Raw genomic sequence first — 72,089 nt, 5'->3', positions numbered from 1 at the left:
GATGGTTGCGCTGTTGCTTGTGATTTCAAGCTGAAATAGACAGAGAGGAGATAACAGACGCTGCTAAAGAGAATGAAGATTGCTATTGTTACTGTGAACCGGAGATTGATCGGGGTGGATTCGAGATCTGAGAAGAAGGGATTGGAAATGAATTTTTCGCTTCTGGTGACGATTCAGATGGAGTTTTGTTGTTGATAGAGGAGATGTGATTGGGTTTTGCTCAGTTTAACAGTTAAAGAAGAATGTTTATCAGTTTATGTATGTTGCAGATTAGTGAATTTGGTGTAGTCCCTCCTCCTCCGCTCATCCTTAATCGTTTTGTTTCTGATCCATATCCAAAAGATTTAGTTCTTCTTGTTTTATCAGGCAAGTATCGTCCCACTTCTCATATTCTTGATTAGTCTATGTAATTTGTTTGAAACCTCAATTTAGGATTTGTTGGTGCGCATTGATAAAATCTCAACTTTGATTTGCATGACCTCGGCAATGAAAAGCATAAAAATCCCAAACCTTCAAGAGTGGAAGAAGGTTTTAGAGTCTTCAAGGTGTCAGGTTTAAGGCAAATGTTGTTCTTCCAATTTCAGATGATTTTAATGGGATGAAGAAATCTTGGGATGATTTTTATGATTTTCATTTCCGAGGTATGAGCTTAACATTGTTGAATTTGTGTGCATTGTGAGTGGGGTCTATTCAGTTTTTGTTATTGTTTTGATTGTTTTTGATGATTAGGTGTTTTTGCGAGGATTTGAAAGCAATAACCAGATACACTGATACTAAAAGGGGTTCCATCTAGATGGTTTGCGGAAACAAGAGAGTTTCATCGGAGCCTTCTGTGATCGTCAGTCATACGATTTTTTCAGTGTTTGGATAAATAAGGTAATGGAGAATTTTGTTTTTACTTGGTGTTATGGTTTTTCAGTGTTTGATTTTTAAATCTAGGTCTCAATTGGATACAAGTTACACTGGAGTTTATGGCTAAAGCTGAATTAGACTTTACAAATAACGCCATACGTAAGCTACAACTTGCACTTCTTCAGGTTCAGGGTATACAAGATGAGAACAAGTTGTTTGCAGCTGGGTCTTTGATTTCTAAAAAGGATTATGAAGATGTTGTGACTGAAAAGTTCATTCTAATGTATGCGGTTATCCTCTATGAAAGGGAGATACCGTATCATCTGAAAAATGAAGAATGTTTATCAGTTTATATAATATGCACTATGCAGTATCATCTCTCATTGAATGACAATTACATGTCTACATGTAACAGTTAGGAGACACCTACTTATGAATTGTGGTTGGGATTTAGGATATTTTGTCACATCTGCACCTATTGAATTAAAAAATGACTGGCCACTCATTTATTTTTTTATGTTTATATATTTGTTGTCTTCTTCCAGATGAATGTTCGTTGAGAATGTGCAATCTTAATCTAGCATGGTTGATCAATGAGATCGGTTCTAGTCATTAGCCACTAATTAAGTCCTAATCTTGTATGTCATTTTCTTAGAAATAACCATAATGCATTGATCATCTCCTTGCTCCTAAATTCTTATTCTTCAGTTTACTCATGTTATTTCATATTTTGCAGATGTATTTGGTCATATTGATATTGATGTTAATTTGTTCATAATGGTTGAATAATCTGTTATGCAACTATGAAAACGGTTGCATAACCTGTTATGTATCTTCAAAATTTGTTGCATAACTTGTTATGCAGTCCCGAAAAATGTTGCATAACACGTTATGCAACAACATTTTTGTTAGTATTGAAACCAACAAAGAAAAGGTTCCATAACTTGTCATGCACCTACAATAACTGTTGCATAATTTGTTATGCAGTTTAGAGAATGGTTGCACAACACGTTATGCAACTACTTTTTTGTTAGTATTGAAACCAACAAAAAAAAAAACTGCATAACTTGTCATACACCTACAATAATATCCGCATATTATGCAGTCGAGAAAATGGATGCATGAAGCATTATGCAACCATATTTTTGTAAGCACTGGATTAAAAAAATTGATACATAATCTTTTATGCATCGAGGAAATGGATGCATAACATGTTATGCATAAATTAATAGATGCGTGAACCAAAATATGGTTGCATAACGTTTTATGTATCTTTTGTTGTGTCTGCATAATGTGTTATGCATCGTTTGTGGTGGCTGCATAATGTGTTATGTACCTAATTTTTGAAATTTTGCTTAAAAGAACAATCGCCTCTGATTTTTTTTTTTGCAAAAAACTTAAATTTTATATTGTTGTTTGTACTCGTTGTGTATCTCTCTTAAAAAGCTTTCCAACGATATAAAATTTGTAAAATTCCAAGGCGCGGTTTTTTAGATATGTTATATACAAGTTGCGTTGCCAATTATACCCCTGAAAAAATAGGATGTATAACCCGTTATGCAAATATTTTTTAAAATTTCATATAATTATGGTTGTCACTGAACCTAAAAATAATTTTGGACCTGACAATAAGAATATTTATTTTTTGGGTTTGCGCCTAATTTCCTTTCTTAAAGTCCATCAGCGCAAAAGTGGCATAATTTTGATCGGGTATCTACTTGGGGAATGAAGGTGGTGGCGGATCATGAAGGTGGGGAAGAAGGTGTAGCGGTGGTGGATAATCAATTAAGTTTTTTGTTTAGTTGTTGGGTGTAAATAAAAAGTCAACCTTCGATTACCTTTTGTACGTCCAAGCATACACAACGTACGTCGTAAAAAAGTACGTCAGCTTGATCTAGAACTTTTAACCTACAAAACTTGGCAAATATTTTTGTTTACTCTAAATATATTTGGCTCCCAAAATGTGACCACCACTGTAGATAAACATGTAGTCTGCTAATTATACGATAATTTGGCACTCCATACCAAAAACTGCATGTGCAAGGATTTCACTTCTTTATTCAGCAGTACTTTAATTTGTACTAAGTGTACAATGCAAAACCTCATCTGTTAAACACTTTCATGGAACACTTCTAAGTATTATTTTAACCCTTGTGATGGAAAACCCAGACCCTTATTTAATATATATTTTTATCACGATGCTCAATTTTCTTTACTGACGAGGACAGAAACATACAAATTAATAACCAGTTCTATCTTCTAGTGCACAAAGTGGACAGTAATATATCTTATTGCATGTTTATAAGCCAATAGGGTTAAAATTGAGTAACTGACTCAGGTAAGCGCATTTTGAGTGTATCGTATAACACAGCAAGAGGTTTACGAGCAAAACAAGAATTACATACAAAAATGCAAACTCCGAAAAGAACTCACTCTCTGAGAATGATCAATCTGCTGCCATGTCTGGTTCATAGGTGGATCATTAGTGCTTCCTAAATGAGTAAACTCAATAGGTAAAGCTCCTTTCCAGACATCATTATTTTTATGCGAACCAGAATCACATCATTATGTAGGTAACATGCAGTTATACATTGTCATGCACAATTATTTTAACTCCTAGGACCAAACGTTTCGAAAATACATAATGTATAGCTCAAAGTTAAGATACCACATACGTGTATAACTCAAAGTACATATCATACCATATTTTAAAAATGAAACAACTTTGTACTCATTAGTCCAACAAACATAACCAAATTCGTTCTCCAATAAACATCATCATCGGCAGCATCACAATCTGTCTTAATTTCTGGAAGAGTAATATACTCCTTGGTGATAGGGTTACAAATAGTGATAGGGTTACAAATACATGTATTATTTACTTGTAAATATTGGGGTCTTGCAAGACATACTAAGCCATTGCACGAGCCAAGAATCCTAGTACCCCAAAATAGATTGGTTATATTGATCTTTCTAATTCTCATACTGGGTGTTGTTGACTGATCATGATTCTCATTATATTCAAAATAGTAAAATTTATTACATTGAGTCAAACCAAGAAAACCCAACTTAGCAGAATCAGAATCAATCTGAGAGATGAGGAAAGTGCATTTTGAAGAAATGACATTTCTCCAATTTGTCCATACTGATTTGCTTTCGAATACTGATTCGGTAGGCACTCTAGTTTAAAATCTCTAACGCAATCTCTTCAAGTAGAATCTTGAAACACTCCGTCAATGTCTAGCTCGAAGAAAAATGATCCACAGATGATGATGGTTTAGAAAGAATGAGATTTAGGGTTCATGAAACAAAAGTGATGGAAATGGGTATTTTGACTCTATTACCTGGCTTCTTCTTTGTTCGGGTCTATTTGTATTTATTCTGTAATAGAAATGGGTTGTATACGAGTCACCAAGGGCCTTCTAGACTCTAGACCAATGTACAACGGCCAATATCGGATTACAGCGAATATTAACCGGACGGAGAGATATTATATTTGAGTGAATATCGGTGAAATATCGACGAATAATGATGAAATACGCAAGTTCCGAAGGTATATACTAGTTGACTGCTTCAGCAGTGTGGGATGACCCAAGTTCCGAAGCGTATCAGTGGAACTTTAGGGGGCAATTGTAACAGTATTTGCAACCATTTGTGTAATAAAAATTCATAATAGCATTTATAAGCGCAATATTATGTCACACTTATTGGTAATCCAAAGTAAACAGGGTCAATATAAATAATATAAGCGCAATATGAAAAAAAAACAAAAAAAAAACAATATAAACATACAACATAGACCTACCCCGTTAGTCAATCAAGGTAAACAGGGTCCTCCAGATGGACCTCCTCAATATTACCTGTAGGAAGAGGCTCTAAAAAAGGTTTCTGAAAAAGCGGGGGTCTAACAACACCACCCAATATTTCGCTTAGCAATCTGTATGGACTAACTCCGAAATACTTTGCTAGAGAATCAACTAGAGAGTCAGACTCAATCTAGATAAGTATCTCAAGGAGTTAATATCTCTCTCTTGATTTGATTTTTACTCAAGTTAAAAACAATAACGAGTCTTTATCAAATACAAGGAATAACTTGGACGGTACCAAAGACCAATGTCCAAGGATCAATCAATATCAATCAACAACCAAAGGTCGGATTTTCAAAGGATGATCACGAACGCACAACATGTATTATTTCAATTATATAACAAATATAATGCGGAAAAGAAATAACACAGACACCAAAAGTTTTGTAAACGAGGAAACCGCAAATGCAGAAAAACCCCGGGACCTAGTCCAGATTGAATACACATTGTATTAAGCCGCTACAGACACTAGCCTACTCCAAGCTAACTTCGGACTGGACTATAGTTGAACCCCAATCAGTCTCCCACCGATGCAAGGTACAGTTGTACTCCTACGCCTCTGATCCCAGCAAGATACTACGCACTTGATTCCCTTAGCCGATCTCACCCATAACCAAGAGTTGCTGCAACCCAAAATCGCAGACTTGATAATAAACAAATCTGTCTCACAAAGAAAAGTCTATCAAAGGATAAATCTGTCTCCCACAGAAAAACCCTAGGTTTTGTTCCATCTTAAGATATAAAATCAATGTGAACAGGAACCAATTGATAATCCGGTCTTACATTCCCGAAGAACAACCTAGATTAATCAATCACCTCTCTACAATCCTTCCTGACTACGCAGGCGGTTTGTCGAGGAATCACAAACAGTGAGACGAAGATGTTTGTGACTTCTTTATCTTGCCTATCGAAGAACTCTTACGATCTCAAGCCAATCAATAGATTGTACTCGTACGATAGAAGATGCAAGATAAGATCACACAACTACGATAAAAGTAGTATCGGGCTGGCTTCACAATCCCAATGAAGTCTCTAAGTCGTTAACCTGGTTTTAGAGAAGAAAACCAAAGGTCAAAGGAGAATCGACTCTAGCGAGCGCACTAGTATCACACAGACGTGTGGGGATTAGTTTTGCACAATACTAGATGTCTCCTATATATAGCCTTCAAATCAGGGTTTTGCCTTAGTGACAAAGCAATCCATATTCACCGTTAGATGAAAACCTAAGTTAGATTCAAGTTAATATTTCTCTACCATTAGATCGAAAACTTAGATTGTCACACACACTTGGGTAGACATTTACTGGGTTTGCGAAAACCATGCCCAAACGTGTACGTGTATATTGGTTCAACATAGTAACCCAAAAGGTTAACCATATGAGCATTTCATATTAACCTTGTTCTTCTTCACCATAACTAGTTCAATTGACTCAAATGAACTATTTAGAGAGTTGTTCAATTGCTATGAGATCTTATGTAATTACACAAGACACAATTTAAACAAATATGATTCAATTCGATGAACCGGCTCATGAACTTTATATCCACGGTTTGCATAAAACATTCCTTAGTAATTTAAGTTTCATGTTAGGAGCACATCTTTAGATCATAACCACTTAAGATCACAAATAAGTTCGCGGACTTAAGGCAACCGACAGAGTTTTACAAACTCAACAGAAAATCTCTGCAAAGAGACTTCCGCCAGTTCGCGGACTAGGTTCGCGGACTTACACGCAAACGAGTTTTTGGAAAATCCCAGCCGAAATTCTTGGTACAAGAACTTCCGTCAGTTTGCGGACTGGGTTCGCGGACTTGGCAAATCCAATTCCTACGATTTCTCTCAATCAACGAAGTTCGAAAACTTCGGATTAAGGAATACATGGTTATGTAATCTAAAATCTCATTCCAGTCATTGAGACATTCTCAGAGGATGTTATATAGCCGTTATGCACAGACCGTTTCACGACAGAGCAATTCTCAAAGTAATTGAAACTTTTCATGACTTTCGTCACTAGGTGAAGATAAACTTGATCAAAGCGAAACGCTTTACCAACACATGATTTCGAGATACAGATAGGCGAGATATACTCGGCTCGAAATATCAAATGTGTTTGATCCAGTCTATATACATACGACTTTTGTCTCATAAGAAGTAGGAGATAGAAGAGATAGACTTTTGAGTGATAGATAAGTTCAAGTCTCCACATGCCTTTTTGTTGATGTAGTTCCACAGTTCCTTGAGTAGATCTTCGTTGTTGTATGATGAATCACCATGAAGTCCTTGAGCTCAACTACACTTTTCTATCCTAGTACGAGACTTAGCTATGTAGGCTAGAAATCAAGACTCATAGTTTTGATCACTAACATTGACAAACATGCTTGAGATAGCAACGCATGCGAGGTCGACCGATCTATGCTCTAACAATCCCCCCTTTATCAATTTTAGTGAAAAATCTATTAATACATATGGAATACAAAAAAGACAAACTTTAGTAGCTCATATTCCATAGTCTAATCTTCAACGTTCCTGAAATCTTCTTCCTTCCAAGTACTTCAATGATCCCAAAGGTTGTAAGTTTAGCATCACCGTTGTTGAAGATCCGTAGATAATATTTCTCAACCGTTCGATCGAAAGCTTAGCTTATCACACACACTTGGGTAGACGTTTACTGGGTTTACGAAAACCATGCCCAAACGTGTACGTGTATGTTGGTTCAACATAGTAACCCAAAAGGTTAACCATATGAGCATTTCATATTAACCTTGTTCTTATTCACCATAACTAGTTCAATTGACTCAAATGAACTAGTTAGAGAGTTGCTCAATTGCTATGAGATCTTATGTAACTACACAAGACACAATTGAAACAAAGATGATTCGATTCGATGAATCAGCTCATGAACTTTGTAGCCACGATTTGCATAAAGCATTCCTTAGTAATTTAAGTTTCATTTTCAGAGCACATATTTAGATCATAAACACTTAAGATTACAAACAAGTTCGCAGACTTAAGGAAACTGGCAGAGTTTTTCAAACTCAACATAAAATCTCGGCAAAGAGACTTCCGCCAGTTCGGGACTGAGTTCGCGGACTAACACGCAAACGAGTTTTTGGAAAATCCCAGCAGAAATTCTCGGTAAGAGAACTTCCGTCAGTTCGCGGACTGAGTTCGCGGACTTGGCAAAGCCAATTCCACCGGTTTCTCTCAATCAAAAAAGTTCGAAAACTTCGGATAAAGGAATACATGGTTATGTAATCTAAACTCTCATTCCAATCATTGAGACATTCTCAGAGGACGTTATATAGCCGTTATGCACAGACCGTTTCACGTCAGAGCAATTCTCAAAGTAATACTTTTCATGACTTTCGTCACTAGGTGAATATAAACTTGATCAAAGCGAAACGCTTTACCAACACATGATTTCAAGATATAGATTGGCGAGATATACTCATCTCGAAATATCAAATGTGTATGATCCAGTCTATATAGCATACGACTTTTGTCTCATAAGAAGTAGGAGATAGAAGAGATAGACTTTTGAGTGATAGATAAGTTCAAGTCTCCACATACCTTTTTGTTGATGAAGTTCCACGGTTCCTTGAGTAGATCTTTGTCATTGTATGATGAATCGCCATGAATTCCTTGAGCTCAACTACACTTTTCAATCCTAGTCCGAGACTTAGCTATGTAGACTAGAAATCAAGACTCATAGTTTTGATCACTAACATTGACAAACATGCTTGAGATAGAAACGCATGCGAGGTCGACCGAGCTATGCTCTAACAGTTTCAATCTCTGACTGTTAACCTTTTGTTTGTGGGTGAAAATGGTTTCTGCTGATTTCGGTAATTTCGGGTGTGTGGGTGAGAAACGAATTTAAACCCTAAACAATATACTGCAAGGGAGTACTTTATATTTGAGAGATCAATCTGTACAAGTCCGGCCTAAACCAAGAAATGGTCGTTCCAGACTTGCTTCGGTCACAAAGTGAAGGAGAATGGGTTGATTTTGGAGAGGGAAGCAAGGAAAGTGTTGAGACCAAAGGTCCTTCCGCAGACGTGGTTAAACAACAAGAAGCGGAGGTCGAAAGATTATCCAAAGAGTTGGAGCTGAAACAGGCGGTCCTCCAAATGACGAAGGACACCTTCTTCGATAAGAGCAAAACACCGTTGAATGGCTTCCTTTGAATGCACTTCTGTCTTCTGAAATTCTTCCGTTTCGTTTTTTTTTTGAAAGGCAAATGGAACATCTGGCTTATGGTTTTGATTTTCTGGATTTTTGGGTTGATAGATAAGTGTTATCTACGAGGGTTTTGGATTATTATTCTGGATGAACTGTTTTAGGATGATGCCGTTTTTGGTTATGATTGTAAGTAACACAAACATCCCAGGGAAGATATGGAAACATGAACGTTGCCTGTAGGTAGATGACATGGGATGAAACATAACTTGGCGTGGCGCGGACTGTTGTCTTGGCACGTCGCTGGCTTGGCGTGGTGCGGTAGCAATAAAGTGGTCAAGCATATTCCAGGTATGTACTCCAGCGTTTCTCTTGCAATTTGTTTTCTTGTGTTGGTGTATACCTTAGCCATAGGTATCTCATTCATAAACTTGTATAAGTACTTGTTTTTCTCTTCGAATATCACCGTAGTAGTGTCGGCTACCTCATGAATAGTGACTGGTAATCGTTATTATGCAAAGTAGGTATGTATGGATAGGTGACTGATTCCACGAAGAACTGGGCATTATGGTTTCTCTGAGATCAAAAAGTTGCAGACCGAGGTGACCAAAGGTCCTTCTGCGGACGTGGTCAAACAACAAGAAGCAGAGGTCGAAAGGTTGTCCAAAGAGTTGGAGCTGAAACAGGCGGTCCTCCAAATGACGAAGGACGCCTTCTTCGATAAGAGAAAAACACCGTTGAATGGATTCCTTTGAATGCACTTCTGTCTTCGGAAGTTCTTCTGTTTCGTTTTTTTTTTATTTTTTTTTGAAAGGAAAATGGAACATCTGGCTTATGGTTTTGATTTTCTGGATTTTTGGGTTGATAGACAAGTGTTATCATGAGGGTTTTGGATTATTATTCTGGATGAACTGTTTTAGGATGATGTCGTTTTTGGTTATGATTGTAAGTAACACAAACATCCCAGGGAAGATATGGAAACATGAACGTTGCGTGTCGGTAGATGACATGGGATGAAACATAAAATGGATATCGGTTTCATCATTCCCGTGAAAAACTTGAAATAGTAAACCATGTATTTTGTCTAGGCAAGACTTATTCGGTTTTTTGGATCTGCTAACGAAAACGAGTCATATGCAAGTCCGACTTTCGTGGGAAACACCGCGATTGTGGAAAGTCCCCAGTCGTCCCTGAGTCACTTGATGATCGAGTCGTCGATCCCTGAGCGGATCGTTTTGCTTTTAACCTCTGGGAAGTCCCCAGTCGCCCCTTGCCGCGTCAAGACTGGTTGGATCGTTTGCTTTTAAACTCTAGGCAGTCCCCAATCATCCCTTGTCGTGTCAAGACTGATAATCGGGTCGTCTGGTAATTGAGTCGAGCGGATCGTTTGATTCTACTATCCTGACGCATGAGTCGAGGTATGAGATCGAGGATTGAAAATCGACATCATGACTGAAAGATCAATCTCCCACTGTGGTCGCCAATTATTTGTGGGTGAAAATGGTTTCTGCTGATTTGGATAATTTCGGGTGTGTGGGTGAGAAACGAATTTAAACCCTAAACAATGTACTGCAAAGGAGTACTTTAGATTCGAGAGATCAATCTATACAAGTCCGGCCTAAACCAAGAAATGGCCGTTCCGGAATTGCTTCGGTCACAAAGTGAAGGAGAATGGGTTGATTTTGGGGAGGGAAGCAAGGAAAGTGTTGAGACCAGAATAGTTGATTCTGGAAGAGTAGTTGTTTTCTACGACTTGTATCAGAAAGTGAGAAGCTAACAGATGGAAAGCTAGCAAATGTTTTATGAGTGTTGTATGCTCCTGACTGAACTTGTTATTCGGTGGAAATAGGTAAGACCTATTTATACAAGTCGAAGTGAAACGTACTCTGGTCTCATTAAGGAATGGAAAAAATGGGTGAGTAAATGGGAGGAGGTGGTAACCGTTAACGCATGGAATTGATGTTCCATAAAAAAGAGCGTTTCACCATTACTCCCTATATTTACTAACCGCCTTATCCTTATGAAACTTCCTTATGACGGGCGTAGTGTACGCCGCACGCTGTAAACCGCCAAACCAATACCCAAAGAGGATCCCCCAGTTTGTGATATGTGTTGATGTCTCGAATGATTTCGTGGAAAACATGTAGCAAATTATTGTCGCCTGGCAAGTCAATCTTGGGAGACTTGCTGGCTTGGTGACCTTCAACGGTCAAGATTTTGCATCTTAAGAGGAAAGGTAGTCGTTGATCGTCGCACGCTTTCGTTTTTGGTAGCCGCATAGGGAAGGCCAGCATGGTGGCGCGACAAGGTTGGCATGCCATGACTTGGCGCGGTTTGGTGTGGCCAAGCTAGGGTTTTGGGTCAAAGGTTACCATGTGTTGTCTGGTAACCTTGGAAGGCTAGGATTTGCTCCTGGGATTGAAGGGGGACCGTTGATTGTCGCACGCCTTCGTTTTGGTAGTCGCATAAGGAAGGATAGCATGGTGGCGCGAAAAGGTTGGCATGCCATTGGCATGGCATGCCTTGGCGCGGTTTGGCGTGGCCAAACTAGGGTTTTGGGTCAAAGGTTACCATGCCTTGTATGGTAACCTTGGACGGCTAGGATTTGCTCCTAGGATTGAAGGGCGACCGTTGATTGTCGCACGCCTTTGTTTTGGTAGCTGCATAGGGAAGGCCAGCATGGTGGCGCGGCAAGGTTGGCATACCATTGGCGCGGTTTGGCGTGGCCAAACTAGGGTTTTGGGTCAAAGGTTACCATGCATTGTCTGGTAACCTTGGACGGCTAGGATTTGCTCAGGGGATTGAAGGGCGACCGTTGATTGTCGCACGCCTTCGTTTTGGTAGCCACATAGGGAAGGCCAGCATGGTGGCGCAGCAAGGTTGGCATGCCATTGGCGCGGTTTGGCGTGGCCAAACTAGGGTTTTGGGTCAAAGCATACCACGCGTTGTATGGTAACCTTGGACGGCTAGGACTTGCTCATGGGATTGAAGGGCGAACGTTGATTGTCGCACGCCTTTGTTTTTGTAGCCGCATAGGGAAGGCTCGCATGGTATAGTGGGGTCGCGTATTTGGAATGCCATGAGCGCATGGTGTGGCTAGCATGGATAGGGCCAAGGCAAGGTGCGTTTGGCTTGGCATGGTGGGGGCCAAGGGCTTGGCATGCCGTTGGCACATGGTGCGGCTAGCATGGCTAGGGCCACAGAAAGGTGCGGTTGGCTTGGCATGGTGGGGCCAAGGGCTTGGCATGACGTTGGCACATGGTGCGTCTAGCATGGCTAGGACCATGGCAAGGTGCGGTTAGCATGGTGGGGCCAAGGGCTTGGCATGCCGTTGGCACATGGTGCGGCTAACATGGATAGGGCCACGATAAGGTGCGGTTGGCTTGGCATGGTGGGGCCAAGGGCTTGGCATGCCGTTGGCACATGGTGCGGCTAGCATGGCTAGGGCCACAGAAAGGTGCGGTTGGCTTGGCATGACGTTGGCACATGGTGCGTCTAGCATGGCTACGACCATGGCAAGGTGCGGTTAGCATGGTGGGGCCAAGGGCTTGGCATGCCGTTGGCACATGGTGCGGCTAGCATGGATAGGGCCACGATAAGGTGCGGTTGGCTTGGCATGGTGGGGCCAAGGGCTTGGCAAGCCGATGGCACATGGTGCGGCTAGCATGGCTAGGGCTACGACAATGTTAGGTTGGCTTGACATGGTGGGGCCAAGGGCTTGGCATGCCGTTGGCACATGGTGCGGCTGGCATGCCTTGGCGCGGAGTTGTGGCTGGCGTTTTGCCATTAGCACAGTGATGCGGCTGGCACGGTTGGCATGCCTTGGCGCGGAGATGTGGATGGCATGGTTTTCCATTGGAACAGTGGTGCGGCTGACATGGTTGGCATGTCTTGGTGCGGAGATGTGGCTGGCATGGTTTTCCATTGGCACAGTGGTGCGGCTGGCATGGTTGGCATGCCTTGGCGCGATAGATGTGGCTGGCACGGTTTTCCATTGACACGGTGGTGCGGCTGGCATGGTTGGCATACCTTGGCGCGGAGATGTGGCTGGCATGGTTTTCCATTGGCACAGTGGTGCGGCTGGCATGGTTGGCATGCCTTGGCGTGGAGACGTGGCTGGCATGGTTTTCCATTGGCACAATGGTGCGGCTGGCATGGTTGGCATGCCTTGGCGCGGAGATGTGGCTGGCATGATTTTCCATTGGCACGACGGTGCGGATATGGTTGGCATGCCTTGGTGCGGTAGATGTGGCTGGCATTGTTTTCCATTGGCACAGCGGTGCGGCTGGCATGGTTGGCATGCCTTGGCGCGGTAGATATGGCTGGCACGGTTTGCCATTGGCACAGTGGTGCGGCTGGCATGCCTTGGCACGGTGGTGCGGCTGGCATGTTGCTGGCACGGAGGTGCGGCTGGCATGTTTGGCATGCTGCTGGAACGGTGGTGCAACTGACATGTTTTGCATGTTGCTGGCACGGTGGTGCGGCCGACATGTTTGGCATGCTGCTGGCACGGTGGTGCGGCTGACATGTTTGGCATGCTGCTGGCACGGTGGTGTGGGAATTAGGGTTCGGTCTATCGGAACCCTGATTAGTAAAAAAGAAAAGGTTTCCCGGTAATTTTTACGTAGGCGTATTAAATGGTTCAATAAATGTGTCAGTGGTGGTAGTGACGTCACGCCAGGTGTAAGGTTTTACGGTTTTAACCCTGAGCTAAAAACCACCATCAACACCTTTGAAGAACTAGTACCATATGGTGTCTCAATTTCAATAGCGCCACGAGGAAAAACAGTACGGACCACAAAAGGACCGGTCCACCGAGAACGTAACTTCCCTGGGAATAGATGCAAGCGAGTATCATACAGAAGAACTTTTTGACCTGGAGAAAATGACCTTCGTAAAATATTCCTATCATGCACAAGTTTCATTTTGTTCTTATACTCCTTAGCATCTCTACAAATATCTTCCAACTCATTGAGAAGGAGCTTCCTGTGAGCTCCTGCCTTGTCAAGTGAAAAAATTAAACTTCTTAATTGCCCAATAGGCTATATGTTGATTTGGTCACAACTTCTATAGCAGAAGTCCTCTCTTTAGCTGTGAGATGCTTATGATCAAAGATATTTAACTTTTCAACAAGAGTGCTTCTAGAAAGTGTGGTAAGATCGTTCCTTTAGTGATGACATGCTTCTTAGACTCATATCGAGTTGGCAAAATTCTCATAATTTTCATCATAATATCCCTTTCAGGAATGGTTTTTCCTAGTGCATGACAAGCATTCACTATTTCTGACAACTTGTGATTGAGTTCCTCAAACAAATATTCGTCATCCAAACAAAGGTTTTCCCAGCCAGAAATTAGGTTTTGAAGCCGTGCTTCTTTTCATACGGAATTCCCTTCGAATACGGTTTCTAAAATATCCAAATCATCTTTCGATCTAGTTCACGTAGACACATGATATTGAAGATCTTGGCTTATGGCGTGGATAATAGTGTTTAGTCCATCCGAGTTTTGTTTAGCGTCACTGATTTCTTCATCGCTATAAGTTTATATGCCTTTCGGAACAACGACTGATTCTTCTTTGATCACGAGCTTGTAAAAAAGATCCAATAACAATTTTCCACTGTAATTAATTTATATCATCGAAGGCTGGTGGTACATTAATAGAGATTGCACTCTTTCCCATAATATAGATCTCTTCAAACACATACTTATTAGGTCTAACAATGTTTGCCTGCTCTGATACCAATTGAAAACGCGGGGGTACCAATTACACCATCAAATCTTACATTTGGCAACCTGTATAAACAAATAATACAATATCAAGCAGACCAACTTAATGATCCTTGACAATATGTATAGTTTATATCTCTACCTCTACTCAATCAGTATGTATGAGAGTATGATTCCGTGAACCTGACTATTTATAATAGTACTTGGACGATCTAAAAAATCAATATGCAAGATCTATCTAGTCGTATCCAGATAATTCAATCGGAATTCTACCAAGTAATTAAAGTTGTTATCTATCTTTCAAGATACGAATTCTAAAAGAACGAGTCTCGTAGTCGATTACAATTAGATGGACGTATCTACTTAGATTGAATACGTGCAACTTGCGTTAATCTGATTATAAAGATAACAATATAATGTTGAAAAGGAAAAACACAAAACACCACAAATTTTGTTAACGAGGAAACCATAACTACATAAAAACTCCGGGACCTCGTCCAGATTGGAACACCGAGTTGTTTAACCAACTATAGACACTAGATTACTATCAGACTTCATATTGGAATGTAGATGAGACCAATCAAACCCTCCAAGCGATTCAGTTACAACCGCGCTCCTTACGTCTCATGAATCTCACAAGGTGCTGCGTACTTGATTCCATTAGCTGACGTCCTTTATAGACTAAGAGTTGCTTCATCCGCAATGAAGACTTTTGATACCATAACAGAAAAGCCTATTTGATTTCCGTTTAGATTGAGAGATCAAGGTGTGGAAATACATTTGTAATGCACAAGCTAGCAAACCTCACAAATCCATAACTTACGACTCCCAAAGAACAACCTAGATTTTTAACCACCTCTCAAGAAAAATCTTCGAAAGATCAATTATTTGATATCTATCTTAAGGAATCACAAAGTTTGATACGAAGAGAACTTAGCGATTTCTATCTAATTTTCCTGAAAGAGACTACTAAAACCTTGATAACATAAAAACAAGATAAGGATACACGAATTATCAAGGTAAAAGATAGTCGGACCTGGATTAATGAATCCCCAAAGTGAAGTCTTTTAGTCGTAAACCTAATTATATTTCTCAAAGGAAACTTAGGTTCATAGAGGACGATTCAAGATCAATTAGGACACAAAGTGTCAGGGATCGAATTTTTCAGTTGAATGAGCATCTCTTTTTATAGATTTTCAAGATTTATATTGCTTTGAATTCAAGCTAAGATAACTTGGGAATCAAGCAAACACTTTTAGGTCTGAAAATACAATAGAACAATATACACAGTGGTCTGTTTCTGGAACCGTGTAGAATGACTGTTCAATTTGGCAAATATGCCATATGAACAATAAGAAACATGATGTTCCTTAAAACACTTAAGAGTTTAATCATGATGCACTGATAAGTGCACAATTCATATGATTTTAGTGATCATTCCATACTTGTTTTAGCTATTATTCTTGCATGTATTTGTATTATTACTATTGTTTTCTCTTATTTGCCTGTAATAGGTGAATCATCCAAAAAGGTGATACAAAGTGCTAAAAAGATCTAGGAAGATAAGTATTCCAAGTATCCAAGTGCCCAAGTCCAAGAGAAGTGGAAGAAGTGCAATGAAAAGGAGCAAAAATGCTAAAAATCAAGAGACTGGCCATCACCATCTTGAAGAGAATTGAAATAGGAAAAGAATGCAAAAAGAATGAGGTCATTCCGAGTTCGGACGAAGAAGTTGTGGGCAAAACAAGCTCTTGATCAATACCGAATACTTCATGGTAGGCATACGGGTACGCACACCTATAGTTCCGTGAATTTCTGCTGGATTTTCTAGTATGCGTACGGGTACGCATACTTAAGTACCATGGAAGGCCAAAACTCATGGTTAGGGTCTTTATTTCATAGTTTCGGGTCGGGTTCTTGAACCGAATTAGGTACTTGATGGCCAAGTAATGTAAACCTATAAAAATAGGTATTAGGCCTTTCACATGGAATGGATCAATCTCATATCACAAGTTCTATATCAAAACCTATAGGGTTTACCCCTTTAAGGGGAAACCACCATTATTCATTTTCTTTGTAATATGAGTAGCTAAATCCTTTGTTGATTAAGCATGAATTCAATGTTCTAAGCGTGAAGCTTTATTAATAATACAAGTCTGTTTGAGGTTCTAATCATCACATTTTTTTCACTATATTTAGGGTTTATGATTGATTTCTAGATTGTTCAAGTGTACAATTGGATTAACCTTTTGATCATTCTATTACTGGTAAAGGGTTAGGATATTCGTGTAATTATTGAATAACCCTTACAAAAGTAGAGAACGTGAGGCCTCATAGAGGGATTCTATTAAGGAATGGTGTGTGAAGATAACACTAGTAAGTGGACCTTGCGCTAAGAGTCTAACTGCTAGGATCAACCTAAGTTCACATAACTTAAAGCTTCCGATTGGGTTACATCTTGAGAGCGCTACTACTTGGTGGTTCAGTTGGATAAGACTTGATATGCGAGCGCTTCGGTGTCAAGTTACTCAAGGAGCTTTGGGGATAACACTACTCTAGTTTTTATTTTACGGTTGGTGATGAATGGTTCTAACGGAAGATCGATAAGTATATTAATCCAGTTATCGCTTGGTAATGGAGAAGGATTCCTTAATCACCTCTTTTCTTTATTATTGACTTTATAATTATCTTACAACCAAAACTCCCTTTGTTATTTACTTTATCTTACTATTTCAAATAACCTATTAATTAAACAGCTCTCTGTGGAAACGATCTCTTACTACCGCTATATTACTAGTTAATTAGTGGGAAATATATTTATTAATTTGTTGTGCCTACGATAACCCATCAAATATTGGCGTCGCAGCCGGGAGAAGTTGCTAATTAATTTGTTATTTGTTTAGCTTGTTTTTATTTCGTTTTAGATTTTTGTTTTATTTTCCGTTTCTTGTGAGTCGTCATGTTTCCTTACAGAAATAACATGTACGGAGCACAAGATTACGCATACAACAGTGGTAATCAATATGGTTTTCAATCTCATTCATATAACAACTACCAACCATCCCATGGGTATAATCAAAGCCAATCTTTCGGATATGATCAATATCCCATGGAAACTTATGGACACTCTCATGCATATCAACAACCTTATGACGGGTATGTAAGTGAGCAACCACAAGGATGGGAGGATAGTTATGTTTCTTATCAGAAAGTCTCTAGTTTTGCAGAACGGATGTGTTCCATGATAGGGGATCTTCAACAACAGATGCAAGAATCACTACAAAATCATCAAAAACCTATGATTGAGAGGAATCACATCGAGAAATTCAAAGGAATTCGGATAAATTATACGAACAAATTGCTCAACTCGGTAAAAATAGGAATGGGGAAGAAGTTCGATCTCAAAGCCAAACCGAATCTGAAACTCCTGAGGACGATAACAAATATTTTGGAGATGAGAAACCTTTGAAAATTTCTTGTAACAATGGTAAAGTTATCCCAGCTCCGGATCGTAATAATGATCATATGCCTATTCAAAAGGAGGAGCCTTGGTATGACCGAACCATTGTTATGAACGGTGTGACATATTCAAATGCATATCAACGTTACAGTGAACATTCATATTACAATGTTTTTAGGCCGGTTGATTTGCAAGAAGTAGACCCGATTATTCCTTCAACGGATACTCATATAGAATACCCCAAAATCTATATTGAAGAAGAGTTCTTGAGAGCGGAATTTGATTCGGATGACGAAAGTGTTGAAGAAATTGATATTGAGAATGAAACCAAATTGATCGATTTCGTCGAACACCCAGTTGATCTAGATAATAATAGTTCGATAGAGGACCACAATATACTTGAGGTAAATAATTCACTGGAGATAATTGATGAGGATCCGAAACAAGGTTTTTCTAATCCTTTGCATAATTATATATCTATTGATCCTTTCCATCCAATTGAAGTAGCTTCTCAAAGAGTTGTTAACCCAACTTTTAAGAAAATACATCACTTAGGATTGGAATTGTATGCTTCCAAAGTTTTAACGGATTATTTTTCTTTCAAGTATCCACCCCTTGATGTGTTTGATTCGAGTAATGTGCGGGTTCATCAAGCCGAGGAACCTTTTGAAATTCCCAAATTCTATGTTCTCTATCCACTTCCGAGTGTAGAAAGGACCAAGTGTGGAGGAAACTTCAATAAAGTGATAGCTTCAATATTTATATTTTGTGCTAACGTTTTTGTGAAGCTATTATTTGAATTGCAGATTGTTATTTGGAAGGATTACCAAATTTTCAAATTTTTAGTGTACGAACGATAACAATAACGTCAGGCTGACGACGTTAAACCAAGCGCTACGTGGGAGGCAACCCATCGATTTTGTATCTCTATCCCTTTTGTTTTTAGTTTTCTTAGTTTTGCATATCATATATTGCATTCCCATCTTAGATTTTACAAAGTCCTAAATCTATAGTGAAAGTTTTGACGAATTCTCGTCAGAAATTTCTGACTGCGCAGTTATCACGAAAACAGCTCTCGAGACTTTATACGGAGTCCGATTTGAGTGGTTGACCCCAAATTTTAAAGAGTACAGACTCACCTTTATTTTCCAAAAAGAAAAACTGAATTAGGAGTCTGTTAAGTTGGTGAGATAGGCCTGGACATTTGAGTTTTTGTATTTTTCCAGAACGTTTTCAGATTGCATGTCAGTCTGTCCGGAGGTCATAAAAGTCGGACCTTTTATCGAAACACTGTTCCCTTTTGACACTTTATAGAAAACAACTTTAGTTTACGTTTTTTTTCGTAGTTCCCTACCCATTTGTACGGAGGCCATAAAAATCAGAATTTTCGGTTTTGAACATTGAGGACAATGTTGAGTTTAAGTGTGGGGGAGTATTTAAGCATGTTTGGACTGCGTATAAAATAAATAAATAAATAATGCTCTTTGATTTCTTGCATTCTTGATACTTCATTTTTTGGAGTTAATTATGAGCTATTTAGGATGACACTCTAAACCTTTTTAGGTTGAAACAGTTCTTACAACTATAGATTGAGTTCCACTTTATCGTTATAAAATCCTTAAATATATACGTTCATAATTTATTGTGAAACTCAGTTGCTAGAAATGGCATGGTAGTCATTTGAAAGATTCATACTCGTAATTAATCATTACTGAATCACTTTCTTTTTATTTTTGCAGTTTTATATTTCTCTAAAGCGATTTGGTGGGATCATGATACTGCCGTGGATGTTGTAGCAAGGTAATCATTGGTTGAGTATATAAAAGCCCCATAGACAATTGTCTTACACTCGTAAGAGTGAGAAGAAAAAAAAAAGAAAAAAAGAAGAAAAGAGATATCAGCTTGCAAGATGATATCTCTTCTCTTCTAGGTTGCCAAACTAAGCTTTGTAATAGAACTTTCGTTTTTTTATATTATTTTATTAAATAAATGCGAAGAAAAAAATAAATAAATAATTATATAAGGCTCCTCTTCATTTATTGACATTAATAAATGATAGGTCCAGAATTACGGACTAATCATAGTCGATGAAAACAAAAACCTATCATCATTATATAGCAAGTCAAAAAGACTATTCATGAGGTTCTCGACACTTGGATAGCAATATGTGTGAAACGTTGTCCCTGTCTCCGTCGCCTAAACAAGCGTGGAATGCAGGATCCAAGGCAACTATCACATACTTGCTGAAAAGGAACATGCGCTTAGAGTATTTAATCATGTGGTCGAGTTAAATGGGTGTTTCTCTCAACTATTGGGCTATAAATAAGAATCCTTTGACGATATTCATACAAGTATTGTGGGTAGCATCTTTCACTTTAGTCAACATTTGCACACTTCACTTTTTTATTTCCATTTTCTTATTTATCCATGTGATTTCAGTATGCGAGTGTTGTGACAAACGTTGCAACAAGTACGATGACTATCTTAGTATATTTTTGCAAACACGTTGAATGTCACACCCAAGTAATTGCTAATGTGTGATGATTGGAATGTATGTGGGATGTTTGCAGCTAAAGAACTTATGCAAGCTAATTATTTAGCTATTAATTTGTGTCTATCCTTAGTGGTTCTTCCAAGGCAAGAAATTGGAGTAGGTTTTGTGGGTATATCTCTTGTAAACCCTCACGAGACTATAACTCGTCCACTAGGGACTCCTAGGGGTTTAAAGGCATGTTGCATTAGCTAAGTGCAATCGTTTTCTCAACGACATGGAGTTGTTGTACTTAGAACTATTTTTATTTAGTTTGATAGAGGACTAGCAAAATCTAAGTGTGGTGGAATTTGATAAGTGCACAATTCATATGATTTTAGTGTCAATTCCATACTCATTTTAACTATTATTCTTGCATGTATTCGTATTATTACTATTTTTTTTCTTATTTGCCTCTAATAGGAGAATCATACAAAAAGGAGCTACAAAGTGCTGAAAAGAGCTAGGAAGATAAGTATTACAAGTATCAAAGTGCCCAAGTCCAAGAGAAGTGGAAGAAGTGCGACGAAAAGGAGAAAAAATTCTCAAAATCAAGAGACGACCCAAAAATCAAGATTAACTCATTCAAATTAAGGATTTCAAATCACCATCTTGATGAGAACTGAAAGAGGAAAATAATTCAAAAATAATGAGGTCATTCCGAATTCGGACAAAGAAGTTGTGGGCAAAACAAACTCTTGATGAATACCGAAGACTTTATGGTACGCATACGGGTACGCATACCTATAGTTCCGTGAATTTCTGCTGGATTTTGTAGTATGCGTATTGGCACGCATACTTAAGTACCATGGAAGGCCAAAACTCACGGTTAGGGTCTTTATTTCATAGTTTCGGGTCGGGTTCTTGAACCGAATTAGATACTTGATGGCCAAGCAATGTAAACCTATAGAAATATGTATTAGGCCTTTCACATAGAATGGATCAATCTCATATCACAAGTTCTATATCAAAACCTAGGGTTTACCCCTTTAAGGGGAAACCACCATTATTCATCTTCTTTGTAATATGAGTAGCTAAATCCTTTGTTGATTAAGGATGAATTCAATGTTCTAAGCATGAAGCTTTATTTATAATAATACAAGTCTATTTGAGATTTTAATCATCACGTTTGTTTCACTATATTTAGGGTTTATGATTGATTTCTAGATTGTTCAAGTGTACAATTGGATTAACCTTTTGATCATTCTATTACTAGTAAAGGGTTAGGATATCCGTGTAATTGTTGAATAACCCTTACACAATTAGAGAACGTGAGACCTCGTAAAGGGATTCTATTGAGGAATCATGTGTGAAGATAACACTAGTAAGTGCACCTTCCGCTAAGAGTCTAACTGCTAGGATCAACCTAAGTTCACATAGCTTAAAGCTTCCGATTGGGTTACATCTTGAATGCGCTACTACTTGGTGGTTCAGTTGGATATGACTTGATATGCAAGCGCTTCGGTATCAAGTTACACAAGGATATTTGGGGATAACACTGCTCTAGTTGTTATTCTACGGTTGATGATGAATGGTTCTAACGGAAGATAGATAAGTATATTAATCCAGTTATCGTTTGGTAAGGGTGAAGGATTCCTTAATCATCTCTTTTCTTTATTATTGTCTTTATAATTATCTTACAACCAAAAATCCCTTTGTTATTTACTTTATCTTACTATTTCAAATAACCTATCAATTACACAGCTCTCTGTGGGAACGATCTCTTACTACCACTATATTACCAGTTAATTAGTGAGAAATATATTTATTAATTTGTTGTGCCTACGACAGCCCATCATGCACATATATAAGTGTTAAAGTGATCAATGAAGTCTTAGAAGTGTTTAAGAGATTCATATCAATGCTAAACATATTTAAAAAATAAGTCTTTGAGTTTCTACTAAGTTCACTGGGACAGTTCGTAAGACGGTTCGCCAACCGTAAGGCTAGTTCACGAGTCAGGGAGCTACAGTATGTGAACCAGGTTCACCAACCCTTGCACGGATCGAGAACTCATATAGACACAGTTTGCGAACAGGGTTCACCAACCGTTCTTGGCTTATGAACTCAAATGGGCACAATTTGCTAACCGGGTTCGCCAACCTTAGCCTTTTATACCAAAATTTTTTAAAATTTGTTCAACATGGTTTTTGCTAACCGGGTTCATGAATTGTTCCCAACTGAACTTGAGGTTTGTGAACAGGTTCGCCCACCTTCTGTATTTCTGAAATCAGATATCTATAGTTTGCAAACGGGGCATTAATGTTCTAAAGCATCAATTTAAGCAATAAATCATAGATTCGATATAAAGATTACCCAAATATGAAACTTGTTAGAGAACTGCTCGTTAGAACTCCCAAGCATTGTTATCTCAAGATTGTTTGTCAAGTTTAGTTGTCAAAACTATAAGTCTTGATTTCTATTCTACTTATAGCTATGTCTTGGATTAGGATAGAATGTGTAGTTAAGCTTTAGACTTCACTGCGTTCATCGATTGAAGACGAAAAACTACTAAGGGGAGCTTCTGGAACTTCATCAACAAAAGGTATGTGGAGACTTGAACTCATCTATCATTCAGAAGTCTATTTCTAATCTATCTCCTACTGAGACAAAAGTCGTATAGCTATATAAACTTTACTTTATACACATTTGAGATTTCGAGCTGAGTTTAACTCGCTTACATATTTCTCGAAATATGTGTTGGTAAGCTTTCGCTTTAACCAAGTTCATCTTTTATTCTTGACGAAATTCAAAATATGATCATGTGAAAATCGCCTGGTAACATCTTACATGATTTGTGTGAGACAATCATTTGATATAGACTCGGAATGTTTCGTATTGATCATTTGATCACTTGAAAATTGCTCTGAAGCTAATAGTTTGTGTGAGACAGCTATTCCCGTCTTTTAAGAATGTTTCAATGATTAAAATGGAGTTTAGAATAATTAACCATGATTGTGTATAACACAATATGCATACTTTTATGCTAACTGTTGTAGATATATTCCAAGTCCGGGAACTTAGTATGCATACCTGTATGCGTACTGATTCAACAGTTGAAGTCCGGGAACCATAGTATGCATACCCGTATGCGTACTGATTTCAACTGATGTTGGTCATGAACAATAGTATGCGTACCCGTTTGCATACTTGCGAACAAACCAGGTCTGGGATCTCTAGGTATGCGTACCCGTTTGCATACCTGAGCGGGTTAAGTTCTAAAATCGGTTTATTCATGAACAAATACATTTATATAATAAAGAATGCAATCTTTGAAAACCGTGGATATAATGTTCATGAAGTGATTCGAGTGAATCAAAATCGATTTTGCTTCAATTGTGTCTTCTATATTTCTATGAGAATATACACAATTGAACAACTCTATAACTAGTTTCATTTGTGTCATTTGAACTAGTTGTGATTAAGTTGAACAAGGTTGGTATGAAAGTGTTTATATGGCTAACTTCGGTTAACTATTGTTGAGCCAACTAAGTGTACACGTTTAGGTACATTTACCCATATCTAAATCAAGGTACATTTCATTTGTGTGTAACAAGCTAAGACAATCTAACCGTTCAAAGATGTCAGATTGAATCTAATCAGATTTTCATCTAACGGTGAATATTGAATGCTTTATTACCAAGGTAACGTTGATTGCAAACCCTGATTTTAAGACTATATAAGGGAGAACTCTATCAATTGGGAAACCTAATCCCCATACCTCCTGTGTGATACTAGTTGCGACTAGAGTCGATTCTCCTTAAACCTAGGTTTTTCTAAAACCATTATAGGTTAACGACTTAAAAACTTCATTGGGATTCTGAAGTCGGACCCAACTATTTTATCAGTAGTTGCATGTTCTGATCTTACTTTGTTTTATCGTATTGAGTACTATCTTCTCTAAGATTTGATCGAGATTCAATCTCCGATAGGTAAGATAAAAAGTAGTCACAAACATCTTCATCTCATCGTTTGTGATTACACAATATCTTGTTCCGCTACCATACAGATAAGATCATTGTGAGGTGATTGATATTACTAGGTTGTTCTTCAAGAATATAAGTCAGGTGTATCAATTGGTTCCTGTTCACCTTGATTTATCAAAAGATGGAACAAAAACTCGTAGGTACTTATGTGGGAGACAAATTTATCTATTCAAAAGACTTTTCTGCGCGAGACAGATTTGTTTATCAAGTCTTCGATTCTGGGTCGTAGCAACTCTTAGTTGTGGGTGAGATCATCTAAGGGAATCAAGTGCGTAGAGTCCTGCTGGAATTCATAGGCGTAAGGAACGCGACTGTACCTTAATCATTGAGAGATTGGTCAGGGCTCAACTACGTTCCATTCCGAAGTTAACTAGTAGTAGGCTAGAGTCTATAGCGGCTTAATACAATGTGGTGTTAAAATCTGGACTAGGTCCCGGGATTTTTCTGCATTTGCGGTTTCCTCGTTAACAAAATTTCTGGTGTCTGTGTTATTTTTTTTCCGTATTATATTTTCTATATAATTGAAATATCACAGGTTGTGCGCAGTTCAATCAATTGGTAAATCCAACCTTTGGTTGTTGATTACAATTGATTGACACCTGGACATCGGGTTTTGATACCGTTCAAGTTGTTTCTCATAATAATCGTCCTCGCGGATATCTATATGTTTGATTTGCTGATTACATTGAGAAACAAAGACATAACTCTTGGATGTATTTTCCTTGATTGAGTATGACAGTCTAGTTGATTCTCTTGGAAATATATTGGAATTAGTCCATACAAATTGCCTAAACGAAATATTGGGTATGGTTGTTAGACCCCCGCTTTTTCAATTGGTATCAGAGCAGGCACACACGTTTAAGACCTTGTTTGTAGTAATCTAACTCTATGGATTGTAAAGTCTCTATAAAAGCTTCACCAGAATTAGATCTACTCAACTCCGAGTGTGTTATAGAAACAATCGATGATGTTGAGTGCTTTGGTCTAGAAAATCATCAAAAATCTTTGTCGAGAAAAACAACGATTGATAAGGAAAATTGATGGTCTTCATTGCGAAATTTATATCAAAAACTTTTATCTTCAAGAACATTCTGTAGAGCTAGTTAATCTCCAGAAGAAGTTGGATGAACAAATCAGGATTAATTCTGATCTTGTTGCAGATATTGCAAATTATAAGGATTTGAAGTCTGTCAAAGTCCCTTCGATGGATATGAAAAACTCCTTTAATTCTTCCTTGAAGAATTGTCTAAAGTCAGGAGATAAGTGAGCACATCATCCCCAAAGGGGTTCCCAATGGGAACATAACTAACTTCCAAGCGATCGTTAGAATGGTTTGAAGACAATGTAGGTTTTGTTGGAAACCGATAAAAACATAAAAATATAAGCATACTGAGATGATAATTTATACAGAGACAAAAATTATAACCAACCAGCCGGCACACAATCACAATAATAATATATTTGGATGACATAATCCTTCGGAATAGTAGTACGGATATCATATTTCATATGTCCTTATAATCCTAAAGGTCTAGTATTATGTAAAGGCGTGGTGACCAATTACAAGTATAGGAATATACTCTAAAATGTGTATAACTTACCTAACATTTCCCTTGGGGAACACCAAATATTAGAGTAGGTGTCCTATCAAGCCTATAAATATGTAACTTTATCCTCAAAGTTAAGGATCCTAACTTGAAGATTGCACCAAAGAAAAGCACGTTCTTTCTTTGGTGTCTATTTACCTATGTTTTGAGCTTATTTATCTCTACTTGACTGTAGTGGTTAGCTTTTAGGAAACTACATATTAGCGTCGTTTTCGACTTAAATCCATATAATCATAAGAAAAATAGTCTTATTGGACCTCTTTTGGTCGAAGATGCAAAATGGAAAAAGATCACGATGATCAAAAAGTGAAAAGTATCACAAAAAAAAACGTAGTGAAAAAGCTACAAAAAATAAAACAGACACAATACGAAACAGAATCAAAATGTTGGGACAACAAGGCAACATGAGAGTCAATAGTCAGAAGGAAATATTATCAACATAGTGACATCACCTATCATGAGACATGGGAAGCCGTTGCAATAAAGAGACAACCGTAGGAGGTAGAAACTCAGACCACAATACGATTCACGAACGACAATGGTAGTTGTACATTGTACACCTACTAACCATGTCGATTATATTTTCATGTCCGATTAAATTATTTATGCGAGATAACTTGCATTTGATTAATTCTCTAAAAATACTAGACTTATTTGATCACATGTTTGTGACTCAAAGTTAATGTCTTATGTGTTCATGAAAATGAAGATTAAGCTTTTAAGTTCAAAAAGGCTAGTTTCGGCTAACTATGTTGAACATAGTCTTTGTACACGGTTCGTTTACGGCTTCACCTATGCAGAGTTTATATATTGTTTATGTAAATCAGATTCAAAGATTCATCTGACAGTGGATATTGTTTTCTTGGTTCCAAAGCTATCTTAGGTTAAACCTAAAGCAACCTACTGGGATCTTTGAATCCTGACATTACTTTTTGGTGTGTCCTAGTTGTATATAGAGTCGTCCTCTTCCTAACCCTTTTAGGGTTTAGCGACTACACAGTCTTCATAGGGATTCGTGAAGCCAGGTCCAGTTATATTTCGTTGATAACTCTTGTATCCTGATCTTGATCGATTGCTGATCTAATCACTTGATCAAGATAGATAGAAATCATCAAAGTTCTCTTTGTCTCAAAATTTGTTGATTCCACAGGTTTTACACGTGTGAAGTGAATAATAATCTAGGCTGGACTTCGGGTTGCATAAGTCCGTATTTTGAGGCTAGCTAGACTTTGTCTATTGATATCGATTTCCACACCTTTGATTAAACTATTTAATTATAAAAGGAAATCATATATAGGCTTAATCTGTGGGAGGAAGATTTAGGTTAAAGTCTTCAATTGAGTTGAAGCAACTCTTGGTTGGTGTGACGTCAACTAAGGGAATCAATTGCGCGGTTTCCTGCTGGGATTCAAGAGGCATAAAGAGCACAAATGTACCTTAATCGGTGGGATACTTTTAGGGATCAACTACATTCCATTCCGAAGTTAATTGGAAGTAGACTAGTGTCTGTAACGGCTTAATACAGTTTGATGTTCAATCTGGACTAGGTCCCGGGAGTTTTCTGCATTTGAGGTTTCCTCATTAACAAAACTTCTGGTGCATGTGTTATTTCTTTTTCAACATTATATTTTTTATGTTTATAATTGAAATATCGCAGGTTGTGCGTTGATGAATCATAATAGATACATCCGACCTACTTTGTTGGAGCGATTTGATTGATTCTTGGATATTTTTCTTTGGTACCGCCAAGTTATCTCTTTCTGATTAGGTTCACGGGTTTGTTTCTATAAACGTTCAAATCGCAAGTGTTAGAGCACTGCTCATTCGAACTCGCAAGCGTTTCTATCTCAAGCTTATTTGTCAATTTATGTGCTCAAACCTATAAGTCTTGATTTCTAGTATACTTATAGCTATGTCTCAGATTAGGATAGAATGTGTAGTTGATATTTAGACTTCACGGAGTTCATCGATTAAAGACGAAGATCTACTAAGGGGATCTTGGAGGAACTTAATCAACAAAAGGTATGCGGAGACTTAAACTCATCTATCACTCAGAAGTCTATTCTATTCTTTCTCCTATTAAGACTAAGTCGTGTAGCTATATTGACTTTTACATTATACACATTTGATATTTCGAGCTGAGTTTAAATCGCTTATATCTTTCTCGAAATATGTGTTGGAAAGATTTTTGCTTTAGCTACGTTCATCATTATTCTTGACATCTTACATGATTAGTTGGAAACAATTTATTTTTCGGAAACTAAATAATGATTCAAAAGATGATCATGTGAAAATCGCATTGTAACATCTTACATGATTTGTGTGAGACTGTCATTTGATGTAGACTCGGAATGTTTCGTATTGATCATTCGATCGCTTGAAAATTACTTATAAGCTAAATTTTTGTGTGAGGAATCTATTGTAATCTTCTAAGAATGTTTCAATGTTTGAAATGGGAGTTTATAACAGTTAACCATTGTCTGGATATAACACAGTTTGCATACCAGTATGCAAACTGTTGTCGTATGATTCATGTCCGAGAACCAAGTATGCATACCCGTATATGAACGATTTTAACTGTTAAAGTCCGGAAACCAAGTTTGCATACCCATTTGCAAGTTGTTTCACCTGAGTTCGGTCCGGAACGACAGTATGCGTACCCGTTTGCGAATTTTCGTACATGACCAATGTCCGGAACTTAAGTTTGCGTACCCGTTTGCAAACTAAGTTAGTTTAAGTTCTGAAATCCGTTAAGTATGATTTCATACTCATGAACAAATACATTTATAAATTAAGTAATGCAATCTTTGCAAACCGTGGCTAAAATGTTCGTAAACTGATTCTCTTGAATCTATCCGATTTTGTTTCAAGTGTGTCTTGTATACTTCTATGAGAATATAAACAATTGAACAACTCTATGAGTAACACAACTAGATTCATTTGATTATCATTTGATTTAAAAGTGTTTGATGAATGTGGTTAATACAAAAATGTTCATATGGCTAACTTCGGTGAACTGTTATTGAGCCAACTCAATATACACGTTTAGGTACGGTTACCCATATCTAAACGAAGGTATATTTCATTTGCGTGTCACAAGCTAAGACAATCTAAAGGTGGAGATACTTCTTTGGTTTTAAGAAAACTTAACTTGAATCTTAAATCATGATTTCATCTAACGGTGAATATTATTGATTGCTTTATTTCAAAGCTATCAAACCCTAATTTGAAGACTATATAAGGTAGAAATATAGCAACTGGAAAACCTAATTCCCAAACCTCCTGTGTGATACTAGGTGCGACTAGAGTCGATTATCCTTTAACCTAGGTTTTTCCTAAAACCATTATAGGTTAACGACTTAAAGACTTTATTGGGATTCTGAAGCCAGACCCAACTATTTTCTCTGTAGTTGCGTGTTCTGATCTTACTTGTTCTATCATATTGAGTACTATCTTCTCTAATATTTGCTCGAGATTTATCTCCGATAGGTAAGATATAAAAAGTAATCACAAAGCTCTCCGTCTCATTCTTTGTGGTTCCACAATAACTTGTTCTAGTACCATATAGTTAAGTTATTGTGAGGTGATTGATATTTCTACGATGTTCTTCGGGAATATAAGACCGTATTATCAATTGGTTCCCGTTCACCTTGATTTATCAAAAGACGAAACAAAAATTTCGTAGGTATTTCTGTGGGAGATAATTTATCTATCCGAATAGACTTTTCTGTGGGAGACAGATTTGTTTATAAAGTCTTCGACTTTGGTTCGTAGCAACTCTTAGTTGTGGGTGAGATCAGCTAAGGGAATCAAGTGCGTAGAGTCTTACTGGGACTTAGAGGCGTAAGGAACGTGACTGTACCTTAATCGATGTGAGACTTGGTTAGGGATCAAATACATTCCAGTCCGTAGTTAACTTGTAGTAGGCTAGTGTCTGCAGCGACTTAATACAGTGTGGCGTTCAAATCTAGACTAGGTCCCAGGGTTTTTCTACATTTGCGGTTTCCTCGTTAACAAAACTTCTGGTGTCTGTGTTATTTCTTTTTCGTATTATATTTGTTTATATAATTGAAATATCACAGATTGTGCGTAGTTCAATCAATTGGTAAATCCAACATTTGGTTGTTGATTGAAATTGATTGACACTTGAAAATTGGTCTTTGGTACCATTCAAGTTGTTTCTCATAATAATCAGGCTCGCGGATTCTATCTGTTTGATTTGCTGATTACATTGAGAAACAAAGATATAACTCTTGGATATATTTCCTTGATTGAGTCTGAATGTCTAGTTGATTCTCTTGGAATTATATTGGAATATTGGGTGTGGTTGTTAGGCCCCCACTTTTTCAGCAAGAGAGAGAGAGATAACTCTAGATATTATTCCTTGATTGAGTTTAACTCTCGGAGTTGTATTGAGTTTGTCTATACATACTGCCTAAGAAAAAAGTGGTGGTGAATTTTGGTAACCCCCCCCCCCCCCCCCCCCTAATAAGTTTGTGTTTGAAGTAGTCTGATTTTATGGATGAGAGTAAAATTTATGATAAACTTTGTACCAGTTTAAAAGAAATCATTTATATGGATTCTGTAGATGAGTCTGATTTTTCAAACTCTCTTAGAGACGAATAGTGTGACTCCATAAAACAGTTAGATATTGACAAGTGTTGTTCCTATATTCTTACTGATGAATCTGAATCATAAGTAGAATGGGAATCAGCTAGAGAGTTCTGAGATTTTCAAATGTATTGAATTTCAGGCTCCTGTGTTCATTCGGCTGAAACACAAAGTCAATACTCTTATCGATATTATTTCTGAACATGATCCTAAAACAAGGATGTTTCTTGAAGATCATGCCAAAGTGAAATCGAAAATTCTTTCACTTGAAACTGAACTTAAAGATGATGCCTTAGAGATCGAACATTTGTCGAGTAAAAACACTACTCTACATTGCGATAGTGAATCTACAGAAACTACTGAAAAAACAGTCTTTTTGAAAAGCGATGCGTTGGTAAAACTAAGAACACTGCTGTTGATGATATGCTAACAAAATCGCACTCAGAAACTGATAAATAAAGTGCTATTACTTTGATAAGAGATGCTCAGTTAAAATTCTCTGATCAGGAAAAATCTATGTTTCCAAGGAGGAAGAGTTCTTTATAAGACGAGTATGATAAAACTATCTATTCTGATTTCATTGAAACTCGGAAAGTGTGCTATTATTGCAACACTAAAGGACATGTTCAAAGAGAGTGTAAACTGAGGTTGAAAAAATATCAGTTTGACCGTCTTCAAGACACCTTGGATTTAATTCTGAAGGGTGTAACTGATATTCGGATGTGTAAACCTCTTGAGGCTAAATTGCATTCTAGCAAATCTGCTTCTAGAAATGTCGGTATTTCATGGTCCACGAATACTCGAACAAATAAAAAGGGTAGTGCGAAAAATCGATTTAAAAAGAACTCGGTGAAACCGTCACAAATATGGGTTCAAAAGGATACCCATACATCTCTTAAAATGGTTGATGTTTTCTTAATGAAACAACTTAACAAGCTAACATGAATTTAATCATTACATGATATAAGCATCTTATTGATAAACTATCATTCTCCTCGAGGCAAGCAAAGGATTCCAAACGTGTTTCTTATTATAATGACAGAATTTTCTATGATCATTTTCTCATTCCAAAAGGTCTTTCTTAGCAAAAGAAAAATGTAAAACAGGAAATTGCAGCATAATTCTCCTTGTGAGCACACCCTTGTGCAAACTAGGCACAAATTTTGGAACCTTATCCATAAAAAACCCGATGGATAAGGATTATTGCGTGACATGTGTACTATTTATCTCAAATAGTACTTGAATATGATGAGCTATAACCTTTTTCATATTGCAATCTTTCCATGATAATTTCAATCAGAACTGAATATTAAGAATTCTTGTTGACCTAAGCTCCAAAAAGGTAAAACATTATCTGATTAAAGTCTTTTTCGTGAATAATAATTCTCTTGTGCTCTAAACTTATGTTTATTGAGCTAAAAATGCATTAATATTCAAAGAAGAATATTTGTGATAAGGAAGAAAGCTGCAGTATTGAAAATTGTTGTGTGCTCTCTAAAAGATTGTTTTCTACCCTAAAAAATTTGTGTGCAAAATCTGTTAGGAACAACGGGTCCTGCACCTTCAAAAGGTACACGTATCTTTCCTTCATGACCATACAAAACCCTAATATATAAGTCAGATCACAAACCGACATGCATCCTAGAGAATACCTTTTTTACAGACTCCTTTATATACCTAAAATTATGATTGCGAAATTCTCATCCAAGGTTCCGCACCCAAACATGTATCCTATGCCTCAAATTCTTGAAAGCATGGTGAAATCTCTTAATTGTGATGGTATTAAAACAAGAGGAAAGAAGAGAACTCTGGTTGATGATGAAGTTGTTGATTCTGCTGTTGTGAATTGCTATTTTGCATATGATCATCAAGATATTGAACGGGAAGAGATGATCTCTACTGATGTTGTTTATGATTTACTTAAACAATTTGAGGAAGCGAAACTAGAAGTTGTTGAAATTCTAAAAGGTCTAGACATGTTAAAGACTGAGTTGAAAAAGGTTTTCACTGACCTTGTTTTGGAGAGAGACTTGATAGCTCTGCGAATCGGTGCGAGACTTGAGAGCTTTGCGAATCGGTGCGATTGACTCGACGATCGACTCGAAGTGTAACTCAGTATTAAATTTTCAAATTTCTCATTTTTCGATATCATCAACACTGATTACAACAACTTAATTCTGATGATTGGTGTTAATCAATATGGTACTTCCAATCTAAATCATGTCTGAACAAATTGATAATCATTTGGAAAGAAATTTTGGAAACAACTTCGATTCTGAGAAAGTTGATTTAAGGGTTCCGATTATGGACTCTACAAAAAATACATAAGGTAATGATTCTCCTTCTATCTTTATTCCTGATAAAATTATTGATGAATGTCTGGATGAATGGCAATTCAGTTTAATTGGTAGACTAGATCTGGTCAAACTCAAGATGAATATTGTTTCTGAATCTTTATTCAAACAATGGAAACTCAAAGGTAAGGTTCAACTTATTCCTATAGGAAAAGGATTCTTTATAATCAAATTGGATAATATGGAGCATAAGAATTATATTTGGCAAGGACTTTGGAAAATTGAATCACAGATTTTAAGTCTTAGAGCATGAGAAGCAAATTTCAATCCAGCTGCTCAGAAAACTACATCTACTTATGTATGGGTAATATTTCCTGGGTTGAGCATTGAGTATTGGAAGGAAAGCATCCTATTGAAAATGGGTAACATTCTTGAAAGAGCTATTAAAGTAGATGAAATTACCCTGAAAAGAGTTGTAGGTTATTATGCTTGTGTTTTGGTAGATATTGATATATCTAAATCCATTCCAAGTACAATTTGGGTTAATTCAAAAAATGGGAAGTTTGAACAACCAGTTCAAGTACCTAATAAACCAAAATTCTGTAGTCACTGCAAATCTCTGGGTCATTTTGTCTTTGAATGTAGAACTAAGAGAAAGGAGAATACTCAAGGTCCTTATGATGATGGATTTGTACCAAGACCAAAAAACCAGTGGAGACCAAAAAAGGTACAACAAAAAGGTTTTGACATCTGTGGGAATGATTCATTACCTGAATTCAATAATGAAAGATCTTTAGTTAATTTTTCTTCTGCAAATTCAGTACAAGACCTTTCTTCTGGTAGATTCCATTTATTGCAGGATAATAATGCTGAATATAATGGTGAATTTCCTCCCTTGCATTCTATGGGATCTACAAAGTGTACTGGTGAATCAAGTGGAAGTGTCAAAGAGATACAATGCTCTGATATTACTCCTCAAGTAACAATTATTACATCTCAGATTGATCATCTTATCATCACTGAAGAATCTAGCGAATCAAGCTCTGAATATGGTGAAATTAAAGAAGTTACTTCTTCAGATTTACTTCTTAGCAATACAATATATACTCCTGTTATTATCTTAAGGCATGAAACTACTCGTCCTAAAGTGATTACAAAGAAGATCATCACTGAAAAGAAGAAAGGTCCTGCAAAACCTACAAAACATGCACCCATTACTAGAAAAGCTAGCAAAGAAAGTCAGAACATTTTGTCTTATAAGGGGAATTCTCCCCAAAACACTCATCAATGAGAGTTATCTTTTGGAATATCAGAGGCCTGATGAGGGATAAGGCCAAAGATAAATTGAGTTATTTAGTTAGACAAATAAATCCTTCCTTAGTGTTTATGGCTTAACCTAAAATTCATTTCAATAAAAAAATAGAATAAAACTTCCTGGAATGCATCATAAAATAATTCACAATATGTGTGATCATAGGAAAGCAAATTTATGGCTTTTTTGGAATTGTTCACTTTCTCCTCCTTCAGTTATTCTCTTTACCAGATAATGTATCACAATAGAGATTGGAGGGGTTTTGCTCACTGGAATTCATGCAGATGTGCTTACTATGAATATAAGAGAATTATGGTCTGATTTGCTCACTATAAGTAATCTAAACAAACCATGGTTGGTTTTAGGGGACTTTAACACAATTACTTCTATACATGAAAAAAAGGGTAGCAGGAGTCCTCTTACTTCAGCTCTTAATGATTTTAATGAATGGATATACCAATGTGGTCTACTTCAGGCTCCCAAAAGTGGGTTACAATTTTCTCGGTCAAATGGTAGATGTGGTAAAAGAAGAATTATTTGTAATCTTGATAGAGCTCTTTTCAATCAACAACGACTTAGTAAATACAATGGATGGAAATATCATGTTACTTCAAGAGGGATTTCAGATCACAGTTGTCTTATTGGATCTGCTGCAGATTTTCTTAAGCCTAATAATGCACCATTTAGATTTCAGAAGATGTGGTTGTCACACCCTGATTTTATGAGAATAGTCACTGAATCTTGGAATGGACAGATTGTTGGGAATCCAATCTTGATTTTTATGAATAAGCTGAAGAACTTGAAGATAATTTTAAAAAAAATGGAATTGGGAGATTTTTGGGAATGTATATATCAAACTGAAAGAAGCAGAAGAAAAGGTAACTGAAACTAACATTCTATCTGATGCTTATCCAACAAATGTGGAATTATTAAATAACTATGTTACACCTAGAGGTATCAGAGATATGTCAGCTCAAAATTATCACACTATGTTGAGTCAAAAGGCAAGAGTAAATTGGATCAAATTTGGTGATGCAAATATTGTATTCTTCCATACTCAGATTAAACTCAGACATGCAAAGAATAATATTGCAGAACTTGAAGATACTTCTGGAGCCATTGTGAAAAATTAGCAGTCTATTGAAAATATACTTCTCAACCATTTCAAGGAGAAATTTGCAGCACAACCAGTAAATATATCTGAATTTTTTTTATAAGCAATTCCTGATATTGTCAACTCAGAAGATAATAAAACACTAGAGAAGATTCCTTCTCAAGAAGAAATTAAGGAGGAAGTTTTTTGTCTTAATCAAAATGGTGATCCTGGACCAGATGGTTACACTGGTATTTTAGTCAGAGAGTCTTGGAATATTATAAAAGAAGATTTGACAAATGCTATACAATTATGTTGGAGCAATCAATTAATTCCTTCCGGTCTAAATTCAAATTTTCTTACCCTTCTGCCAAAGATTCAAGGTGCAAAAAAGAGCTCCATAGTTCAGATCTATTGGTCTAAGTAACTTTTGTTTCAAGATATTTACAAAGATTCTAACTATAAGAATGAGAAACTTACTACAAAAGATTATTTCTCCACAACAATGTGCATTCATCAAAGGAAAAAATATCCATGAACAAGTCTTGTTAGCCTCAAAACTTGTTAATGAAATGAATAATAATAGAAGAGGTGGAAATGTGGCCTTAAAGTTGGATATATCTCAAGCTTATGACACTATAAGTTGGGATTACTTAATAGCAATGTTGAAGAAATATGGTTTTCCAGAGAAAATTACAATTTTTGGTACTTCTAAAAACAACAAAAATTTCTATTATGGTGAATGAGAGTCTTATTGGGTACTTTGGTGTTGGAAGAGGAGTGAAACAGGGAGATCCTCTATCTCCAATTTTTTATGTCTTGGCTGCTGATGCTTTAAGTAGAAAATTGACTCAACTAATTCAGGAGAGAAAAATTCAACCCATGGTCATCAGAAAAGGTATCTTCCCTTCACATTCATTCTTTGCTGATGATATATTTGTCTTCTGCAATGGATGTAAGCAAACTCTGGTAAACCTAAAACACTTACTCATTGAATACCAAAATGCTTCTGGACAACTTGTTAGTGCTGCTAAGAGTAAAATATTTGTTGATGGAACTTCTGACACAAGAAAAACTCAGATTGTTGAAGGTATGAACATGAAATTGTCTGATTTTTCTGATAAATAGTTGGGTGTATTACTGATTAAAGGAAAAGTCAAAACTGAACATCGTTGGTCCTTTGTTGAAATGCTGCAAAAGAGGCTGGCTACTTGGATAGACAAACTCTTAAATTTTCAAGCCAGATTAACTCTTATAAAATTTGTACTCAGCAGTATACCTCTGTATAATATGTCTATATACAGATGGCCTAGAAAACTGATTGGGGCTTGTGAAAGAATTTTAAGAAATTTTCTATGGAGTGGAAATGCTGAAGAACAGAAATACATCACTATAGCTTGGGACAAAGTCTATGTTCCACTGGAGGAAGGAGGGCGAGGAATTAGAAGATTTGAAGATATTAACAAAGCATTATTGATGAAATTACTGTGGATAATTCTTAACTCAAATGAAGAATGGGCAAAATTCTTCTTATCCAACTATAAAGATAAAAATGGTATGTGGATTTCATATTATAAACAATCATCAGTTTGGCCAGGTATAAAATGTATTATTCAGGAGTTTGAAGAAAACACGAGATGGCTAGTTGGTAATGGTGAAGATATTTCTGTTTGGTATGATTCATGATTTATGATACAAGCATTATTAAAAACTTCCCTGAAAATGTATATATACAACAGAACAATACCATGAAGGTTAAACAACTGATTGTGGATGATACATGGAATATACCAGAAGAGATGCTTAATTTCATTTCCACTGAAGATCTCCCTTTTATTACTTCTTCAAAAGACAAACTGGTTTGGACTGCTACTCAAGATGGTGAATTCTCTACTTCTAGTGCTATCAATGTGATCAGGAAGAAGCAGCCAAAACTAAAATGGTATAAGAAAATTTGGAATCCTTGTGTTCATCCCTCCACTTCAAGCACTATATGGAAAATAACAAGAGGAGCAGGGAATACTGATGAAAACGCCACTAAGAGAGGTATGTTACTTGCATCAAGATGTTATCTTTGTTATAAAGAACAAGACAACATGAACCATATTTTGTGGAACTGCAATTATGGTCAAATTTATAGACTTGGTTAGGCAACATTTTTGCTTTTAAAAATCCAAAGTCTTTTGATGATGTTATAAATCTTTGCAAACATAGGAGTTCAGTTATCCAGGAATGTGGTACATAGCATCATTTAACATAATGGTAGATATATGGATCACCAGAAACAAAGTATTATTTGATAATATCCTTCCTGACAGTGACAAGGCCAAATCCAAGATCACAAGAATGGAGCATGCACTAGTACAAATATGGCCTTTGGTGACAGTTCAATATAAAAAATCATGACAGTTCACAAATGCACTGTTACAAAAAAAAAACACAGAGACATTGGTGACAGTTTCTTAATAAAACTGTCACCATAGTCTTGAAAAATTGTGGCAGTTTTTTAACTGTCACTGAATAATTATACGATGACATTTTCTAAAGAAAACTGATACTATAAAATGATGTATATTGACAGTTTCAAAACTGTTACCGTTCTTTGGCTATTGTAACTGTTCCACGTAAAAACTGTTGCCAAAGTGTTAAAATATCGATGACAGTTCTTTTAATTACCACTTCCATTTACAGTGACAGTTCACATCCAAAACTGCAACTATATTCTCAAGCACACGATGTTGTCAGTTTGCGCCCCTATATTAGTAGTAGTGGGTCTGTTTAGTTATTCGGTGTCTCTCGACCCCTTCACCTCTCATTTGAAAATCCCATAAGAAAAACTGAAACTCAATTTCTCATTACCATCGCCCATCTCTCTCAACGATCCATATCTCTTTAGGCAGATCCCGTTTCTATCTTTCACGATTTTTCTTAGCAAATCGGGATCTCAGTTTTTACTTCAATCTAGGGTTTCTATCTACCTCTCATGCTCTGAAATTTTTCCACTTTGATCTTGTGTGAAAAAAGCTCTCTCTCTATCTTCATTGGATAACCACATGAATTTTATCCATCTTTATATCTCTCGATTCTTCTCGAAGGAAAAATTCTGGTAATGAATTGCTTGACTGGGTTCTTGATGTTGGTCGTAGAGACTCTAAAGCATGTGTTCTTCAATGTATAAATTTTAAATTTTTTTGGTGAAAGATTATTATTTGTTAACATTATTGTTTGTGTAAATGTCTAAGAGCATATCATAATTGCATGTCTCACAGGGTTTTTGGGTAATTATTACTATTTTATGTTGATTTAGATTTTCCAGTTTTGGGATTTTCAAATTAGGGTACAGATTAAGTTGTAAAGATTATCATCTGTTAACATTACTGTTTGGGTTATAGATAAATCAGTCATATGTGGTTGATTTTCACAATTCTCCTTTTTGTTGATTCTGGGAACGACTCTATTGATCAGTAATATTGGGGTTTCTAATTGGATTTTTGATGAGAAATTTTGATTTTTCAGGAATAGTTCCTATTTTTATTTTTTTAATGAACGTGTCCTGTTTGATTGAATCTACAACTATTCGATTGGTTTGATTTTAGTGATTGTCAATGCAGAATTTGGTTTAGTCCTTTTAGTTTGATTTTATTGTAATTTCTTACACTGTGGACTGTTGTTATAGGCTTTGAAGGCTCCCCTGTTGATGCTTTTCGACAAGCCATAATATCAGATGAACTATTACCAGCTATATATGATGACTATCATATGATGCTAAGGTAGTCTATGGCGTTTTCAGAAATTTGTATGGTGTTGATATCCTATTGCTCTGTCAGTTTATTAGCCTTTTGCTTTGCGAGGTCTAAATACAGATCATTATTAGTAAGCTGTTGAATTGAGAATCTGAGATTATCTCCTGGAGTTCATCCTCTGGGACACCTAGGGGAGTTATTGGTATCATAGGCTTAGGTGTACCCCCCTGTTATCACTCACTAATACTGCTTTGCAACTCAGGGCTCTACCACCCGTGTTTCCACATGCTGGTTTCGAAAATATTTTTATTTGATAATTATATTTTTCTTTAGTTGTGAGATTCATGCTTGGGTCATCTATGACTCTGAATTTAACAAGTGAAACATCTAATTGCATATTTTTGAAGGCAAGGAAGTTTGACATTGAAAAAACTAAGCACATGTGGGCTGAAGTGATTCAGTGGAGGAAGGAATTTGAGGCTGACTCCTTAATGGAGGTAATTTCTTTTAGTAGCATCACTGGACTCTTTGTAGTATAAGATTTGCGTTAGATTTTTGGATTCATGGATCTCGTTTTTCACTCAGATGCAGTTTTTTCCTGGTTTTGGTCACTTCTTTCAGTTATTAGAATTTGGTGTTGTTCAGGTAAAAACGAGATTCTTTTTATCAAGGTGCAGCACCATCTACATATCCTTAAGATTGCGGTGTTGTTCAGGTAAAAATGAAATTCTTTTGCCCGTTGTTCTTATTTTCATTCCAGTTTTGAACACCAACTGTTAAGTTTGTCGCTACTTTTGTTTTACAAGCTTATTTTGTCTGTCGTCATAAAACTAATTCACATCTCTTGTTTCCGATAGTTCTAGAGTACTGTACAGATGAGCAACAAAGTCGGATCATAGTGGAGGAGATTTTGGAATTTGCATTTCCAAGCTTGTCTAATTGCACACACTTCAGGTTCACTCGTAATTTAGATTTGTCTTTTAGCATGATTTATTGGTTTTTGTTAGATCTCACTCAGTTGGTTATTGCTACTACTATTGTGTTTGCATTTCTTTACAATTATCATCAAAATGATGATGGTTACTGAGACTATTTGTCTTTAAGAGAGATCTGGAGTTAGAGATTGCAACAGAAAAGAGCAATATGAAGCCTGATGAGTAACTGGACAAAGAAGTTGCTTCAAAAAAGCTTCAACAAGTATATAAAACGCTTGAGTTCATTGGTGCACTTTCAGTACGGTTCATCGGGAAGCTTCCATTTTTGTAGTCAGTTCTCAAACTTCCATGCTATTGGTATCCTTAGAAAGTTCCCCAGACAGTTCAATAGTTTAATGCGAAGTCAAGTTTTGTTGTATTTCCACGTAATTCTTTTTTAGCTTTTGAAGCTAGCAGAACTATCTGGATAATCAAAAATCATGTAAATTTTTTGCATATTTTTCGATACTCATCTGTTCCCATGTCTGGTTATTCCAAGTCTTAGAGAACATTTTATCATAGTATCATGCAACGAGAAACTAAGACATTGATTTATAGTCATATCTGAAATGTACAAAATGTAACGACACTTGTGCGTTTTTAGCTAGAGATAGCTAGCTCAGAGTTCCCCATTTATGAGTACTAAACCTGTTGACTTTAAATTATTCCAAGACTAATTTTTACTTTAGAAATACAGTGGAAGGCGATAAAAAGCTTTTCCCGACTCTTGCTCGTGTGCGCTTTATAAATCCCGATCTGTTACTTCTTGACAGGTTTATTAATATGAAACCCAATTTAGGTCTGCAGTGTATTGTGTTGCCGACGAGGATACTTTCAACAGTTCAATTGGTGTACCAAAGAGATTGACTGAGCACAAAATTCACTCAAGGTTTGTGGCATTTTTCATCTTTTTTATTACATTTTTGTTCTTACTGGTTTAATATATGCCTGAAAAAGTAACAGACAACATACATCTAGCCCAATGGTAATTTCTAACTTAAGCCTTCAGTATGGGGATTCTATTGTTATGTTGTTTTTATCAGCACTGCTTTGTCCAATTGAAAACTAAGTCATGCAACTCGAAAAGTACAAAATTTGAAATGTATAGATTAATCTAAATTCCAATCACTTTAACTAGAAAACTGGAATCATGGCTACTCAAAATTTTGAACTGTGAGCTTACAACTATCAGTTCCACAACGATATGTATGTCTCTGAAATAGTAATTTTGTAAAAACTGTGGGTTCTGTTTATTTTCTAGGATATGAAGTATTAAAAATGTAAATTCTCATGTAGTTTTAGAGAGAGATGGTGTTTCATCTAGAATGTATGGTTAGGAGTTTGTGGAAAGGTACGAGTCGTATTAGTAATTTTAAGTTTTTAATTTTCTTGTTTACTGCTAACTTTTCCTTCTAAAATTGTTTAATGATATTCATTGTTCTTTTAATATAAAAACTCGTGTGTTGTTGCTTTAGAAATGTGATTATGAGTAATTAGTTTGTATTCATTTTGCAGAGGAAGTTCGGGTGCCATGAAGAAGAGATCACGGAGGATAAACTTCAAGAGTTGATGACATGACTGTGTTGGTCCAAATTTTGGACAAACATTAATTTACATCAACTTGAGCATATTTCGATCAACTTAATTTACGAAAAATTGGTCTCCAAGTTTCACTGTTAATTTACTTTAGTTGGTACTAATGAGAATACTTTTCTATGAAGTATACCGATTTATGTAAATTACATCAAACATTAACTTGTATCCAAGCTTATTCAGTTTGGAATTTCTAGTTCCTACTAATTAAATCAATTTTAAATACTAAAAACGCTTTCCACTATCACTGAGCATGTTGCCGGTTATATGGGCTCGAAACAAATTAGGATCCATAATGGCAAAAATTTTACCTACAACAACAGGTTCATGAAAAAACTATTACCTAAGTGCAAAAAACTAAGTTTTCGATGACAGTTTTATTTAAAAGATGTTACCGTAACTTGTCAACAATGACAGGTTCATGTGGAAACAGTTACGTTAGTGCAGGAATTCGATTTTTTGGTGTCAGTTTTACTAATAAATGTTACCATAAGTCTTCAATAATGACAGGTTTTGAAATAAACTGTTGCCATAAGTCATGAATCTGTAACAGTTTCTTAAATACCTTTGTAACAACGGCTTTGGTGACGGTGCAATTTTTTTTGAGAACTGTCATCTAAGTACTACGGTGACAGTTTTTAACTGTCACCTAAGCCCATTTTTGTACTAGTGATGACTGTGAGATTAGACTGAAAGGTTTTATGTTCAATACAGCTTATGATTTGCAGATTCTTAAATTCTTTAATATAGGCTGTACGAGGGTGAAATCTACAAAAGCTATAGAATGCTCCTTCTTTCTTCCTGAAACAGATGATCTTTTATTCTGTTGTGATGGGGCATCTAGAGGTAACCCTGGTAATGCTGGGTATGGGTTTATTGTCAGAAATAGTATGGGTGATTGCATTACAGCTGAAAGTGGAGGCTTGGGTATATCCACAAACTTCATTGCAGAAATTATGGGGGCTCTTTGTGCTATGGAATGGGATGTGAAGAACAAGAAGGATAAAATTACTATTAATACTGACTCCACTGCTGCCATATCTGCCTATATGAAGAACAAGCTTCTTTGGTTTGCATGGAACAAATGGAAGTTTGTTAGTATTAGACTGAAACATATTCACTTCAACCATGTCTATAGAGAAATGAATTTTTTTAAAGACTTTTTTGCCAAAAAAGGTGTTAATCTACCTAGGGGACAGATAATGATTTTATCTACAAGACCCCCTAATATGCACAAACTGGAATATCCAGATACTACTTATTACAGGTTTGATTGATAACTTTGTTGACTTGTAAACATTGCTTTATTTTGTTGGACTTGGACTTGTTGTCCTTTGTTTTTATTTCCCGTTGTTAGGCCTAGGACTTGTTGTCCATATCTGGATTCTAATTTTTTGTAATCCTTATTTTCTGATTAATAAAATCTCTTTGGTTAAAAAAAAAAAGACTGACCTCGTTCTCATGAAATACCATGTTCGTGAACTACTCAATGAGGATATTTTCTCTGAAGAGCTCGTGGATACAATTGATGAAAAATTCAAGGGTCTCAAAACCAATGAAGAGTCTGGAAGAATCTAGTTTGTTTCATCTTCTTATTTATCTAGGAAACTTCTTGTAGGAATTTATTCTTATTTTTGAGAAGGATAACTAGGGTTTGACAAAGAAAAAATTGTGATTACACAAGCTATTTCCATCGTTTTTTCATCTTGCATGTTTTTAGATTTATTTATTTAAATTATAGAGTTGTAGGAAGATGAACTTGCAGTATGTAATCATTACTAGTTTAATTACTTAAAAAGTCTTATGAAATATATGAGCCTTTGCGTTTTCGTGAATCGAGCTGATATTTCATATACGCTCAGAAGTTAAATCTATTATGTTTTTTTATAAACGGAAAATAGAACAAACTCTTTGAGAATTTTCTCGCAATATTGATCTACATGTGATCACACTTTTTTTTTTTACTGTTTGGCACACTCTGTAAGATTTTCTTATTTTTGAGTCATATCGATCAAAATTATATTTTGTCCGTAACCGGCGTATAGATTATTTTAAGTCGATTTTCGGATAAAAATCCATGTGATTTGTTAATGTCCAACAAAATCCTTCTTTTTCATAAAACAAGGTCACTCATGTTGTTCTCTTAAGAATGACATCAAATGGGGGAAAGTTTTTAAACGAACTTGTTCTTAATTGATATATCTTTGTGGGGAGTGTGGATGTTGAATTTGAAAGGGGTTACTTGTATCTTAAATCTCCTAGATGAGCGCTAAGTATTTTTTTACTATGTGATATCATCTAAAAAAGTTGATATGAGGAGTTGCATTTTAACTATGTTATAATGTGGAATCTCAAAAACTTCCTTAAAACTTGACATATCTTTTGGTTGTATTCATTATGATCCCGCAATTTTCGTACATTTGTTAATTTTATTGACAAAAAGGGGGGAAATTGTTTAGTAGTTTCATACTATATACATATGATGTAAGTATTGAATAAGGGAGAGAAAAAGATCACCATAGTATTACTTCATAGTTGGGATATAATTGAACTTTGGAGAAGGAATAATACTATGTTTCTGTATAACGACGATTGAGAATATTAGTTTTCAAAAGTTGTTATCGCTATGGAATCGGTTCTTCAACAACAACGATGCTGAGTTGAACACGTTTAGAATCATTGCAGCTTGAAATTACGAAGAGTTCAAGGAGTTGAAGATGCCAAGGAAATCAAGACATGTTGGATTCAAGAAGTTATCGAAGCTTTATTTTTTATCCTTATGTATTGATATTTTTGTCGCTGAAATTGACAAAGGGGGAGATTGTTAGAGATTGCTTGGTCAAAATCACAAGTGTTGATATCTCAAACTTGTTGTCAAATTTAGTTGTCAAAACTATATCTTGATTATTAGTTTACAATTAGTTAAGTCTCGGAGTAGGATAAAAATGTAGTTGAGAAGCAGTGGATCACGACAGTCATCATTGCGTTCTACCGTTTGAAGGCAAAGATCAACCGAAGCTTTTGGAGAACTTCATCAACAAAAGGTAGGCGAAGAATGAACCACCTATATCTCAAGTTATATTCACTTTTCTATCATTAAAACGATGTCGCATAACGAATTATACTATTATGCATAGACAAGAATTTGGAGTCAAGTTTATCTTGATAATTAGTTCTCGAAATATAATGACTAAGCTTAGTGAACATTTATTCATACTTGATGAATTTCGGTTAAGGACAATTATTGCTCGAAATCATAATCGTGATTCAAGTTTTATCGTTCGAAAATATCCTCGAACAGTGATATGTGTCATTGATGTTATTCGGTAATGTTTCAAATCGATTTAGAGAAAAATATAGAACTACTATATATTCAGATATAAGACAGTGTTACCAGTCTTACAAACTGGGAAAACTGTTATATGTCTGAACCCGTATTACATGTACTCGTACACGTAGCGGAGTATCTACTTACATATTTGTGGTACGCATATTTTTATGCACATCATGTGAAAATATTTTTAACTCGTGAACCGGATCGGTGTGCATACTCGTATGCAAAACATCTTGGAACTGTGGTTACGGAACCGGTATGAGTATCTAAACCGGTACGCATACTAAAACAGTTATGTGTTCCCGAACTCAGTTTAGTACCCAAACCGGTACGCAAACTATAAAATTTATGTGAACTCCGGAACCGGTGACAGTCTTAAGGTTTCCAAACCGGTATGCAAACCTAAATAGTTCTGTTAACTCCGAAAGTTAGTTTGGTTAAATATTTACAAACCGATACACGTACTGTGACTGAGCCGATTCACGAACGGCAATGGTATTTGTACCTTGTACACCTACTAACCATGTCGATTATATTTTCAAGTGCAATTAAATTATTTCTACGAGATAATTTTCATTTGATTAATTCCCTAAAAACACTAAACTTATTTGATCACATGTTTGTGACTCGCAGTTAATGTCTTATGTGTTCATGAAAATGAATATTAAGCTTTTAAGTTCAAACCGGCTAGTTTCGGCTAACAATGTTGAACATAGTCTTTGTACACGGTTCGGTTACGATTTCGCCTAACCAGAGTGTATATCTTTTTTATGTAAATCAGATTCAAAGATTCATCTAACAGTGGATATTATTTGCTCGGTTCCAAAGCTATCTTACCTTAAACCTAAAGCAACATATGCTTTGAATGTCTATAAAAGGGGAACTTCAAGCAACTGAGATATTTGAATCCCAACACTACTTTTTGGTGTGTCCTAGTTGTATCTAGAGTCGTCCTCTTCCTAACCCTTTTAGGGTTTAGCGACTACAAAGTCTTCACAGGGATTCATGAAGCCAGGGTCCAGTTATATTTCCTTGATAACTCATGTATCCTGATCTTGATCGATTGTTGGTCTACTCACTTGATCAAGATAAATAGAAATCATCAAAGTTATCTTCGTCTCAAAATTTGTTGATTCCACGAGTTTTATACTTGTAAGGTGAATAATAATCTAGGATGCACTTCAAGTTGCATAAGTCCGGATTTTGAGGTTAGCTATACTTTGTCTATTGTTATCGATTTTCATAGCTTTGATCAAACTATTTGATTGAAAAAAGAAATCATATATATGCTTAATCTGTGGGAGAAAGATTTGGTTTAAAGTCTTCAATTGAGATGAAGCAACTCGTGGTTGGTGTGACGTCGGCTAAGGGAATCAATTGCACGGAGTCCTGCTGGGATTCAAGAGGCGTAACGGCTTAGTATACAGTTTGGTGTTCAATCTGGACTAGGTCTCGAGGTTTTTCTGCATTTGCGGTTTTCTCGTTAACAAAACTTCTGGTGTTTGTGTTATTTCTTTTTCCGCATTATATTGTTTATCTTTATAATTACAATATCACAGGTTGTGTGTTGATCAATCATAGTAGATACATCTGACCTAGTTTATTGGATACGACTTCATTGATTTTTGGACATTGGTCTTCGGTACCGTCCAAGTTATCTCTTTGTGATTAGGTTCACAGATTTATTTCTGTAAACGTTCTAATCGCAAGAGAGAGAGATATAACTCTAGCTATTATTCCCTGAATGAGTTTAACTCTCGGAGTTGTATTGACTTTGTCCATGCAGATTTCCTAAGAAAAAAGTGGTGGTGTATTTTGGTACCCCGCGTTTTCATAAAGGATGCACTAGTGATATCATCACTACTAAAGACTTACACAGACAACGCAACAACGTCGTGATTGAGTAATGACTTGATCGGGGGCGTGGTTCCAAAAAAAATCGCCATGCCACCGTTCTGACCCTCTCGTACACCTTCGAGATTGAATCAGGCGCTCTTAGAATGAGACCGTAACCAATTTATATATGCATATGATTTTAGGCAATACTAACGCGCGGAGCCAGATTATTGTACGAGCAGTTGCAGGAAGGATCAATACACAACTTCGATGAAACCATCCTCAAATTACGAACAAAATTCATGCATAATCCAAATTTCCAGACGACAATCGGGAAATTATTCCACTTAAAACCCAGAGAAGAGGAGACACTACGGAACTACTATGGACATTGGCAGGACCAACTAGCAAAATTCGGTGAAGTACATGACAGAATCATAATCATTCATTAGCAGTCTGAATGTCAACTAGGACCTACACCTGGTAGTAGTATAACAAGATAAAGAAGAACTATGTGAACTAAGAGAGAAGTAATAGGTGGTTCACCACGCTCGAAAATCTACATAAAAAAAAGGAAAAATACAAGACTGTAGTAGTAGAATAAACCGGAAAGAGCCGGACGAACATATCAGAACAGGAAGACCTCGACATGCGACAAACAGACAGATGCAATACGAAAAGAAAACCCCTTAATATGATGTTCATTGCTCTTAAGGATCACAAAGATCGGATAATGGATATATACATAGCCAACAGAGGAAAGCACATGCAAGATGTAGATGAACAAAGTAAGCTACTTTACCAGCAGCAACTATATACAGATAATTCATCACTTGCCACGTGTCCGGAGAATTACACGTGGAGAGCACACAGCTCGGAACATCAAAAACACGATGCCACGTATCAACACCCAAGTAGCATTTGTCATCCGCATATATTCATCATCGAACTGATCCGATGGCTAGGAATCATGGAGCACTAGAGGAAAGAGCCACCGCGAAGCATTGAAGAACACCCAAGGATCCACTTTATTCCATCTCGAGAAGTATCTAAGATAAACGGCTAGGGATATTCTAACTGACACGGATGTGATGGAAGCCACAGACAACTGTCCGGTGCGTGCAGACAGCCCAACCACCCGCATTAAACACTCTAGACATAAGGTACGTGTCAATCAACCTGTGGAGAAGAAACAGACGACTCATCGTCACCAAGTATAACCGCTGGAGGCATCGGTTGGAGACGAAGACACCAGCGGTATCTGCACAAAGAACAAGAGGATAAGGTGACAGTCGACTTTAGCAGTGAACCCCACTGGTAACCCCTATAAATAACCATCTCCACTAAGATAGAAGGGGTCGACCATTTCTTAGCAACTAGAGAAGAATATAGGAAAAAGAAATAGAAAGAGTAAGTATGAATCATAAATCCCCTTTAAGCATCGTTGCACACTTAAAGTCATTCGACTATCTTTGTAACTCCTCAATACATAGTGAAACACCAACCCCGTGGATGTAGGCCTTAGTGCTGAACCACGTAAATTACTGTCTTATTTACATTTCAACACTTTTACTTTATGTTATCGTTATTAAGCTTTATGATATATTCATCGTAATTACATAGAATGGTTGAATCCATCCCTTCAGACTAGACGATGACGAGTCCGAAGACTCTGAGTCGATGAGTCATTGTGTTTTGCACCATTGCACATCTGATTATTTCTTGTATCGCTTTTATGTACAAATGCGGATATTGTTGGGAACATGTGGATGCCATCGTGATTTACGTGTTCACAATCTGGCGCTAGAAATAGGGACTCTGACCAGGTAAAAGATTTATCTTATCCTGTGACTTTATTTGTTTTTTTTAGCTCCCCATGCTATCCCTTGTATGATAGTTTTTGGATTTAAGTTGATCTTCGAAACCAACCTTCCAAACTAATTATTTCTTACATATGGTTCAAAGATTGTCGTCTGTGTATGCCTTCAAGACAGAAGACCCGCAGATCTCCGCATTTTCTAATGTTTTCTATGTTTTTCTAAGACGAATCCTGCGGATCTGTATTTTTCTAACACGAATCCTGTGGATCTGTGTTTTTCTTTAGGAGTGTTAGAGCATAGCTCGATCAACCTCGCATGCGTTGCTATATCAAGCATGTTTTTCAATGTTAGTGATCAAAACTATAAAGTCTTGATTTCTAGCCTATTAGCTAAGTCTCGGACTAGGATAGGAAAAGTGTAGTTGAGCTCAAGGAATTCATGGTGATTCAACGACAACGGCGAAGATCTACACCAAGGAACTGTGGAACTTCATCAACAAAAAGGTATGTGAAGACTTGAACTTATCTATCACTCGAAAGTCTATCTATTCTTCTCCTACTTCTTATGAGACAAAAGTCGTATGCTATATAGACTAGATCATATACACTTGATATTTCGAGCCGAGTATTCATTGCTTATCTTTTACTCGAAATCATGTGTTGGTAAAGCGTTTCGCTTTGATCAGGTTTATCTTCACCTAGTGACGAAAGTCATGAAAGTTTCAATCACTTTGGAAATTGCTCTGACGAGAAAGTCTGTTGTTCTTCACGACTGAATATCGCCCTCTGAGAATGTTTGAATGACTGAAATGAGAGTTTAGATTATATAGCCATGTATTCCTTGAACCGAAGTTTTCGAACTTTGTTGATCAAGAGAAATCTGTAGGATTGTGGAATTGGCTTGCCAAGTCCGCGAACCCAATCCGCGAACTGGCGGAAGTTCTCGACCCGAGAATTTCTGCTGAGTTTGGAAAACTCAACCTATTAGCTTAAGTCCGCGAACTTGTTTGTGAGCTTAAGAGGTTATGATCTAAAGATGTGATCTGAACATGAAACATTAATTATTAAGGAATGCTTTATGCAAACCGTGGCTATAATGTTGATGAGCCGATTCTAATCGAATCGAATCATCTTTGTTTCAATTGTGTCTTATGTAGTTACATAAGATCTCATAGCAATTGAACAAATCTTAACTAGTTCATTTGAGTCAATTGAACTAGTTATGGTGAAGAAGAACATGACTAATATGAGATGCTCATATGGTTGACCTTTTTGGGTTATCATGTTGAACCAACATACGTGTACTCGTTTGGGCATGGTTTTCTCAAACCCAGTAAACGTGTACCCAAGTGTGTGTGACAAGCTATGTCTTTCGATCTAACGTTTGAGAGATATTGACTTGAATCTAAATCAGGTTTTCATCCAACGGTGAATAAGGATTGCTTTGTACCTAAGGCAAAACCCTGATTTGAAGGCTATATAAAGGAGACATCTAGCATTGAGCAAACCTAATCCCCACACGTCTGTGTGCTACTAGTGCTCTCGCTAGAGTCGATCTCCATTAAATCTTGAGTTTCTTCTCTAAACTCGAGTTAACGACTTAAAGACTTCATTGGGATTGTGAAGCCAGATCGATACTACTTTTATCGTAGTTGTGTGATCTGATTTTGCATCTTCTATCGTACGAGTACAATCGATTGATTGGCTTGAGATCGTGAGAGTTCTCCGATAGTCAATATAAATAAGTCACAAACATCTTCGTCTCACTGTTTGTGATTCCTTGACAATCCGCTTGTGTAGTCATGAAGGATTGTAGAGAGGTGATTGATTAATCTAGGATGTTCTTTGGGAATATAAGTCTGGATTGTCAATTGGTTCCTGTTACCTTGATTTTATATCTAAAGACGGAACAAAACCTAGGGTTTATCTGTGGGAGACATATTTATCCTTTCGATAAACTTTTCTGTGTGAGACAGATTCGTTTATTATCAAGTTTGTGATTTTGGGTTGTAGCAACTCTTTGTTGTGGGTGAGATCAGCAAAGGGAATCAAGTACGCAGTGTCCTGCTGGGATCAGAGGCGTAGGAGTATAACTGTACCTTGTATCAATTGGAGATTGGTAGGGGTTCAATTATAGATCAATCAGAAGTTAGCTTGGAGTAGGCTAGTGTCTGTAGCGGCTTAATACAGTGTGTATTCAATCTGGACTTGGTCCCGGGGGTTTTTATGCATTTGCGGTTCCCTCGTTAACAAAAACTTCTGGTGTCTGTGTTATTTCTTTTCCGCATTATATTTTATATAATAAAAATAATACACGTTGTGCGTTCGTGATCATCAACTTCTCTAATCCAACTTTTGGTTGTTGATTGTAGTTGATTGATCCTTGGACATTGGTCTTTGGTACCGTCCAAGTTATCTCTCTTTGATAAAGACTCGCTATTGATTTTTTAGCTTGAGTTGAAATCAAATCGAGAGATTGAGATAATAACTCCTTGAGATACTTTTTATCTAGATTGAGTCTGACTGTCTAGTTGATTCTCTAGCAAAGTATTTCGGATTTAGTCCATACAGATTGCTAAGAGAAATATTGGATGGTGTTGTTAGACCCCCGCTTTTTCAATTGGTATCAGAGCAGGCAAACACATTAAAGACCTCATCAGTCTGTGTTTGTAGCGATCTGACTCTATGGACAAGAGTACTATCTCTGATAAATGCATCACCAGTAATAAAGATTCTCTCTCGTCCAAGTCTATTAAAGAGAAAAACTATTTCATCTCGAATATAGAAAAACCTGATGGTTCAACGAGAGATACAAATTATGGCATGGATGCTTCTGTTCTTCCCTTGAAAGAGGCCAGTCCTTCCAATGAATGGGATACATCTGAAGAGAGTAGATTGATTCTAAATCTGATTAGAATTCAAGTTGTTAGACTGAAGTAGTTAAAACTCCATGTCAATGATCTTCTTGGTAGTGTAAAAGATTGCAAAGTCCTTGACGACGCTGATAATCAATCTCTTGAGAGCATCCTTGAAAAAGATGCCTTGGATATTGATCACCGTTTAAATAAACTCTCTATTCAAGGTTGTTCAAAGCAATCTAATATATCAAGAACTTCTGATGTTTTTCCTTAAGAAGTAAAATCAGATGTCTCCACCAAACTCGGGACATTCTTTAAAAGAGATAACTCTTCTGATCAAAAGGTTTGTCTTGTTTGTGAGACCAAAAGTTTTGTTAAACAAAGGAGAAACTCTAAGTTGAATAAAGATTCCTTAGTTCAACTACAACACACCCTAGATTTGACTATCAAAGGTGTGACTGACATACGTATGATTCAGCCTATTGGCTTTCGTACCTATCCTGTGTATGCTACCAGGGAAGTCAGTACAGTGAGTTCCTCCAATGTTCAAAGGCAGAATAAACGTTTGAATAAACATCGTTCGAAGGATGTCCAACAACTTGTCTCTAAATGCAACAATGTTCCTGTTGAGAAAGTCATCCCAGAAGAAAGGAAAGTCGATGAGATAAGAAACGATATTAAGGAGCTAATTGTGAGGTACAAAGAGCTTGTCGACAGAATATCCCCTTCCTCATGTCAAGACGCTTCTGGTAAGGAGTCTAACTATGTCTCTTATTTTGATGACAGTAAGTTTTATGATAATTTCTCATGTCATACAGGATTCCTCTCTAAGACTAAGAGGAAAAACAAACTTAACCAAAGACAGAAATCTCGTAATGAGCCTGTGGCTCGTACTTCTGCTAATTAATCACAATGTTCGAGAACTTACTCATATAAAATCCTGTTGAGTAAGTTGTGTCAAATAACAGGTATACTTGTTACTTGCATCTGTTGAGTTATGTTATTTTCTTATCGTCCATAGCTAAACTTGTGTTGACAGATATGCTAAGTTCAAGTATTAGTTAAGTCAAAAGAAGATGTTGCATACTGTCTTAAAACTTGTTCTTAGGTCCTGTATTTAAAATTGTTTGAAGGACTTTATTTCATGGGTTTTCGTTGTACTCGAACGGATTTCTTCTGGCCCGAGTCAACAATTTATTTGAAACCCTAAACTGCTGTCCCCAAGGATAAATACCCAACCTCTTAGGGTTTCAAGTCACGTTCGTGTACTTCGGGTAGCTTTGATGTTTTGAGAATGTCTTCCTCTTCTTCTTGCTATGGAAGGTTTGGAAAAGGATTCCTTGACAAAGGTTTTTAGTTTGATTCTAAGAAGAAGAAAACTCTTGTAGATGAAGATCATTCGAATGCCTCATGCTTCTTTGCGTATTCTCATGAAGATGCTAAAAATGATGATATGATCTCTGCTGAAGTTGTTCATGACTTTCTTAAGTACTTTGGGGAAGCAAAACTACAGCTTGTTGATACTCTTAAAGGTCTTGATAAGGTGAAAACTGAGTTGGAAAAGGTTATGTCTGACCTTGTTCTCATTAAATCTCAAATCAAGGATCTTCGTAAAGAGAATCATCTCTCTGATGATGCAAAGAAAGATGTCGTTCACAAGCCGTAAGACTCCTTGTCCTATGAGGATCCTGTGTTGGCCATATCCCTATTCGCGGTCAGGGAAACAAAGGAGTCTAGTTCTCTATAGGTTGTCTCTTTAGATACCTAGTATGTCTTCTTTTTGGATTAGTTGGAAGAATAACTAGTGCTTTGAATAGTGATGATTGTGACTACACATAGCTATTTTTGTTCTCATCTTCTTATGTTAAATTCTAAAAATATTTGGAGGATGATTGTTATTGCAGTATTTTCTTGGTTTTTTATATTGCAATATTTTTATGGGATATGTATTATTTGCGTCCGTGAACTTGAAGGTCCCATATTGCGGTCAAAAGTAAAGTCGTTCATAAATTGATATTCGTATTGATGAGAGGACGTATGTACTTTTGACATATACAAAAGTTATGCCTATGCAATCATGTTTTTGATAGAAAATAAGATTAAATCTTTTGTATGAAAAGGATAAATTCTATTATGTTGTTATGCATATAATGATGCAAAGATAAAATAGATCCTTGTATGTTATCCATGGTATTGATCTTCATTGATCCATTTTATTATGTTTTACCGTGAAGGCTCCATTGTGTGTCTTATGTTGAGCACCTTACAACTAAGTCGATTAACCTTGGCTTTGTTGGTTGTTCCGTAAGATGTTATATGTTGAGCATTAGGAACTAAATTGATCAACTAGTTTGGTTATTTAGTTTTGTACTCCATGAGGCTCTTTTTTATGTTGAGTACATGTACGGTTAAGGTTGTCATGTCCCATAATAATCTTAGTCGGGGTTCCATAATCTCTTATGTTGAGCCTAAAATAATTAAATTGATTACCTCGGTGATTAGTTTGGTTATTTGTTTGTATTCCGATTAGATTAATTATAGGTTCTATTGTAATTAATCTAATTGAGTTTTCATATATTCCACAAGTTCTTGTGTTGAGTATATGAACGGCTATACTATCATGTTTTATTGGCTAATGTAGTCGTGTATTCCGTAAGGTTTTCCTTATATTGAGTACTTGAACGGTTAAGTTAGTCACCTCCATGTGATTAACTTAGTTGTAGCCTGTTGCTCCGTGAGTTTACTTATGTTGAGCACTTTCAATTAAATTGATCACTTTTGTGGTTTTGATTTAATTGCATATTTCAATTAGAATACTCATGGGTTTACTTGTGAGTATTTTGGTTGAGTTTTGGATATATAAAATCACTCACATGGTTTTTGGTGTCCAAATAAAAATCCTTCTTTTCTTTCGAAATTAAAGTCGCTCTTGTTGTTCCTTTGGGAATGACATCAAATGGGGGAGAGTTCTTTTGAACTTGTGCTTAATGGTAATAACTTGCGGGGAATGCGGCTGTGGAATTTTATAGGGGTTATCTTGCGTCTTAAAACTCCTTGATGAATGCTGTTAGCTTCGGCTATAAGATTGCATCTAAATTAAGAGATATGTTGTCTTTATTTTGGTCATGAAATGTCTCTTGTGGAAATTTCATTATGAACCCGTTCTTGTACCTTTGCCAATTTTATTGACAAAAAGGGGGAGAAATATTGTAGGTCACACTACAAATACATATGGTTTTTCGGATCATTGTGTAAGGGGGAGTGGTTTCCATGATCGAGATGGAGTATTGACTAAGGGGGCGTGATACATATCACCATATTATTATTTTTAAAGTCGTGATACAATTGGACTTTGATATTACATAATAATACTATGACACTGTATAATAATGATCGAGAATCTCGATTTCTCTCATTGTTATATCTACGAATCTTCAACAACGGTGATGCTAAACTTACAACCTTTGGGATCATTGGAGTACTTGAAAGGACGAAGATTTCAAGGAACGTTGAAGATTGGACTATGAAATAGGAGCCACTAAAGTTTATCTTTTTTGTATTCCATATGTATTAATAGTTTTGTCACTAAAATTAACAAAGGGGGAGATTGTTAGAGCATAGTTCGGTCAACCTCGCATGCGTTGCTATATCAAGCATGTTTGTCAATGTTAGTGATCAAAACTATAAAGTCTTGATTTCTAGCCTATTCGCTAAGTCTCGGACTAGGATAAGAAAAGTGTAGTTGATCTCAAGGACTTCATGGTGGTTCAACGACAACGGCGAAGATCTACATCAAGGAACCGTGGAACTTCATCAACAAAAAGGTATGTGAAGACTTGAACTTATCTATCACTCGAAAGTCTATCTATTCTTCTCCTACTTCTTATGAGACAAAATTCGTATGCTATATATACTAGACCATATACACTTGATATTTCAAGTTGAGTATTCATTGCTTATCTTTTACTCAAAATCATGTGTTGGTAAAGCGTTTCTCTTTGATCAGGTTTATCTTCACCTAGTGACGAAAGTCATGAAAGTTTCAATCACTTTGGAAATTGCTCTGACGAGAAAAGTTTGTTGTTCTTCACGACTGAATATCGCCCTCTGAGAATGTTTGAATGATTGAAATGAGAGTTTAGATCATATAACCATGTATTCCTTGAACTGAAGTTTTCGAACTTTGTTGATCAAGAGAAATCAGTAGGATTGTGGAATTGGCTTGCCCAGTCCGCGAACTGACGGAAGTTCTCGACAGAAAATTTCTGCTGGGATTTCCAAAACTCGTTTGTATGCTAAGTCCGCGAACTCAGTCCGCGAACTGGCGAAAGTTCTCGACCCGAGAATTTCTGCTGAGTTTGGAAAACTCAACCGATTAGCTTAAGTCCGCGAACTTGTTTGTGAGCTTAAGAGGTTATGATCTAAAGATGTGCTCTGAACATGAAACATTAATTATTAAGGAATGCTTTATGCAAACCGTGGCTATAATTTCATGAGTCGATTCTAATCGAATCAAATCATCCTTGTTTCAATTGTGTCTTGTGTAGTTACATAAGATCTCATAGCAATTGAACAATTCTTAACTAGTTCATTGAGTCAATTGAACTAGTTATGGTGAATAAGAACATGATTAATATGAGATGCTCATATGGTTGACCTTTTTGGGTTATCATGTTGAACCAACATACGTGTACTCGTTTGGGCATGGTTTTCTCAAACCCAGTAAACGTGTACCCAAGTGTGTGTGACAAGCTATGTCTTTCAATTTAACGGTTGAGAGATATTATCTTGAATCTAAATCAGGTTTTCATCCAACGGTGAATAAGGATTGTTTTGTACCTAAGGCAAAACCTTGATTTGAAGGCTATATAAAGGAGACATCTAGCATTGAACAAACCTAATCCCCACACGTTTGTGTGCTACTAGTGCTCACGCTAGAGTCGATCTCCATTAACTCTTTTGTTTTTTCTCTAAACTCGAGTTAACGACTTAAACACTTCATTGGGATTGTGAAGCCAGACCGATACTACTTTTATCTTAGTTGTGTGATCTGATCTTGCATCTTCTATCGTACGAGTACAATCGATTGATTGGCTTGAGATCGTGAGATTTCTCCGATAGGCAAGATAAAGAATTCACAAATATCTTCGTCTCACGGTTTGTGATTCCTCGACAATCCGCTTGTGTAGTCAGGAAGGATTGTGGAGAGGTTATTGATTAATCTAGGCTGTTCTTCGGGAATATAAGTCTGGATTGTTAATTGGTTCATGTTACCTTGATTTTATATCTAAATACGGAACAAAACCTAGGGTTTATCTGTGGGAGACAGATTTATCCTTTCAATAGACTTTTCTGTGTGAGACAGATTTGTTTATTATCAAGTCTGTGATTTTGGGTTGCAGCAACTTTTTGTTGTGGGTGAGATCAGCAAAGGGAATCAAGTACGCAGTGTCCTGCTGGGGTCATAGGCGTAGGAGTATAACTGTACCTTGTATCAGTAGGATATTGGTAGGGGTTAAACTATAAATCAATCCGAAGTTAGCTTGGAGTAGGCTAGTGTATGTAGCGGATTAATACAGTGTGTATTCAATCTGGACTAGGTCCCGGGGTTTTTCTGCATTTGCGGTTTCCTCGTTAACAAAAACTTCTGGTGTCTGTGTTATTTCTTTTCCGCATTATATTTTATATAATAGAAATAGTACAGGTTGTGCGTTCGTGATCATCAACTTCTCTAATCCAACTTTTGGTTGTTGATTGTAGTTGATTGATCCTTGGACGTTGGTATTTGGTACCGTCCAATTTATCTCTCTTTGATAAAGACTCGCTATTGATTTTAGCTTGAGTAGAAATTAAATCTAGAGATTGAGATAATAACTCCTTGAGATACTTTTTATCTAGATTGAGTCTGACTGTCTAGTTGATTCTCTAGCAAAGTATTTCAGAGTTAGTCCATACAAATTGCTAAGCGAAATATTGGGTGGTGTTGTTAGACCCCTGCTTTTTCAAAGAGGTTTTACATCTTCCGTGTTTGAAACTTAAAAAATTCGTTCTTCTCAGAAGATTTCCACTATAATGATTTTTAAAACCGATCACTCTCCGTGAGCATATCTATGTTTTCAAAGAATTTCTCGGATCCGTGAGCAGATCTATGTTCTCAAATAATTTCTCGGATCCATGAGTAGATCTATGTTTTCAAAGTGTTGGATCTCTCCAGATCTTTATCTTAATTCTCGATTTCTTGGAAATCTTCGACCGAGTTACGCTTTTAGCCTACACGCTTGATTAGCCTTACTAACAGGATCCTCATGGATATTGGATTCTCGATGATGTTTTACTTGTGCAGGCAAAGATGGAAAGCATGAAGGATGCGGGAAAGGCTAAAGCATCATCCAAAGAAACACCCAGAACAACACCAGTCATGACACGCAGCAAGCAAAAGGGTGAAAAAATGAAAACGACAAACCAAAAGCCAGACACTGCGGAAATCACCTCCCCGTCAAATACCAATGATATAACAACGGCGGCTTTCAGAGAAGAAGCAGCAAAAGCCGATGCAGCAAGAGCAGAGGCAGCAAAAGTCGATGCAGCAAGAGCAGCGGTAGCAAGAGCATATGCAGCTAAAGCCGAGGCAGTGAAAGCCGCGGAAGCTGCCCGTTCCCTTGAGCAACGGGAAGGAGTTGCGGAATCATCAATACCACAACCAGCCTCCGGGATTCCGCCAACGAATGAGCAGAATCAAACTCTACCAACAACCCAGCCATTGCTGACAAGAAACCGTCCCTTACCCCCACACGTGGAATTACAGATAGTGAGCACTGAACCCCCCATCCCCCTAATCCAGATGGTTGATGAAGATCATACCATGGCCCTTGGGGGCAGGGACGACTCAACACCCCAAACCAAGGATCAAATCATTTCCCTTTGCTGATGGCAGAGCTTGAGGAGATAAAGAATAATCAAAAGGTGTATGCAGAAGCAGTGGCATTGCTGGCCCGAAAAAACCAAGAACTCAGAGATAAGATCACCCAAAGCTTGGGAGCAACTCACCAACACAACGAAGCCTTGCACGAAGCCAACTCTAAAGCACCTGAGACGAATCATGACCGAAGAATGGTCGTGAAAATTGCAACAAATCCCGAGCCATTGAACCGAAGAATAACCAGAGGAAACAGATCCAGCGATCCATATTACGTCCTAGAAGACTCGGACTATTTCGACAGCGAAGATCAAAGACCAAAGCGAAACCCAACCAACGATGATCACCATCGTGCAATGGAGGACCTTCGTGCCGAAATGATGGCGGAGATCAAGCAGTTAAAAGAAAGGAAAGGAGGGGGAAGACTAGAAGAGGTGATGAGGGAAGCAAACACCACACCACTGACCCCACGCTTGGACAAAGCACTTATCCCTCATAAGTGCCCTGTTCCAGCATGAATGTTACGATGGGTCCAACGATCTTGCAGCACACCTTCGTTATTACAATCATATCTTAGACCGATGGGAGCAGGACGATGCAGTCCTATGCAGGTATTTTCCTTCGAGTTTAAAGGGATCAACACTATCTTGGTTCGACAACCTACCGCCCAACTCCATCAACTCCTATAGCCAGCTCACTGAGAAGTTTCTAGAAACTTACATGTACAAAAAGGCTGTCAACGCAGGAATGGATAAGCTCTTCTCGCTGGCAACCGCGTACAAAGAGACAATCATGGAGTATACCGACAGATGGCACAAGATTTGTCAAGCCATAGGAAATGTAGATCCAGTGGTAAGCATCAACTGTTACAAGTGGGGACTGGATATAATGAGCCTGTTATTTGTAGAGATCCATGGAAGTGTCCCTAAGACAGAAGGATACCTTCGAGTAATCATTGAAAAGCACGCCAGGCTAGAAGAGATCCAGTGGGAAAACCCTAGGGCCCAAGCTCAAAGATCTCATCGAACTAACTTTGTAGAACAAACCAGCTGATCAAAGAGAGGCGATTCGGCTGAATGTCCTAATGATGATAAAAGAGGACGAAGGGATGACCGACGACGTGACGATCGGAAATTCGAAGATCAAGTCTTCACGAAGTTGAACACAAACTACACCCGCATCCTGAGGGAGATCAAAGGCAGGGAAAACCTTGAGTGGGCCATGGTCCAAAGGGAAGCAGCCCCTAGATCCGAAAAATCAAGAGATTACTATGAATATCACTGTTTCAACGACCACCAGACCGAGAAGTGCAAGAATCTCAAGATACTGATCCAAAAGTTGATTGACACAGGTCACCTCAAGCAGTACATACAAAAGGCAGATAACGAAGATGGGACCAAACGAAGCAAGCAAATTCAATTGCCATAGGGAAACCGAACACTCAACACTATCTCATGTTCTGATGCTACAAGACCATTTCTAACGCCACAGATAGGGAAAAGATTAAGGAAACAATTCGAAAACTACTGTGAATTATATAAAATCTATGGGGTAGAAGTGGACAAACACGAGCAATGAATGAACGCGCCCATGACCTCGATGCAGAAGACATTGAGGAAGATATGGAATATCACAAAGACCACTTGGTCCTTACCTTACCAGTGGCAGGGTGCAATATCAAGAAGATCCTCATTGATGGAGGGAGTTCAGTTAATGTTCTATTCTACGATACATTCAAACGAATGGAGCTTAACGATGAACAACTGATGTCTTCATATTATACCATCTACGGATTCAATGGGGCACCCATATAGCCGTTAAGAGACATTGTTTTGCAAGTGGATGCAAGACCAATGAAAGTGGATACTCGATTCAGTGTAGTGGACGCTTCTTCCCCCTATAACGCCATCATTGGCCGAAGATGGGTGCACAAGATTAAAGGAGTGACATCAACTTATCATCAGTACCTTAGATTCCCATCACTCGAAGGGGTAATGGAAATAAAGGGATATCAGGTTACCACTCGGTAATGCCAAGCTATGCAAAACCAGCTCAACAACGAACAAGATGAGCAGCGAAAATCTCGAAGAGCCCGAAACAAAGAGGCTGCGAAGGAGAAGGCAATTGATCTTTATCTCGAAGAAGTTTCTGGAAGGAGCCTGACGAAGGAAAGCATCGTTCTAAACACTGAGGAAAGTACTTCGGCAGCTAAGGAAGCTGAAGAGCCTACCAAATAGCAATTAAAGAATGTCACTCTCCTAGGGGAACCAAAGCCTACATTCACACCTGTAGAAACCGTGAAGTAGATCAACATAGGGACCAAAAAAATCCGAAGATGATCAAGATAGGGGCTTTAATGAATGAAGAAAAAGCGACTGCTATAATCAAACTACTCATAGAATATGCAGATGTCTTCGCGTGGAAGTTAGGGGATATGCCAGGGATTGATCCGAAGATAATTCAGCACGAACTTCGTATAAAGCCGGGCACGCCCCCCTTCAGGCAAAAAGTACGAAAAGTAGCACCAGAGTACCACCAAGCAATCAATAAGGAGCTACGCAAATTATTAGAAGCAGGATTCATCAAGGAGGTCAAATACCCAACATGGATATCGAACATGATCATCGTACCAAAAAAGAACGGAGGAGTAAGAATATGCATCGATTTCACCAACCTCAATAAGGCGTGTCCGAAGGACAGTTACCCGCTCCCAAGCATTGATCAACTGGTGGAAGTCGTCGAAGGATACGAAGAACTGTCATGCATGGATGGATATTCTGGCTACAACCAAGTATTCCTGGCATAAGAAGATCAACAACACACAACATTCTACACCCCGCACGGTCTCTATTGTTACACAAGGATGCCCTTCGAACTCAGAAATGCAGAGGCAACATACCAGATGATGGTTGATGCTATCTTCAATCCTTGGATTGGGAACACCCTAGAAGTCTATGTTGACGACATGCTTGTCAAAAGTAAGCTGTGCAAGGACCACCATCAAGACCTGAGTAATATCTTTGAAGCAATGAGGAAGCATAACATGAAAGTAAACCCAGAAAAATGCACATTCGGTGTCACCTCAGGGAAGTTCCCCAGATACGTAGTAACGAAGAGGGGCATCAAAGTATATCCAACCAAGATCTAGGCCATCGTAGAGATGCCATCCCCGAAGAACCTGAAAGAAGTCCAAAAGCTCAACGGATCCCTAACGGCTTTGGGAAGATTCATTGCCAGGTCATCAGACAAATCCAAACACTTCTTCAACATCCTCAAAAAGGGAAGCAAGTTTGAAAGGACCGCAGAATGTGAAGAAGATTTTCAGAAGATCAAAGAATATCTGGCAACGATTCCGATCCTGCAAAAACCCGACCCCGATGAAGTTTTTCCACTTTACATAACAGCAACGGAGGATGCGGTCAACGTCGTATTGGTCGAGACAAACAGGAAGATAGAGCAGCCAAGTTATTATGTCAGCAAGACCCTCAACACGACAGAAAGAAATTATACGAAGATAGAGCAGCTCATCTTGGCGCTAGTATGGGCTAACCAAAAGCTAAGTACTTATTTTTTGACTCACTATATTCGCGTTCCATGCAAAGCACCGTTTGAGGTTGTTCTAAAGAGCGATGGGAAAGTAGGAAGGATAGCAAAGTGGAAAACTCATCTGGATCAGTTCAACATTATCCATGAAATCCAACACTCCCAAAATTCACAGGTCTTGGAGGATTTCCTTGCAGATCTACCCTTGGACAACGACGAGGAAGTAAGGGGCATACCAGAAGCAGACGAAGGAAAAGACCCAGTCGACATTCTAGAGCCCTCAAACCAAAGACGATGGGAGGTATTCGTGGACGGATCAAGAAATAGAGAAGGTGTGGTCATAGGCATCGTAATCACTATCCCCACCGGAGAAAGGGTCGTGCATGCGCTGAGGTTGGAATTCAAGGGGCATACCAGCAACATCGTAGAATACGAAGTTGTAGTTCATGCCCTGCGTTTAATAATAGAAATGGAAATAACCGATGTACGCCTGACAAGTGATTCAAAACTAGTCATACGACAGATAGGGCTATAATACAATGTCTACGATGACACCCTCTCCGTGTATATGGCTTTAGTCCAAACCTTAGCCTCACAGATACCAAGTATCAAATTCCGACACCTATGCAGAAAATATCTCAGGCATGCTGACGCCTTGGCATACATATCATCCATGCTGAAAGATGAGAATGTTAAAGCCATAAAAATAACAAGAGTGTATGAACCTTCGATCTCCCCACAAAAATCCTTCACTACAAATCGTGAAGACGATGTAGGGGAGGACATTTGTGACGACGACGTGGGGGAGGACATTGCAGAGGACTTCATCGAAGACGACATCATGAATAGGGAAAACGAAGATGAGGATTTCAGCAACGAAGAAGACTGGATAACCGAGATTCACCTTTATCTTGAAGAAGGTACCTACCAGTGGAATTAAAGCAAGACAGAAAGATATAATCAAAGACAGGGAGATACAAACTTCGTGATGGAGTATTGTATAAGAAATCCCTCCTCGGACCACTGTTGCGATGTCTATCCAGAGAGGAAGGGCATCGAATTTTGAAGGATATCCATTATGGGGACGCAGGTAACCACAACGGAATGAGATCACTGGCGGATAAAGCAAAAATTCAGCGATACTATTGGCCTCAAATGATCCGAGATGCTGCTAAGATGTCCAGGAGATGCGAAGAATGCCAGCCGTTTGCTAAGAAGATTCACGCTCCTCCGACAAAGCTGAATTCTGTAGATAGTCCTTGGCCATTCTCAAAATGGGGTGTAGACATCGTTGGCCCCTTGATCGAAGGGTCAGGTAAAAGGAGATTCTTGATCGTAGCCACAGACTACTTCAGCAAGTGGGTGGAGGCCAAAGCCCTATCTAGAATCCGAGACGTGGATGTATTCACATTCATCTTTCAGAACATCATTTGCAGGTTTGGCATTCCCGCAGAAATTGTCTCGAACAACGGCAAGCAATTGCAAGGGAAAACATAGATATGCTCTTCGATACTTTCAAAATCAGGAAGAACAAATCAACCCCCGTCTACCCCAGAGTAACGGCCAGGCCGAGGCTACAAACAAGACCCTTGGTCTTATTCTCAGAAAGCAATTGGACGAACATAAAGGACGGTGGTGCGAACAACTACACAACGTGCTATGGGCATACCAAACAACACGAAGATCCGCCACAGGAGAATCACCATTCCTCCTCACATACGGGTCCGAAGCAGTCATCCCGACAGAAATCCTCATGCCAACTACAAAGACCGAAGCCTGGGAGAAGAACCTCACAACAAATATGATGCTGGAAAGGCTCGATGATCTAGAAGAAAGGATAAATACGACACTACAAAGGATGGAAAATTACCAATGAAGGCTAGCCAGAGAGTACAACAAGAAAGTTAAGCTTAGGAACTTTGTAGAAGGACAATATGTGCTAAGAACCATACCGCAATACCAGTGAGAGAAAAAGTGGGGAAAGTTAGCACCATCATGGGAAGGACCGTTTATAATACATGACATTGCCGGGAATGGATCTTGCTACCTGCGTAATCTAAAAGGAGAAGTCCTCAGACACCCATGGAACGCTAGATACCTCAAGTCATATTATCCGTAAAGCAGCGCAGTTCTGCACCTGCGTGAAGAGTACCAGAAGAAGAAGAAGACATCGTACCTGCTCGACGTGTTTCTATCTCTGGACGAGGCGTGCAGACCTCAACCTATCAATTAAACGAACAAACTTTTGCAAAAACTATTGGGGAAAGTAGTGATATACAATCTATCCGGACTCCCTTATTAGCGTCTATAAGTGTAGGATCATGGGGAAGGCATCCAGCAGAAAGAGATACCCAACCAATTACAAGGCAGCGGTTCAGCGGAATCGGTGCATGTGAATATTCTAATAACGCACCACATATCCGGGGACGCTGCCCCCACCGTCTGGGAATCCTCTAGCCAAGGATTAGACAGCGGGGTGACAGGTCCAAAGACGATCACGAAGATAAAATTTAAATTGTACATACTCAAACAAATGATGATCCATTCCATAAAAGTTGATTACAAGATCGGGAAACGTACACAAGACATATCAAAAAATGGCCTGAAGCCAAGTAATCAACAGAGATCAACTTTCTATAGAAAACAAGGGAATTTACTTTCCTTGGATGATTCAACGTGATCAGCTGGATTTTGTTTCTGCGACGAAGGTACGCTTCAGCCCGAAGAAGGACCTGAAGAGTGAGTTAACGGCTCAGGCATGCGACGATGAGGGTAACTCTTGACGATGCCATGTTCTGTCTGAAGGTCATGCTCGATCCAGGTGAGAGTTTTGTTAATCTCTTCGGTCAGCTGACAACGTGCCTTATAAGCAATAATGGTGCTCTTCAGCTCAGCCTGCGACAACAGAGATGACAGTCGAGTTACTTCTTTGGCCGCCTCCTTCGCCGATTCATCCCGAGGACGTAGTCTGGCTCTCCTGCTACACTAAGGAAGACTGAGATTTTTCAAGTTTTTCATTTGCAGCGAGAAGCTATCCCTCGAGCTCTGTAAAGGACAAGGATAACACAAGGGGTTAGAAGGATGGAACTACAGAACTACACACGACCAAATAAATGTATACCTTCGACATTAGCCGAGGATATTTCATATTCGTTAACTACAGCGTCCCAGGCTTCGTCAAGGAAATCATACTCGTCAGATATTTTCTTATAATCCAATCGAAGGGTTGTGAGAGCAAATTGACACTCATCTGACTCTACTTGCTTCATGGAGTCCAAGTGACGAAGGTGATTGACTTCATTGTTTATTTCTTTTATCCCTTTGTTAAGCCTGTACATATTCACTTCAAGACTTCTCTCAGACTCGACTAAAAGAGCAACTGATAGGTGTCTACCACACCTTAATATTTATCTATTGTTTATGCTTTCTTTGCTTAGTTTTCTTGTAAAATATGTATCTTATGATTGTTTTTGAGTATTTAGGTACTTTGGAGTCATTTGGAATAAAAGAAGAAGAAACGTCGCTTAAAAGGGCAAAGTGTTGGAGGCGGATTATTTCTCATTATTTGCTTTTATTTCTTCATCTCTGTATGAAAAGTATGTCGGCTTTAGTGATGCAAATTTATGTCTGAAAAGCATGACAGCATTAGTGATGTTAGAAATTGAAGAAAAGAAGTAGATTTGAGAAGTACGAGACAGTTGCTGTTGGTGGAAGAATTCGAAGAAGAACAAAAGCGGCATTTCATTGCAAGCAAGCATTATCGGGAGCGCAATAGAGGATAAGGGACAGTCGACATCACCAATACAAGTTGCAAAAGAGCTACCATTTGGTTGGACTTTATAACCTTTTAGGGTGCCTAGAGTCATCTAGGTATCCCATATCTACTCTCCCTAGGTGGCTATATCCATTCCCATTCCAACACAAAACCTAAAAACCAGTATTCTTCTTCTCATTTATTTCTGTCTGAAATCGATAAAAGAGAGACGAGGGAAGTGCGGTTGGTGAGTTTAGCCAAGAGTGAAAGCTGCAGTGAAGGAGTGAAGCAGATGGAAATCGAGAACTCAGTAGAAGATGATGTTGCTGGTGAAGATTAAAAGAGAGGGTTTGATTTGAATTCAGTAGCAAGGAAAGACATGAATCAGTGGCTCAAGTGTGTGTGGTGATTGTAGCTCAAGGTGCAGGATGAAATGGGTTCGAGTTGGATGACATTTTGGTGAAAGTTTTCAAGCAATAATACAGATAAGAACTGAAGATATTGTTGCCCAGTTTGTGAGAATTTATAAAGGAGATTGTTGTAGTGTTAGTGTGTTTGAATGAATTATGAATGAGGATTGTTGTAGAAACTTGAATTTACTGCAGGGAAGGAAATATAGAGAGGCTTAAAAATCACCAACAAGTTGTCTCTATATTAACCGAGTCAGTGCACATAAACTGTTCGAGTAAAGACCTGAATAAATCTTCTTCACTAATTTAAGCTCTAGTTGAGTCTGTCTGCAAAGGATTTTGGGGGTATTTTCCATGGATGTCTATCAAGGGTCTTATGAGAAGTTTGATACAAGATGGAAAAGAATAGTGAAAGGGTGTTATTGTCATGGTCACAATGGATGTGTTAGTATGGATTGTGGAGTGATGACTGTCTTGTATGATTGGTGTTGGTGTTTTCTGCCCAGGGTTAGGAGATGCTGAGTTATTGCAGCTGCAGGTGGATATGGAACTGATGGCTTATAGGTTAGTATTGGCATGAGTTTGAAGGCTGTTTTGAGGGGTAGCTGATACATTTGAAGATCTTGGTCCTGAGTTGGTTGCTGTTGAGTTTACATGGAAGCGTGGATGGATGCAGTTGCTGTCTTGAACTAAAATTGGTGAACGCAGGTGGAGATAATGGTTATGATGGTGTTGCTCCTGCTGGAATGGTGTGACTGCACTGGCTAGCTTAGATGGAGGTCTGTTGGCAATGAAGACAAGTAGTGAGTAATGTACAAAAGAAGTGGCAGGTAGGCTGGAATTGAGCTCAGGATGGTCAAGCCAAGGAAAGTAGTATTGCAGATGCGATTCAAGTGGTGGTACTAAGTTGCGGCTATGTTTTGAGCCGAGAGTAATGGAGATATGGATGGAGCTGTTGCTGTTTGAATTGGATTCAGAGACAAGAAACTGCCAGGGAATGTATGAACTGAAGTGTATGCTTGCAAGGAAATTCCAGATCTGCAGAAACTGTGCAGAAACGCAGCGAGAATGGCGAGCCGGTGGTACTAGTTCCGGTTTTCAGATTTTGGAGCTTGAAGCATGTATCGCAAAGTTTCATTGAATCATGAAGGGGGAACGAGTCGGATGCGAGAGTTGTTTGCGGGATATATGAGCTTGAAGTCGCGCTTTTAGGTGTGTTTTCGCAAGAACAATGAATTGGTTTAAATGGTTCTTCTTGTGAATGTTTGAACTGCTGGAAGTATATGATTCCCTTGTGACAGTTTCAGCAGCCTGAGACAAGTTCAGCTTGCCAGAATCAATTTTTCGGAGACCGGATTCCGACGACAGTGGCCGGATTCCGGTGACAACGTCAGCACTCCGGCGGCCAGTTTCACACAAAAATCCAGAGACTTATTTTCACTCATGTGCTTGGTGGACCACATAAAGATGGACTTTGAGAAGTAACTTAATATGGGAAAGAGTATCCTTTTGGGAGAAGAGCTATAAAAAGAAGAACTCTAGTCTATTATCATGATCATCTTTTGCTTCTACTTTTATTCTAGGGTTTAGAAACATGAAAGCTTTTCTTTTTCTTCTTGTTATGAACTCCATGAACATGAGCTAGAGTTTTATGATTAGTTAATGATTAAGTTGGATTTCATATAACATGATTTTGGGTTTAATGAATTAGTTTTTTCTCATAATTATCGTTCATGATTCTCTGGAAATATAGTTATATGATTGACGTATTATAACATGATTTGATTGTTTGTTTTGTCAAGTTGCAAATTGGTAGAACTTGTAATCACATCTATTGCTAGTTTAGGGTTTATCATCGAGCGATATCCTTGAACACAAGTAGCACAAATATGGTTATAACTTATAGTGTTATATCCTTGTAATCATATGAGAATCGTGACCTTTGTTCGAATTGTTTGCACAATGTATTTCAATTGCATTGATTAGCCTAATTTCATGAATCTTAATGCTCCATGGGATTTGAACTTGATTAGCGCAAGGCGTTAGGTTATTCTTTTGGTAGAATTCATACTTGCATCTTTACATGTATGTGTGATAATAAGAGGAAATTGCGGGATATTCTTTCGATTAGGTATCTTAGGGTTTTTGATAATGAGAGATTAAATATCAATTCTAGTTATTAAGAAAAGAACGTGTTAGTGAATGAAAATGAAATCCTTGACCAATACTTTCACATATCCTTGAGTTGATTTGTTTACTTTTATTTATTTGCTTTTATTGTAGTTTACTTTATAAAAATCAGAAAACCCCCTAGTGTTACCATAAGAAACCGAAGCATATTGACAACCTATACCTCTCTGTGGGAACGATCCTTTCTTGCCCTTGCTTCATTATATATTTTGAGTAGTAAGAAAGTGTAATTATTTTTGACGCTTACGACAGCGATCAAATTTTGGCGTCGCTGCCTCTGATTTGTTTTCTTATTTTTGTTTTTAGTCTTGTTTTTTTTTTTTGTTTTTTTTTTTCTTCTTATTTTCTGATTTTGACATAGTTTTGAGAACTCTTGTTTCAGGTACCAATTTCTATGGACGGAGCATATTGGAACAATGGGTACCGTTATCAACCTCAACAAAATTATGACAACTATCACCCTTGCGGGGAATACAATCACAACCAATCCTTTGGTTATGGTCAATGTTCTACGTACCCTTTGAGTTATTCTCATATATATCAACCTTCTTATGGTAGGTATGTAAGTGAGCAACCACAAGGAGGGGATACTAGTTGTACTCCTATTCATATTTCTTCGAGTTTGGTAGATGGGATGCAACAATTTATGGTCAGCATGGAGTCAGTTCGTAGACAACCAAGCATGGAACCAATTTCATCGACCGAATGTGCTCATAGTATGTTTGGCCCAATTTATGATCGTAGTTATGATCATTCACCCATTCAAAGAGAAGATAATTGGCTTAGCATTACTGAAGTAAGTAATTCTACTTTTGCATTGTCGAATGAGCTTTACAAAGAAATGGAACACTATTTTCAAAATTTGTATGGATCACTCCAAGAGCTTCAAAAAGGTGTTTCCATTTTAAGACAAGGCATTGAAGAATACAAAGAGGACATGCAAAATTCTGCGAAAGACCAATCTTTGGGAAGTGGTAGCCAAACTTATGTTAACTATGATAGTAACGATGACTATGAAAGTATATCGCTTGAACCAATTTATGGTGACATCTCCGAGGAGTGTACAATGGAGTATTTTTGCGATCAAGGTGAAGATGAAAAGGAATATGATGACACTAATGTAGCTTACTCGAGAATTGATATTTATAACGATCAAGAACTTATTCAAAAGGTAGAGCTTGAGGATGATGCAATGAGTGTTCTAAAAAAGTTCCTTATGGTGAGACTTGAATCCGCGGTGGAGTATGTACCTTACAACAAAGAGGAGTATGTTGAGAATGAGACCGTTATGACCAATATTGTGGAAGACCCAATTGAGCTTGCAAAGAATTATAATGAAGATGTTGATGCCGAGATTTTGGTTAAGGCAGAAACGGACGAATAATGGTTGCAAGGTTTAATAGAGGACCATGATATACAAGAGGTGAATAATTCACTTGAATTTTTCAAGGATGAGGAGGATTCCGTAATACAAGAGATTGTGCAAGGTTTGTCTAACATTTTGCATATTGTTTCTTCTCCTTTACCTCTTATTGGTTTGAATGTATGTGCTTAGAGAATATTGATGAATGACTTTGTTTCTCGATTTCCGCCATTAGAGATACCTGATTCTCATACTATGCAGGTTTTGGAACAAGAAACCGTGGAAGTCCCTGACTTCTATATTCTTTATACACTTTTAAGTGTGGACAAGAATAAGTGTGGGGGAAACTTTTATCGGTTAATAGATTCGTTTCTGTTTTATGTTACTAATATTTTTGTGAAGATAGTGTTTTCAAAACAAGTTATATGGGAGGATCCCCAACTTTTCAGATTATTGGTGTATGGGGAATTCGTCTTGCAAGTCGGGCTTACGACTTTAAACCAAGCGCTGCATGGGAGGCAACCCACCGGCTTTGCATCTTTATCTTTTTATTTTTAAGCATTTTATCTTTATTTTCTTGTTTTTGTATATCATTTGCGAAATTTCTCACCTTGAACTTTACTTTGAATGACTAAATTCACATTGAGGACAATGTAAAGTTTATTCGTGGGGGAGCATTTATATGTTTGTATAGTTTGTTTGATGCATTTAGTGAGAAAGAAAAACAAAATTGAAAAATAGAAAAAGAAAAAAAATTGCTTTATAAACTCCGAAATCTAGAAAATTGTGCCTTTAGGATGACACTACCAATATAAGTGGATGAAACCATTTTGGTTGCAGGAGTTGAGGAATCCATTAACTAAAAGGACGTACATAGCTCATGTGTTAGAAATAACATGATTGTTGTTACCATATCTCGGAATGTCACAATATCACGTTCTATTTCTATTTTTCCATATTTATCTATTATTTCTCTAAGTGATTTGGTGGGGCACCAGCATCGTATTGTTATCACTGCTAGGATGAAATAGAGTGATTGAGTTATTATAAAAAAAAAAAAAAAAAGATTGACACTTGGATAGCAATATGTGTGTGTTCTCCCTATCTTCGTCGCCTAAGCAAGCGTGGAATGCAAGATCCATGGTAATTACCATGTAATCTGCTGACAAGAATCATGCGCTTGGATCAAAAAGATCCAATCATGTTGTCGATTTGAAAAAAAAAATTGAAAAAAGAAAAGAAAAAGAAGATTTTTTTTTTATTATTGTGTTGAATAAAATCGATTACTGGTTCCCTTGTATATGCCAGTGAATTGATCTAGAATTAAGTTTGTCGAACGCTGGTTCCCTTGTATTTGCTAGCTGTGTTGATATTAGAATTTAGACCAATAACTCAATCCAATAGGATTTTTAGGTTTGTTTTGGCAGTGACCTTCAGACAGATATCGGAAACACCGATCACTAGTCAACATTCGCAAACATCTATCTTTATATCCATCTTCTTAATCTATTCATGTGTGATTGTGGTTAGTTAGATTCCGAGTATTGTGGTTTGTTCAACATTATTTAGTAGAGCTTTGTTTACTTATATATGAATTGGAATTGCATCAAGGTACCTCCTCCTGTAGTCATTTTGGATTCGTTCATAAATTTGTCACAGGTAGCCGGAGTTGGAAATATAGGTTTTGTAGGTAGACCTTTTGTAAACCTTCATGAGACTATAACTCGTCCACTAGGGACACCTAGGGGGTTCAAAGGCCTGTTATTCATGCTAAGAGTAACCGTATCCTCGGCGACACGGATTTGTATGTATGCTTTATAATTATTTTGTTTGATTTGCTCGAGGACTAGCAAAGTCTAAGTGTGGGGGAATTTGATAGGTGTATAATTAATATTTATCTATTGTTTTTTTTGAAGCAATATTTATCTATTGTTTATGCTTTCTTTGCTTAGTTTTCTTGTAAAATATGTATCTTATGATTGTTTTTAAGTATTTAGGTACTTTGGAGTCATTTGGAATATAAGAAGAAGAAACGTCGCTTAAAAGGGCAAAGTGTTGGAGGCGGATTATTTCTCATTATTTGCTTTTATTTCTTCATCTCTGTCTGAAAAGTATGTCGGCTTTAGTGATGCAAATTTCTGTCTGAAAAGCATGACAACTTTAGTGATGTTAGAAATTGAAGAAAAGAAGTGTATTTAAGAAGTACGAGATAGCTGCTGTTGGTGGAAGAATTCGAAGA

At 37.5% G+C, this 72,089-nt stretch overlaps 1 protein-coding gene and 1 long non-coding RNA gene across 9 annotated transcripts; both read left to right on the top strand.

Annotated features, from left to right (window-relative positions):
* The first annotated feature begins 373 nt into the window (after positions 1-373).
* LOC113281129 lies at positions 374-1,375 on the top strand. Its single transcript, XR_003325927.1, has 2 exons — positions 374-641; positions 730-1,375. It is a non-coding gene; the product is annotated as an uncharacterized LOC113281129 (long non-coding RNA).
* Positions 1,376-38,296: 36,921 nt separating this feature from the next.
* LOC113281128 lies at positions 38,297-42,059 on the top strand. Of its 8 annotated transcripts, none has more exons than XR_003325926.1 (7): positions 38,297-38,623; positions 39,194-39,287; positions 39,668-39,757; positions 39,906-39,975; positions 40,118-40,214; positions 41,042-41,123; positions 41,750-42,059. XR_003325926.1 is itself a non-coding variant. In XM_026529781.1 (7 exons), the coding sequence occupies exons 3-7, from the start codon at positions 39,701-39,703 to the stop codon at positions 41,802-41,804; spliced, it is 369 nt and encodes a 122-aa protein (XP_026385566.1). In that variant the 5' UTR covers positions 38,297-38,623; positions 39,194-39,287; positions 39,668-39,700; the 3' UTR covers positions 41,805-42,059. The 8 variants fall into 8 exon arrangements, 2 of the variants coding, with proteins under 2 accessions (XP_026385566.1, XP_026385565.1); XR_003325923.1 differs by having other exon boundaries at positions 41,008-41,123; XR_003325921.1 differs by having other exon boundaries at positions 40,365-41,123.
* Positions 42,060-72,089: the final 30,030 nt, after the last annotated feature.

This window comes from Papaver somniferum, chromosome 5 (assembly GCF_003573695.1).
Source record: "Papaver somniferum cultivar HN1 chromosome 5, ASM357369v1, whole genome shotgun sequence".
Classification (NCBI taxonomy): Eukaryota; Viridiplantae; Streptophyta; class Magnoliopsida; order Ranunculales; family Papaveraceae; genus Papaver; species Papaver somniferum.
The sequence above is the reverse complement of the archived record's forward strand: the minus strand, read 5'-3'. Positions and strand labels throughout refer to the sequence as shown.

Bases quoted from the DNA above. Each gene is read 5' to 3' on its own strand.
- LOC113281128 (XM_026529780.1), top strand. From the start codon at position 39,701: ATGTGGGCTGAAGTGATTCAGTGGAGGAAGGAATTTGAGGCTGACTCC. The intron at 39,758-39,845 runs GTAATTTCTTTT...TTTTTCACTCAG, and splicing joins AGGCTGACTCCTTAATGGAG to ATGCAGTTTTTTCCTGGTTT. The intron at 39,976-40,117 runs GTAAAAATGAAA...TGTTTCCGATAG, and splicing joins AAGATTGCGGTGTTGTTCAG to TTCTAGAGTACTGTACAGAT.